This window comes from Microtus pennsylvanicus, chromosome 1 (assembly GCF_037038515.1).
Source record: "Microtus pennsylvanicus isolate mMicPen1 chromosome 1, mMicPen1.hap1, whole genome shotgun sequence".
NCBI lineage: Eukaryota > Metazoa > Chordata > Mammalia > Rodentia > Cricetidae > Microtus > Microtus pennsylvanicus.
Window position 1 is genome coordinate 100,037,976 of NC_134579.1, and position 67,373 is coordinate 100,105,348.

At 51.7% G+C, this 67,373-nt stretch overlaps 5 protein-coding genes across 17 annotated transcripts; 3 read left to right on the plus strand and 2 right to left on the minus strand.

Moving 5' to 3' along the window:
* Positions 1-4,929: 4,929 nt before the first annotated feature.
* Positions 4,930-21,823, plus strand: Slc12a9 (solute carrier family 12 member 9). Of its 4 annotated transcripts, none has more exons than XM_075976120.1 (14): positions 4,930-5,172; positions 5,805-6,027; positions 6,230-6,364; positions 7,216-7,347; positions 10,070-10,378; positions 11,182-11,289; positions 11,416-11,527; positions 13,252-13,409; positions 13,534-13,616; positions 14,493-14,617; positions 14,771-14,963; positions 15,114-15,288; positions 16,048-16,194; positions 20,563-21,823. In XM_075976120.1, the coding sequence occupies exons 2-14, from the start codon at positions 5,847-5,849 to the stop codon at positions 21,447-21,449; spliced, it is 2,745 nt and encodes a 914-aa protein (XP_075832235.1). In that variant the 5' UTR covers positions 4,930-5,172; positions 5,805-5,846; the 3' UTR covers positions 21,450-21,823. The 4 variants fall into 4 exon arrangements, with proteins under 4 accessions (XP_075832235.1, XP_075832253.1, XP_075832225.1 ...); XM_075976138.1 differs by having other exon boundaries at positions 4,930-5,066; positions 6,230-6,380; XM_075976110.1 differs by having other exon boundaries at positions 4,933-5,066.
* Positions 21,824-21,912: 89 nt separating this feature from the next.
* Positions 21,913-27,760, plus strand: Trip6 (thyroid hormone receptor interactor 6). Its single transcript, XM_075976325.1, has 9 exons — positions 21,913-22,415; positions 22,667-22,794; positions 22,908-23,033; positions 23,303-23,686; positions 24,172-24,265; positions 24,349-24,518; positions 25,391-25,569; positions 25,770-25,890; positions 26,006-27,760. The coding sequence occupies exons 1-9, from the start codon at positions 22,307-22,309 to the stop codon at positions 26,135-26,137; spliced, it is 1,443 nt and encodes a 480-aa protein (XP_075832440.1). The 5' UTR covers positions 21,913-22,306; the 3' UTR covers positions 26,138-27,760.
* Positions 27,761-28,884: 1,124 nt separating this feature from the next.
* Srrt (serrate, RNA effector molecule) lies at positions 28,885-40,613 on the plus strand. Of its 6 annotated transcripts, none has more exons than XM_075976179.1 (20): positions 28,885-29,165; positions 29,406-29,545; positions 33,696-33,824; positions 34,064-34,210; positions 34,435-34,623; positions 36,492-36,661; positions 36,745-36,929; positions 37,043-37,138; positions 37,220-37,334; positions 37,532-37,689; positions 37,884-37,945; positions 38,030-38,108; positions 38,349-38,537; positions 38,848-39,021; positions 39,102-39,255; positions 39,363-39,556; positions 39,711-39,867; positions 40,010-40,111; positions 40,241-40,346; positions 40,427-40,613. In XM_075976179.1, the coding sequence occupies exons 2-20, from the start codon at positions 29,424-29,426 to the stop codon at positions 40,500-40,502; spliced, it is 2,604 nt and encodes an 867-aa protein (XP_075832294.1). In that variant the 5' UTR covers positions 28,885-29,165; positions 29,406-29,423; the 3' UTR covers positions 40,503-40,613. The 6 variants fall into 6 exon arrangements, with proteins under 6 accessions (XP_075832294.1, XP_075832285.1, XP_075832302.1 ...); XM_075976170.1 differs by having other exon boundaries at positions 40,022-40,111; positions 40,220-40,346; XM_075976187.1 differs by having other exon boundaries at positions 40,022-40,111.
* Positions 40,614-40,657: 44 nt separating this feature from the next.
* On the minus strand, positions 40,658-41,755 carry Ufsp1 (UFM1 specific peptidase 1). Its single transcript, XM_075974178.1, has 2 exons — positions 41,723-41,755; positions 40,658-41,655 (listed from the first exon to the last, which is right to left on the minus strand). Exons 1-2 carry the CDS (start codon positions 41,753-41,755, stop codon positions 40,867-40,869), a joined length of 822 nt encoding a protein of 273 aa, XP_075830293.1. The 3' UTR covers positions 40,658-40,866.
* An 81-nt stretch (positions 41,756-41,836) lies between these two features.
* On the minus strand, positions 41,837-48,827 carry Ache (acetylcholinesterase (Yt blood group)). 5 transcript variants are annotated; one of them, XM_075976278.1, is made up of 5 exons: positions 48,095-48,827; positions 44,953-46,045; positions 44,117-44,601; positions 42,968-43,137; positions 41,837-42,182 (listed from the first exon to the last, which is right to left on the minus strand). In XM_075976278.1, the coding sequence occupies exons 1-5, from the start codon at positions 48,145-48,147 to the stop codon at positions 42,061-42,063; spliced, it is 1,923 nt and encodes a 640-aa protein (XP_075832393.1). In that variant the 5' UTR covers positions 48,148-48,827; the 3' UTR covers positions 41,837-42,060. The 5 variants fall into 5 exon arrangements, with proteins under 5 accessions (XP_075832393.1, XP_075832419.1, XP_075832429.1 ...); XM_075976304.1 differs by lacking the exon at positions 48,095-48,827 and adding an exon at positions 47,635-47,763 and having other exon boundaries at positions 44,953-46,042; XM_075976314.1 differs by lacking the exon at positions 48,095-48,827 and adding an exon at positions 46,382-47,591 and having other exon boundaries at positions 44,953-46,042.
* Between the last annotated feature and the right edge of the window lie 18,546 nt (positions 48,828-67,373).

Sequence of the window (67,373 nt, forward strand, 5' to 3'; positions counted from 1 at the left end):
GAAAGGTGGAGCGACGGGAGGGTGGAGGAGAGTTAGTGGGAGGCTCATTGTCCCGGTAGGGGGAAGTCTTTTGTTTCCTCTCTTCCCTTGGCAGCCTGACAGGATATGAGGCCAAGCCCCCCAACCTTCCATGCCAGTATCTCCGGCCCCAACCATTAGACTGCTCTTTCCCTTGTCATTGTGTTACCGCTGGGAAAGGGGGCGGGGGCAGGGGCTGGCAGGAGACTAGCTCTAGTTGAGACTAAGAAAACTACCAGTGGTTAGGGCCCAGGTTACCAGAGTTCTAGACAGACCCAAAGAACCAGAGCAGGCTAGGTCACTTGGCAGGGTAAGATCTGTGTTGGGGAGGAGCAGGAAGCCAGGCCCCGGGTGGGGCCACCACAGAGGGTAGCAGGTCGGGCCAGGGGGAGGTAGCCTGGGTCCCAGAGGAGATGACGCAGGGCTTCAGGCGTCTCCCAGCCTCCACTATTCACGCCTGGGGGCCAAACAGCACACCTGAACCCCAAGATTGCCCCCACCCCCTCCATTCCCTAAGGTTGACATCACCCCACCAAGGCAGCTTGCAAGTTCAGGTGTCCCCAGTCCCTTTTAGTCCAGTTCCCTTGATGCGCTCTCTCCTCCCCTGGAAGGATCCCTGGAGGAAACCTGGAATGTCATCTCTCCTGGACTTTTTTTTTTTTTTTTTTTTTTTTTTTGCTCCATCAGCTGTCCTGCAGGAAGGGCGCCCTGCTCAGCTTCGCCTCCCTTCCCGAGCCTTTTGTTTGCTGGGTTTTCAGGAAATTGGAGGGGTGGTGGCCAAGGGCTCATCTGCTCTAGGGACCTGACATGGTCGTGGTGGAGGGGGGAGAGACAGAATCACCAGACTCTGGGGAGCTCACGCTGGGAGGGAGGGAGGATGGGGGTATCGCCAGGAAATTATTATTTGAGGTCTCGTTTCTGTGTTCCCTGGTTGATTGGACTTCCTGATCCGCAGAGGAAAGAACAGATTATGTGTGTGTGTTTGGGAAGGAGAGGCTGGGCTGACAGCGAGGTCACTCAATAAGTTGGCAAGGGGTTGACACAAAGGGTTTGGGGGGGGGACGTTTTTGAATGCCACAAGTTCATCCTTCTGCCTTGGATCCTGGGGTCCTCAAGAAGTGGGGAGGTCGCAGGTGGGTCAGATCATGCTGTCTCTGGGGTTTAGGTGTTTTGCTTTTTTTTTTCCCCCTCTCTTTTAAAAACCAGGAGGAGGTCCAGTGCATAGACCCTGAGTTCCCGCCTTCCCAGCATGCAACTGCAGAAACGACGCCGGTGAGGACGCTCTGGCGCATCAGCGTCCTCTCGTTGATTGCCCTCTTTCTGAAGCCATCCCGGGCGCCGCCATAGTCCTTTCCCTGAGGGCGTGGCCTGTGCAGTCACGTGACGAGCAAGACCTTGGCTGGAGCTGCTTATTGTGGACTGGGGGAGTTAGGGACTCTACAGCTGCAGTCTAAAGGCATGGCTTCTATTTACTTATTGGAGCCAGGCTGTCCTTGAACTTGAGGTCCACCCGCCTCTGCCGTGTCAGTGCTAAGAGGAACCACCGTGCCCAGTTTGAGGATAGTGGGAGTGTCTTAATTGTGAAAGGGGAAGAAAGAGACTAAGTAACTAGATTAACCCTGTGTTGTAGCCTTGGAGAAAGCATTCTCTTTTTAAAAAGTTCTTTTCATCCAAAGCTACAGAGAAACACTGTCTCAAACAACCAAAAAGGAAAAAAAGGTTTTTTTTAGATTTATTTATTTACTCTAAGTAATGAGTGTTTTGCCTGCCAGTATGTATGTATGTATGTGCGCCATGTGCACACATGTTGCCCAAAGAGGTCAGGAGGCATCAGGTCCCCTGGAACTGGAGTTTGAGCCATCATGTGGGTGCTGGGAACCGAGCCTGGGTCCTCAGCAAAAGCAACAAGTACCCTTAATAGCTGAGCTATTTCTCCCACCCTAGACAAAACATTTCTCAACTCACCAGCGGGTCTGTATGTGAACTGGAGCAGGATTTTGGCCCAAAGGCAGCAAAGCAGACAGAGCAGAGCTGTTCCAGCTCATCGTCATCGTCAACTTATGGGATCTAGAGTCACCAAAGAGATAAACAACCCCTGGGGACGTTCATGAGGGCTTTGGTGGGGAGACACACTCACACTGTAGCCTGGCAAACCGTACTGGGGACTGAATGAAAAGGAGCGAGCAGAGCGCAGAAGCGCAGCGTTCATCGCGCTCTGCTTCCTGACTGTGGATGCCACACCACGTGACCCAGCAGCCTCCTCGCTCCATCTGCCTCTCTGTTGCGAGCCAAAACAAACTCTTCTTTCTTAGGTTGCCTTTGCTACAGTAATGTGAAAAGAAACCGAATATAGAGGCCAAGACTTCTCATCCAGTTCCAGCCACCCTTAGGACGTTTGCTAGCCCAAGAGAAGCATCTTCTCTTGTTACAAAGGCAGCCCTTATCGTAACCCACGTAACCCACGGGAAGTGATATCTCCAGCAAAGCCCCTGGGAGATTCATCAGATTGCCCAGCTGTGGGCTTCCGCCTGATTGTGAAGTCAATTAATTACAGTGAAGATAATAACCAGATGTGCTGCTGTGCTCCTTTAATCCCAACACTCCGGAGGCCGAGGCCGAGGCAGGTGGATCTCTAAGAGTTCAAGGACAGCCTAGTCTACCAGTGAGTCTAGGCCAGCCGAGGGCTACCTAGGGAGACCCTGTCTTACAAAAAGATTATGAAGCTGGAGGGTGAAGGCTCCTCCCCCCCTTTCCTCTCCTCCTTGGTGCTTTGAAAGAGGATCTAGTGTAGATGAGGCTGGCCTCGAACTGACTACGTAGACAGAGATGACCTTGGAGAGGGGCTGATTCTGCCCTGATGGGCTGTCCAACATTGGAGCTGATTCTGGGTGGCTTACTGAAGACATTTCATGGGGTAATTGTGGGACTTACAGTCTGAAGCGAAGCGTAGAGGTCCAGGCTGAGCATACACCTTAGAGCTGGTATACACGTGACATTCATACCTCTGAGTGCGGGCAGGGGGGTCAGGAGTTCAAGACCAGCCTGGGCTTCATGACCCAGTCTCAAAAATAAACAAAACCACACTTAAAACATGAACAAGAGCATTTGGGTGTGGTGTTTTGTGCCCACCTTTCATCCCAGCACTCGGGAGGCAGAGGCAGAGGCAGACGGAGCTCTGGATTCAAGGCCAGCCTGGTCTACGGAGCGCGTCCCAGGGCAGCCAGAGCTACACAGACAAACCCTGTCTTGAAACAAAACAAAAGACAAAAACTATAACCAAGAAAGAATAAGGCAGGCATGATGGTGAAATACCTATAATCCTAGCACTTTGGAAGTGGAGGCGGGAAGGTCCTCCCCAGCTCTGCAGCCAGCCAAGGTCACTTAGGAGGCTGTCTGTCTCCACCACACAAACGAGGAGGGGTGCGTCTAGAGCACTTTTTTTTTTTTACTGGAGTACACGTCCTAGCTTTTATAAATTACACAAAATCTCTAAAAATTATGACTGAAACACGGGTAGCAGAGATGACTCCGGAAATGCCAAATTTATCCGTGGCAGAGCCACCCTGTGTGAGTGTGTCCACCTATGCTCATGCATGTGGGAAGCCAGAGGTCAATGCTAGAGGTTTCTCAGTCACTTTCCCTTTTCTTTCTTATGATAGGTCTCTCCAAGGTGGATCTCTGTGAGTTAGAGGCCAGCCAGTTTCATCTATACAGTGAGTTCCAGGACAGGCTCCAAAAGCTACAGAGAAACCCTTTCTCAAAAAACCAAAAAACAAACAAAACCAAAAAACCCAACAAAAAACAAAAGTAAAAAACAAAAAACCCACAGTAGCAGCAGCAGCAGCGCTCACAGAACGGTTATGTCTGTTTAACAATAGGGGGAAATCAGTGAACATGCATGCATACTTAAAGAGTATGTTAAGGTGTGTGTGGCTGAGTGCTATAGCTCTCGCTGTGCCTAAGGGGGGGAAGGTGTTTAATGGGGGCGGCGGTGCTCTTTCAGGAAAATAAACTATTAGCATCGGGATGTGTTCCTTACCTGGAACCCCAACACAGAGGAGGTGGAGGTAGGGAGATCAGAAGCATAAAGTCCTCGTTAGCTCCGTAGCGAATTGAGAGGGCTAGCCCGGCCTACATAAGGACTCCCTTCCCCACGCCCACAAAAAAAGAAAGAAAAAAGAAAAGAAAAGAAAAGAAAAGAAAAGGAGTTTACACGATTAGCTCATCTCTCAACTGCTCTTTTAGGAGGGGTGTTTTAGTTAAGTCCCGTTTTATAGAAGAGGAAACGCTGTTAGTGAGACCTGTAAGGGCTGAGGAAGGGACACCAATTTGAGAGTTGCGGGGGGGGGGGGCGTCACAGATTTACGATCTTTGCCGACAGGCACAAAAGCAGGCAGGGCAACTTATCCACTAGGACCTGCGCCTGGATGGGGGCTCACGGCTCCCTCCGGTGGCCGAAAAGAAGAGCGCAGCCCGCGGGCTGAAACTGGGCGAGGAGAGAGGGTCTTCTCCGGGTCTGAAAGGGACGAGGCTGAAACCCCGAGGACATTCTAGGTCTCTGGAGAGACTGGACTGGTACGACTCCGGAAGGCGCCGACCGACGTCGCTCGCAGTTCCCCGCCGCACACCTGAGTCAGGTGCCGCGGTTCCGCCCACTCCAGGCCACTTTTCCCCAGTCGCCGCCACACGGTCCTCGGAGCTCGGAGTGGAGTCGGATCCGCTCCTCGGGCATCCGTTAGCATCGTGGTAACGGGGGACTCTTGGGATCGTCACCCACTACCATGCAGATGACACCCGGGATGCACGTGGAGCAGTTTGTCTGGCACAAGCAGCTTGGCAGAGTGCAGGCGGGGCTTGTGCGTGGGCCACGCCTTTGGGGCGGGGCTTGATCCGGGACCAATGGGACGCCTTACTGGGGAGGGCAGGCTCCGGGCCTGACATCCCGGTAGCCCGTTTGCCTTTTCCGGGCCCCTCGCCCCCTCCTCCGCGCGTATCTGAGCCCCCCAGGCGCGCGGGGATCACTCCGGAGCAGCTGCGTCCGTAGGGTGGTGAGTGAGCGCCCTGCCGCATCCAGCTGCAGGGTGCGCTTGGCCGGCCGCAGCCAGGTCTCTGGCCCCTAGGCATCCAGTTACTGGAGCAAGTGGACAAGAACGGGTGGGTGGGGGAGGAGGACCCTGGGGACCCCGTGTGGCGAGATGCCAGTGGCCTGCGTGCGTGTTTGGACAATCGGTGGCTCTATTTGGACTGATAGAGTTTGTGGGGGGGTGGCTCTCGTAGGGATTAGAAAAATCTGGTTACGATTGAAATGAGTTGAGAGACAAGGTTGATGGAGGGTGGAGCTTTGAAAGTTTCTTATTGCCTATGTGTGAGATGCTGTACGGGGGGGGGGGGTGTACTTGAGGGGTGCAGCTTAGGACTCCGGAGTTGGTGCTTACAGCTTGTCGCTAACTTCCCCTTGGGGAGATCTCCTTCCTCTCTTGTTGCCAGTTAAGAAGAGACCCGGTGTGACAGGGAGAAATCGGTGTTCCTTTTGCAGATCTGCTACCTCTAGTTTTAGGGGCATAGAGCTAAGAGCTGAAAGGGGCTCTGATTACTTATACCCCGGGGTCGGAGAGTATAGGGGAAGTTGCTGGGACACTTTTGAGTTTCTTTACCCTGTGTGGGTGTGTGTCCTTTGCAACTGCAACTCTTCTTTTGAGGAAGCTCTGAGTGTTTGATCAGGGTTTTGTTTGGGAGGAAACCGTTTTGTGGAAATTGCTTTCCAGCCCCCCAAACCTCTTTTACAGGTCACCTGGCTCTTTTGTGGCTTCCTCTGCCTATGCTCAGCTATGGCCAGCGAGAGCTCCCCTCTGCTGGCCTACAGGCTTCTGGGCGAAGAGGGGGCTGCTTTCCCTCCCAATGGAGCCGGAGGATCTGGAGTGGCATCAGCACGAAAGCTCTCCACCTTCCTGGGTGTGGTGGTGCCCACCGTCCTGTCCATGTTTAGTATCGTTGTGTTCCTGAGGATTGGTGAGTCTGGGGACAGGCCAGGCTCGGGCTAGGGACGGTCCCTAGTTGATGTGGACAGATGGAGGGAGGACAGAAGGGAAAGACCTCCCGTGGTCTGGTGTGTGGCTCTGCTGTGGGACTCTACTACCCAGTGAGACGGGGTAGGGGAAGAGGCTGTAACTTTCCCATGTGACCTGTGACCTGCTTTTCTCCCCCTCTTCAGGCTTTGTGGTGGGCCACGCTGGGCTGCTACAGGCCTTGGCCATGCTCCTGGTCGCCTACATCATTCTGGCACTCACGGTCCTCTCAGTCTGTGCCATTGCCACCAATGGTGCTGTGAGAGGGGGTGGAGCCTACTGTATCCTCCCACTTAGGTGAATTGGGTCTGGGTTGTTCTGTCTTCCCAGGTGTGTGTGTGTGTGGAGGGGGAGGGACCAGTATCTCCTCCCTGAAAACAGGCCACATGTTTATGAATGGTGAACACAGGATGAGATGATGAAGGCAATCTGCACTGTCTGGTCTCCTGACAATCTTATCAGTTAGCGGAGGCTGTGGCTCAGTGGTAGAGTGCCTGCCTGGCATGCCTGAGGTCCAGGGTTTGATCCCCAGTCCTGCTCCTCTCTAACAACAACAGCAAAAACCATTAATAGTCATTCTACAGCCAAGGAAGGAAGTGGATCCCGGGTGTGGAAATGCAGGCCTGTCACCCTGCATACCTGGGAGATGGGAGCAGGAGGATTAAAAGTTCTTGACCATCCTGGGTTGCAGAGCTAATTTAAGGCCAGCCCGGGCCACTAATGGAGACCTTGCCTCAAAGTAAAAAGAGTGGGGATGCATCACCATGCCCCTAATCCTAGCACTGGGGAGAAGGAGGCAGGAGGACGAGGAGTTTGAGGTTATTCTAGGCTACAATGTGAACTGGAAGTCAGATTGGGCTACTTGAGACCCTGTCTCAAAAAACAAGACAAAATAACGGGTAAAAAGAGAACAGGGTAAATAGCTCAGGGGAGAGAACTTGCCTAGCAGGAGTAGGAAAATGGAGAAGATTGTGTATTCTTGCCATTTACTCAAAGATACAAGACATGGGTACAGGGTTGCTGAGAACTGAGCAGGAAACCTGCGGGTGAAGCTGAGAGGATCAACTTATGACCCCTTCCTCCATTTCGGTTTCTTTTCCCTTAACGCTCAACCCCCTGCTTCCACTTTTAGTCATGATCAGCAGGACCCTGGGGCCCGAGGTTGGCGGCAGCATTGGCCTCATGTTCTACCTGGCTAACGTCTGCGGCTGTGCTGTGTCCCTGCTGGGACTGGTGGAGTCTGTGCTGGATGTCTTCGGGGCTGGTCTGTACTCTCCCTGTCCTGGTCTGGGGGGATGCTGAGTTTTCCAGGGTCTGGAATTACGGAGTCATGTTTCCCAAGATGCACACACTGAGTCTTCTCTTTGTGTGGCCTGCCTTCTGCAGCACCTGTAGGCAACCGAGTACTCATCTCGGTCCCTAGGGCACTCACCATCTCCAGGCATGTCCAGCCTGCAGCCCTCTGGCCGCATGTGGCCAAGGATAGCTATAAATGCTCCCAACACAAAATTTTAAGCTTACGTACAACATTAGATTCTTTTTAGATATGCATGTCTTTTTCTTTTCTTTTTTTTGGGGGGGAGTGGCGAGTATGGGGTATACATGTGTGATGTGTAAATGTGTATGTGTGGGTGAGCCTACATGAGCATGCCAATGTGGAGGCCGAAGGTCAATGTTCTCTGTCTTCCTCTACTGCTCTTTACCTGGTTCGAGTATTCATTAATTGTTTTATTGTTGTGTGTATGTCAGGAGGACACACACCTACTATGGTTTGAGCGTGGAGGTCACAGACAACTTTGTGGAGCTGGTTCTCTCCTTCCACCTCTGTGCTATTTCAGGGGACCAAACTCAGGCCCCCAGCCTTGCTTAGCAACATTGTTTACCCACTGAGCCATCTTGCCTGTCTTATTTTTTGTGCACAGTGAAGTTAGATTTATTAAGGAAAAGCAAGAAATATCTCCAAAACACCAGGCATGCTCCGTTGACTGCACCACCTAGCCAGTTAGCTCCAAGGCCCTGCCCGGCTTTGCCCAACCAGCACTGCTGAAGTAACTGACAGATACTTGCCATTGAGCCTGGCATTTGCATGAGTGTTAGGGATCCAAATTCAGGTTTTCACGCTTGCACGGCGTCTTAGCTAGGGTTACCATTGCTGTGATGAAACACTGTGACCAGAGCAGCTTGGGATGGAAAGGGTTACACTTTGACTTTTCCGCTTCCACACTGTGGTCTGTCACTGAATGAAGTCGGGACAGGAACTCAAACAGGGCAGGAACCTGGGCAGGAGCTGATGGAGTGGCCTTGGAGGAGTGCTGCTTACTGGGATGCTTTAGAACCACTTCTGGTACCCAAATCTGTATTTGCCAGGGTCTAGAGTATATAATCTCTCTATCTGGGGATTTATTATACTGATTTACAGGCTGTGGTTCTGCTAATCCAACAATAGCTATCTATGAATGGAAGGTCCAAAATCCAGTAGTTGTTCAGTCTGTAGGCTGGATGTCTCTACTGGTTTTCTGTATAAGCCAGAATCCCAAAGAAGCAGGCTCCAATGCCAGGGAAGGAGTGGACTTGCTAGCAAGGGTGAGAACAAGCAGACAGAGACACAGAGAGCGCCCTTCTTCCTGGTCCTTTTATAGGCTGCCAGCAGAAGGTGTGGTCCAGATTAAAGGTTTACCTTCCCACCTCAAAGATTAGAAGTGGGTTCTTCCTCCTAATAATTTAATTTATAAAAAAAATTCCTCACAGGTGTGCCCAGTCATTCGGGTTTTAGTCAAATCCGGATGTAGTCAGGTTGACAACCAAGAACAGCCGTCACACATGGCAGGCACTTTACCAACTGAGCCGTCTCCCACCTTCTTTTATTTATTATTTTTTTTAAATTTATTTATTTATTTATTATGTATACAATATTCTGTCTGTGTGTCTGCCTGCAGCCAGAAGAGGGCATCAGATCTCATTTCAGATGGTTGTGAGCCACCATGTGGTTGCTGGGAATTGAACTCAGGACCTTTGGAAGAGCAGGCAATGCTCTTAACCGCAGAGCCATCTTTCCAGCCCTTATTAATTTTTTTTTAAAAATAAAAAGCCTCATGTATCCCAGACTGTCCTGGAGATAACCTTGATCTCCAGACTCTCCTGCATCCACCTCCCCAATAGTTATAGGCATGTGCCGCCATGCCTCGTTTTGTGTGGGGCTGGGAATGAAACCCAGGCCTTTATGTATGCTAAGCAAACACTGCCAACTGAGCTACAGATCTCTCTCTCTCTCTCTCTCTCTCTCTCTCTCTCCCTCCCTCCCTCCCTCCCTCCCTCCCTCCCTCTCTCTCTCTCTCTCTCTCTCTCTCTCTCTGTGTGTGTGTGTAGCAGGCAATGCCATATGGCCTTCTGCTGGAGGTCAGAAGACAACTTGTAGGAACTTTTTCTTCTACCATGCGGGTTCTAGGGGAGTGAGCTCAGTTTGTCTGACTTGGCAGTGGGTTTGTTTACTTCCTGAACTATCTTTGTCTTTGTTTTGTTTTTAGAGACAGGGTTTCTCTATAGCTTTGTGACCTGTCCTGGAACTAACTCTTGTAGACCAGGCTAGCCTCTCACTCACAGAGATCCTACTGCCTCTGCCTCCTGAGTGCTGGGGTTAAAGGTGTGCACCATCACCGCCTGGCCATCTTTGTTTGTCCCTTTATGAGATTAAAAAAAAATTGTGAGGAGAGGAGGTTCTTGAGAAGGATTTGCTAATGACAGTGTCATGTTGCAAAGTCAGAAGATTGGACATGCCTGGTTCTAGTCAGACAGAATGTTCTAATGTTCTAGAAATTTCCATAGCAAGATTGGTACCCACAGGGGGAGAGCAAAGATGCCGGAGTTACCCTGAAAGGGATACAGGATAAATGAGGTCTCTAGTAGCAGATGGGTGGAGGGGGTTATTAGTTAGGGCTGGGTGTCTCCTTGGGGGTCTGGTCTTTTATCTCAATCCTGCTTTTTTCCAGATGTCACAGGCTCCAGTGGGATCCGGGTTCTACCCCAGGGTTATGGCTGGAATCTGCTCTACGGCTCTCTGCTGCTTGGCCTTGTGGGTGGCGTGTGCACACTGGGAGCTGGACTCTACGCCCGGGCCTCCTTTCTGACATTCCTGTTGGTTTCTGGCTCCCTGGCCTCCGTGCTGATCAGCTTTGTGGCGGTGGGACCCCGGGACATCCAGTTAGCGCCCCGACCGGGCACCAACGGTTCCTCTGTACCACCCCGGTATGGCCACTTCACTGGGTTCAATGGCAGCACCCTAAAGGACAACTTGGGCGGTGAGATGAACACGCCAGTGCCGGGGGTGTGTGGGGGTGTGGGGGGGAGTGTGGGGGTGTGGGGGGAGTGTGGGGGTGGCTTGAGTGATGGGTGGGCCTTGGGATCCCTGGAGGTGTGGCTGGGGAGATGTTTCCGTGGTTAGGAGTGCCCAGCACCCAGGTCAGGCAGTTCACAGCACCAGCTTCAAGGGGTACTGACACTTTCTGTGGCCCCTGTGGGCACCTGCACACACATGGCACAACCCCTCCCCCATACTTATAATAAAACATACAAATAAGCCTTAAAGACAAAGATCCCAGGAAAAGCTGTGGATGTAGCTCAGTTGGTAGAGCATGTGCCTTGCTTGCACAAAGCACCAGGTTCTCCGCCCAGTACCACGTCAGCCACTCGTCTCGCGGTGGTCCACGCTGTGATCCCAGCACTCAGGGAGTAGAGGCAAGAGGAACAGAAGCTCGTTCTTCATCCTCGGCTGCACAGTGGATTTGAGGCCAGCCTGAGAAGCAGGGAGGAACAGGCTAAGCGTGGTTTAAGCAGAGAAGGGGGAACCTGACCTTGATTTGGGGCTGGGGAAGGCAAGAGCAAGCCCTGCAGGTACTGTGAGCTGGGCGGGTGAATTCAGATAGGAGTTGGGATGGAGGAAGAGACCCAGGAGACCCATGAGAAAGTACAGAGGAAAATGGGGAGGAGGCGACGCGTGACCCCCGCACAGCTTGGGCAGAAGTCAGGGCTGTGGAGGGGAGGGATGGCAGGGCAGAGATGTCTGGACCACCGAGAGGGATGCTGACATACTCTTCTCTGTCAGCTGGTTATGCTGAGGACTACACCACGGGCGCCATGATGACTTTTGCCAGTGTCTTCGCTGTCCTCTTCAATGGCTGCACCGGCATCATGGCTGGGGCCAACATGTCAGGTGAGAGTCTGCTCTTGGTGGTGGGTGTGTGGGTGTGGGGGGTTAAGGTTGCCACCGTGAGCGAGATAGGTGTGATAAAAAGGCTGGCCTCTCTCTCTCTCTCTCTCTCTGCTCCTGTCCCTCCAGGGGAGCTGAAGGACCCCAGCCGGGCCATTCCACTGGGCACAATCATTGCCGTCGCCTACACCTTCTTCATCTACATCCTGCTCTTCTTCCTCTCCAGCTTCACCTGTGACAGGTACATGGTGGAGGGAGGCAGCAGACTCTCACTGAGGCTGAGATACTGTCTCCCACTGGGAGAGAGATGGTGCCACCCATGGTGACGGCTATAATCAGCCTGTCACCAGCAGCTGCGATGCAACTGCTTGAATTGTAAGCACTTTGGAGTAGCAGAGGCAACGGGGGTAGGGGGATGGGGTGGGGTGGGGAACGCAGGTCCTTTCTAGTAACGGACGGTTTTTTGTTTGTGTTTTCTTTTTGGGGTGATAGAGTAGGTTATTATGTTGCCCAGGCTGGCCTTGAACACGCAGTCTTCCCACGGTTCTTCCGGAGCAGTGTGGCTACAGGCATGCACAAGTATGCCCTAGTCGCTTTTCTAGTCATTTGTATTTGTATAAATGTTTTGCCTCTTGGTTGTGTACTGTTGGGAATGACGAGCTCCAGGGAGATCAGAGATATGCCATGAACACATCTGGGCACCTCTGGGGTATAGGTCAGAATTGTCTAGATGTCAGGGCTATATTCACTGAGGAGGAATTTATTTTGTATCAAATTCTTATTTTTCGAGACAGGGTTTCCCTGTGTAGCCTTGACTGTCCTAGAACTCACTCTGTAGACCAGGCTGGCCTTGAACTCACAGAGATCCGCCTGCCCTTGCCTCTCAAGTGCTGGGGTTAAAGGCCACCACCACCCGATTTTGTATTAAATTTTTAAAAAGTGTGTGTGTGTAATATGTGTACATTCCTCTCCAAGGCTAAAGGGAGGCATCAGGTATCCTCTAGTGCATTCTTACTCTTTTTTGAGGCAGGGTCTCTCACTTTGTAGACTTGGCAGTCCTGGAATTCGCTCTGTAGACCAGGCTGGCCTCAAACTCACAGAGATCCGCCTGCCTCTGCCACCCCAGTGCTGCCATTGATAGTATAGTGGTGGTCCTGTTCCTCCCACCCCCCTCTCATCTGGCTTCTCTTTATTTTGAGGCAGGGTCTCTCACTGAACCCAGAGAACCTTGTCTCCTGTGGGGCTACAACTATGCTTGGCTCGTTACATGGGTGCTAGGATCCAAACTTGGGTCCTCATAGTTACCAGGAAGTTCTCCTAACTGCTAAGCTATCTTTCAGCCCTTTTAGCTCGTCCAAGGCTGGCCTTGAACCAGAGATTCTCTCATCCCTCCCGCAGATGTGCACCATCTTTCCTGGCCTAAACTAATTCTTTCTTTTTTTTTTTTTTTTTTTTTGGATTTTCGAGACAGGGTTTCTCCGTAGCTTTTGGTTCCTGCCCTGGAACTAGCTCTTGTAGACCAGGCTGGCCTCGAACTCACAGAGATCCGCCTGCCTCTGCCTCCTGAGTGCTGGGATTAAAGGCGTGCGCCACCACCACCCGGCTAAACTAGTTCTTTCACAGGGTTTTATCCTATGGTTTTACACTCATGGCAATCCTCCAGCCTCAGCCTCCCAAATTCTGGGATTACAGGTGTAAGTCATCCTGCCAGGCTCTAGGACCTAACTTCTTTTGTGTGTTTTTGAGGCAGGGTATCAGATAACCCAGGCTGGCCTCAAACTCCTTCTATATAGCTGAGGCTGGTCTTGAACTCCAGATCCTCCTGACTCTTCGTCCTGAGTGCTAGCATCACAAGGCCCCCTCTGAGACACAGCTCTAGAAACACAGCGTCAGAAGTACCCTTTCTCATGAGGACCTTATGATGGCTCGCTGACGACCCCTACCTCTTCCTTTTCTTCCTGCTAGGACCCTGCTTCAGGAAGACTACGGGTTCTTCCGTGGCATCAGCCTGTGGCCCCCACTTGTGCTGATCGGCATCTACGCCACGGCACTCTCGGCCTCCATGAGTTCTCTCATCGGTGCCTCCCGAATCCTGCATGCCCTGGCCCAGGATGACCTCTTCGGTGTGGTGCCCTCTGGGTCTGCGTGCTGCTCTGGGCTTGCCCTCCTGGGTCTGTCTTTGGCCCCTCTAGGCCCAGACTCATGTGTCTGGTATGATTCTGTTTTTTTTTTGTTTTTTTTTAACAGGAGTCATCTTGGCACCGGCCAAGGTGGTTTCTGGAGGGGGCAACCCCTGGGGTGCTGTCCTGTATTCCTGGGGCCTGGTGCAGGTAAGTTTTCCTTTCAGCTGCCCTGACCTTCACTGTCTAGCTAGCAGACTAAGAACCCATCTTAGGTCTAGATCAGAGGTATAAATGAAAATAAGGACATAGGCTAGCTAGTGTTGCAAACCTGTAGTCTGAATTTGGGGGTAGGGGAGTGGATTGAAACTGAAGCCAGCCTGAGCGGCATGATAAGACCCAGCCTAAAAATAAAGTGGGTGATCAAGGCATACACTCAGTAGGTACAAGGATTGCAACAAGTGTGTGGCCAGGCTAGTCAGTTAGAGCATAAAACCAAAACACAGACAAACATGCATGAATGTATGCACACACACACACAGAAACACACACATGTACACACGCATGCACACACACGCACACACACATGTACATGTGCACATGCACACACGCGCACGCACATGCACACACAGAGACACACATGCACACGCACGCACACACAGACACATGTACACGTGCATGCACACACATGCACACACAGACACACACATGTACACACACGCGCTCGCACATACACGTACACACACAGACACATACTGGCACTCTTTGGGTTATGCTGGCATTTATTGTTATTTATATTGAGACAATCTCAATATGTAGCCCTGGCTGTCCTGGAGAGACGCACTCCAGAATGGTCTAGAACTCATACATGTCTGCAATGGTTGCTCAGACTTGAGTGTGTATATGTGCACACCTATGTGTGGAGGTCTGAAGACAGCTCCGGAGAATCGATTCTCGAGAATGTGAATTCCAGGGATTGATTCAGGCTGTTAGACTCAGCAGCAAACATCTTTATCCACTGAGCCATCTGGCCGGTCCTTGGAATTGGCACTTTTGATTAACGCTCACCTCTTGGTCTGTTCCCAGCTGGTCCTGCTGGCTGGGAAGCTGAACACATTGGCTGCCGTGGTCACCGTCTTCTACTTGGTGGCCTATGCCGCGGTGGACCTGTCTTGCCTGAGTCTGGAGTGGGCTTCAGCCCCCAACTTCCGGTGAGAAACATCGATGCCTGGGAGAACCAAAAAGAAAGGAGGAACAGGAAGGAGGGAGCCTCAAGGGGGAGGATGGGGGACTAGAGCAAGGGACAGGTAGGTGTTCAGGGCCAGCCCTGAGCGTTCTTCCTTCCCTCTGTCTGCCCATCCCAGCCCCACCTTCAGCCTGTTCTCCTGGCACACCTGCCTGCTTGGGGTGGCCTCCTGCCTCCTGATGATGTTCCTCATCAGTCCTGGGGCCGCTGGTGGGTCTCTACTTCTCATGGGCCTGCTTTCTGCTCTTCTCACCGCACGAGGAGGACCCAGCAGTTGGGGCTATGTCAGCCAAGCCTTGCTTTTCCACCAGGTTGGGGAGCCCTGAGGAAGGGTGGGAGGTAGTCTTGGGCCGCTTCCTGCTCCCACCCCTGAGGGCTTGGGTTACTATCTGAGAAGAGCTCAGCGGCAGCTGCTGAGCAGAGCTCTTCCCGTCCCCCTCCCACCTCTTCCTGCTTCCCAGGTGCGCAAGTACCTGCTCCGCCTGGACGTCCGCAAGGAGCACGTGAAGTTCTGGAGGCCCCAGCTGCTGCTTCTGGTGGGAAACCCTCGGGGTGCCCTGCCTCTGCTACGACTAGCCAACCAGCTGAAAAAGGGGGGACTCTATGTGCTGGGCCATGTCACTCTGGGAGACCTTGGTGAGTGACTGTTCTCACCCTTGTCCTTCCTTTCTTCTGTGTCAGATGCCCCATGTTTCTGTTCAGATTCACATAGGCTTTGCGCTCTAGGAAAGAGTAAATGATTTAAACAACTCAGGTGTTGCTGAACTACATCCCCAGCCCCTCACTGGGGGATTCTAGGCAGGTGCTCTACCACTGAGCCACACCCCAGCCCCTCACTGGGGGATTCTAGGCAGGGGCTCTACCACTGAGCCACACCTCAGCCCCTCACTGGGGGATTCTAGGCAGGTGCTCTACCACTGAGCCACACCCCAGCTCCTCACTGGGGGATTCTAGGCAGGGGCTCTACCACTGAGCCACACCCCAGCCCCTCACTGGGGGATTCTAGGCAGGGGCTCTACCACTGAGCCACACCTCAGCCCCTCACTGGGGGATTCTAAGCAGGTGCTCTACCATTGAAATACTTTACTAGAGCTGGGGCTCTAGTAAAGAGTAAATGACCTTGGCCAATAGCTGCTCCCCCATCCTGTCTCTCCTCTCTCTCTGTCTCTCCCCTGCTTTTGAACTGCTGAGGACTGAGCCCAGCACTGTGCACATGCTAATGAGCTAGATTGCCAGTCCTTTGTTTTTGTTTTTGTTTTTGTGTGTGAGGTAGGTTCTCTCTACACAGGCCAGCTGGTCCTGAATCTGTCATCCTCCTGCCTCCGTTCCCTGAGCACTGGGGTCAGGTGTGTGTCACTGTACCTTCACCGCCTTCTCTCCTTGCTTTCTCTGCAGACTCCCTACCGTCAGACCCTGTACAGCCACAGTATGGCGCATGGCTGAGCCTGGTGGACCGTGCCCAAGTGAAAGCCTTTGTGGATCTCACGCTGTCGCCCTCTGTGCGCCAGGGGGCTCAGCATCTACTACGGATCTCTGGCCTTGGTGAGCTGCTCTTCTCTGTCTTCAGCCGCGTCAGCGGCCCCTTTCCATCTCTGCCCCTTCCTTCAGGGAATCAGCTAGATTGTGGCTGCCAAAGGGACTCGCCACACAGAGCAGATAAGACAGGAGCCAGAGATAACACTGGCCACAATGTCTGATTGGAGATGTGGCGTAGACAGGGCATGATGCTGGCGGCTGGCTTTAAAAAAAAAAAAATTACATTTAGCCGGGCAATGGTGGTGCATGCTTTTAATCTCAGCACTCTGGGGGCAGAGGCAGGCAGATCTCTGAGTTTGAGGCCAGCCTGGTCTACAGAATGAGTTCTAGGACAGCCAGGGCTACACAGAGAAACCCTGTCATGAAAACAAACCAAAATTATACTTAATCGTTTTTGTGAGTGTGTGCGTGCATGCGCAGACACATACATGTGCAAGCATGCTGCAGTGCATGTGTGGAGGTCAGGAGACAGCCTCCAGGAGTCAGTTCTCTTCATTTGTCATCTGAATGCTACAGACTGAACACAGGTCATCAAGGTTGGCCACAGACACCCAATGCACCGCTGATCCGTCTTGCTGGCCATGTTTTGTTTTGTTTTTTTCCAAAGACGGGTCCAGTGGAGCTCAGGATTCCCTCTGTAGCTGAGGATCACAGGCCTGCAGCACTGTGCCCCCTCTAGGGGGTGCTGGGGATGGAACTCAGGGATTTGTGCATGCCAGACAGAACTCCCTAAACGGAGAACCATTCTTAGCTCTTTCTTTTTTCTGAGGCAACAAGTAGAGAGTATTTGGGCTCTGGGGAGTATTTTTCCAAGGAGAGTGGGAAAATTGTTTTGAGACTTTAGAAGGCCCCATTAAAACGGAACTTCTTTTGTCCAAATACTAACTGGGCTAAATCTTGTTTAGTGTCTGAGACCCAGTGAGGCTGGGGAGATGCTACTGCAGATAAGCAGATGCTCGTTAACCACCGGAATTCAGAGATGGGGAGAGCCCTGAATACTGCTATGGTCAGCAAAGGTTTCGTGGTGAGATGCTAACTGAGCCTGGCCTGCAAAGACTCTGTAGTCGGGAAGCCGGGGTGATGGTTCATGCCTGTTGTCCTAGCACTTGGGAGTCTGAGGCAGGAGTTCTAGACAGACTGCGTTTTACAGCCAGACCCTACACCAACAAACAGGCAATCAAGGTGGCAGGAAGGAGGAGAACGTGGTCCCTAGGTTACCAAGGATACTTGAGGGTATATGGGAGTGGTGCTTTCAGATAAAATAGAGCGTTGCCGGCTCTATGACTCTTCCTGTCCACACACACACACACACACACACACACTCACACACATGGTTTGAAGCTAGAGCTTTGCTTAAGTTAGGCAAGCGCTCTACCGCTAAACCATGTCCCTAGGCCCTTACTGGGGGATTCTAGGCAGGGGCTCTACCACTGAGCCACACCCCAGCCCCTCACTGGGGGATTCTAGGCAGGTGCTCTACCACTGAGCCACACCCCAGCCCCTCACTGGGGGATTCTAGTGATACTTTACAATTAAGCTACATCTCACCATTTTTTTTTTTTTGAGACACAGTCTCACTAAGTTGTTCAGGAGAACCTCAAATTTGAGATCCTCTTGCCTCAATCTCCTACACACCTAGGATTACAGGCCTGCGCCACCACGTAGCTCCAGCTCTGGGACTCATATTGTAAGGCCTGCAGCCTTGTACCCCAGGCACCTCCATGCTCAGTCACCTCCATCCCAGTGTCTGTCATCTGAGCAAACATCTCCTTCTTCAGCTGCAGTCAGGCAGGCTAAAGGTCAACAATATTGAACTTCGCAGGGCTTGGTGCTAAGCAGGGTTTGGTAGCACCTCTGGGTGGTGGGTGATCAGTTTGGCTTGCTGGGTCATGCCCAGCTGTTCCCTCCTGCTAGCAGGCTCGGGGATCCACTGAGTACCATTTACCCCTGGAGTGCTTGAGGGCCTTTGCTCTTCTTCTCTGGAAGGGTTACTGTACTAGTGACAGTGACCCTGAGGAAGATGCTGCCAAAAGAAAGGGGTCAGGGAGGGCTGGAGAGATGGCTCAGAGGTTAAGAGCATTGCCTGCTCTTCCAAAGGTCCTGAGTTCAATTCCCAGCAACAACATGGTGGCTCACAACCATCCGTAATGGTGTCTGGTGCCCTCTTCTGGCCTGCAGGCATATACACAGACACAATACATAATAAATAAATAAATAAATAAGAAAGAAAGAAAGGGGCCAGGGAGCTATCCTAGATGTCTCATAGCTGGTATAGCTATGGCTGTGCAAAGCAAAGGACCCGAGTTTGGATCCTAGTACCATGTAAAGGCCAGGCACAGGTGCCCATTGAATTCCAGCACTGGGAAGGTGGAGACTGGAGTATAGTCCATGGGGGGAGGGGGGAGCTGGTGTGGCCCAGGCAGTGAGCTTTAGATTCTGTAAGACCCTGTCTTAAAAAATAGGGTAGAAAGCCCAGCGGTGGTGGTGCACGGCTTTAATCCCAGCACTTGGGAACAGGTAGTTAGATCTCTGTGAGTTCAATGCCAGCCTGGTCTACAGAGTGAGTTCCAGCACAGTCAGGGCTACACAGAGAAACCATTTGGAGGTGTTGGGTGGGGAGACCTGGTAAGATGGCTCAGTTGATACAGTGTTTGCAGCACCAGCCTGACAGCCGAGTACCCACAGGAGGTTAGCAGAGAGCTGACTGCATACCAGGCCCCAGTGTGAATTTGAATTCTCTGTGAATTCGAAGCCAGCCTGGTCTACAAAGCTAGTTCTAGGACAGCCAAAGCTGTTACACAAAGAAACCCTGTCTTGAAATACCAAAACCAAACCAAAACAACGAAAAAACTAAAACAAAACAAACTCCAACAACTATGGTCAGGAATTTGAGCGGCCCATGTTTTTCCTGCTGCACCCTTGGGACTTTGGGGAAAAGAGATTTCGGTCACTGAGGTTGGTCCAAGCTGAGTTAGGTAGGTCAGGGAACCGCCTCTAGCGTGAACAGACATTTTTACCTTGCACCCAGGCCCTTTCAGGCCAGAGCCTTTAGGCCAGTGACTTCATTGGCGTGGGGCCTGAGGTCCTTCCTTATCTGTAAAGGAGAGAATAAACAGTCTTATCTCACAGCGTTGCCGCTAGGTTCAGATGAGGTGAGCGCCTTCTCCAGGATCTGGCCTCTGACAACACCAGATGCTCTGTCTCCTCTTGGGTACCAGGCTGTAGACCTCTGTCCTTAGAACTTTGCTGCAGGAGGAAGCTGCAGAGCCCAGCTCACTCCCATCCTTCCCTGGAGGGATCTGGGATGTCATGAACTTGATCGGTCAGGCTGATTTTATTTTACTCAGGCCTGGTGATGCAGGCAGTAACCTCTGCTACCATGGAGGCTGAGGCAAGGAGGGTTGCAAGTTCAAAGCCAGCCTGGGCTACAGAAGTCTCATTTCCTCAGTAGAGTTCAATTTCAATCTCTGAGTTTTTGTTTTGCTTTGGTTTTTGTTTTTTTGTGACAGGCTTTCTCTGTGAAACAGCCCTGGCTAAACTGGAGCTCACAGTGTAGAGCAGGCTGGCCTCGAACTCACAGAGATCCACCTGCCTCTGCCTCTCCAGTACTGATATTAAAGGCAAGTGCCACCAACCCCTGGCAAATCTCTGGGTTTTTGTCAGTTTGTTTGTTTTCTGGTTGAGACAGGCTTTTGCTCTGTAGCCTGCGCTGCCTGAAATGTGTAGCCCAGACTGGCATCAAACTTGTAGTAATCTCCCTGCCTCAGTTTCCCAGTTGCTCGGGTTACAGACTGGAGCCATCACGCCTGGATGAAATGGCCTCTCCTAGTGTGAAAAGGATGTGCTGGTTTAAAGCCTGTGGTGGTTAACAACCAACCCTAACCCTAAAAGAACCCAGAGCTAGGGCTGTGTAGCTCAGTGGTGGAGCATTTACCTAGCATGCGTGAGGAAGCCCCACGGTCCATCCCAGCCCTCCATGAACTTCACAGGATAGTGGTGACGAACACCTATAATCCCAACACTTGGAACTGGGACTGGGAGCATAGCTCAGTGGTTGATTGTGTGGGTGAAACACCAGGTTCACTCTCCAGTACCACTCCCCCCACAGAGGAAAAAAAATCCTAATGTGAAATTTACATATTTAAAGTGGAGGAGATTATTCCTAGAGATAGTCAAACAAATGCATGTGAACGTGTTTAAGAATGCCAAATCGTTGTGCAAACGGGCGTATAATGTTGCTGTAAGGGGGCCCCAGCCAAATAAGATGCCATACCTCATGGCTGACCTAAGTGTGAGTGGGCGCATTTTATGTGGTGTCAACTCAACCCTCAGCCTGATTTCTGTTCCTTCCTGCCTTCCTTTTTTTGCCCCTAGGCGGCATGAAGCCCAACACGTTGGTGCTCGGCTTCTATGATGACACCCCACCCCAGGACCACTTTCTAACAGACCCAGCCTTCTCCGAGCCTGCAGAGGGCGCCAGAGAGGGCGGGTCGCCTGCCCTGAGCACGCTGTTCCCTCCACCTCGGGCTCCAGGGAGCCCCAGGGCTCTCAGTCCCCAGGACTACGTGGCCACGGTGGCAGATGCTCTCAAGATGAACAAGAATGTGGTTCTTGCCCGGGCTTGTGGGGCTTTGCCCCCAGAGCGGCTAAGCCGGGGGTCCAGTAGCAGCGCTCAGCTCCATCATGTGGACGTGTGGCCCTTGAACCTGCTGCGGCCCCGGGGTGGGCCCGGCTACGTGGACGTCTGTGGCCTTTTCCTGTTGCAGATGGCTACCATCTTAAGCATGGTGCCTGCATGGCACAGTGCCCGGCTCCGGATCTTCTTGTGCTTGGGGCCTAGAGAGGCTCCTGGGGCAGCGGAGGGAAGGCTGCGGGCTCTGTTGAGTCAACTCAGGATCCGGGCAGAGGTGCAAGAGGTGGTGTGGGGTGAAGGGGCCGAGACTGGGGAGTCTGAGGAGGAGGAAGGGGACTTCGTGAATGGTGGTCGAGGAGATGAAGAGGCTGAGGCTCTGGCTTGTAGTGCTAACGGTCTGGTGCGTGCCCAGCAGGGGCGAGGCACGGGAGGAGGCCCTGGGGGGCCAGAAGGAAGGGATGGGGCGGAGGGACCCACTACAGCCCTTACCTTCCTGTACCTGCCTCGACCGCCGGCCGATCCTGCCCGCTACCCCAGATACCTGGCGCTGCTGGAAATCCTGAGCCGTGACCTAGGCCCCACCCTTCTGGTTCATGGTGTCACTCCGGTCACCTGTACTGATCTCTGATGCCTGTTTATACAGGGTAGAGAGGGCCCAGGCCCATTCTCAACAATGGACCCCTTATGGACCCTGCCCTCCGGATGATGTTTTAGAGGGACCACGGCCTTCTTTGGATGGGGGGGGGGCATAGTACACTAATTCGGGTGGCCGTCCTCATTGTACATGGGACGACACTGCGGCCCTGGCCCTGGCCTGCCTCCGCTTCCTTCATTGGTGCCTTGACCAGAGGGGCTGGTCTCTTCTGTGACTCTAGGCTACCTCAGTGTCCCCATCCTGGCCACAGACGCACCGCCTCCCTCTCCTGACTTCCTTGGGTGGTGATGTTTGTGTTTTGTCTTATTTTTCTAACTACTGATCATTAATAAAAGACCAAAACACTACGTGCTGGTGGAGTCCTGCTGGTGGGTAGGTGAGAGGGGGCGGGTGGGAAGGCAGAGATCTGGAAGGGGGTGGAGACCAGAAGCCTTTGGAGTCCCGGCCAAGAGGCTGCCACGTGCAGAACCGGGGCAGGGATCACAGAGAGTTGCTGGGCCGCAGCCTCCCTGAGCAGCTTGCAGCCCACCCTGTGGCTTGGCTCCGGAGGAGGGCGGTTCTTTCTTAACAGGAGGGGGCCAGAGAGAGGAGGGATTGCAGATTAGGGTTTAAGGGGACCACGTGACCCTCCCCCAGGAATGCGGTGACGTCAGGGGGCGTGGTTGTCCCCAAAATTGGGGAGGAAGGGGAAAAAAAAGCCAGAAAAAGTTTCTTTGCGGGAGTCCCAAACGGGGCGGGGGACGGAAGGGGAGGAAAGGGGCTCAAGGCTCCGGGTTCCGGGCTTGTGGGGGCCCTGACCTCTGTCTGGAGTGGAGTAACCATTCCAGACCATGTCGGGACCCACCTGGCTTCCCCCGAAGCAGCCAGAGCCCTCCAGAGTCCCTCAGGGAAGAGCGCTTCCCCGAGGCGCCCTGGGGCCGCCACCGGCCCACGGAGCAAGTAAGTGTTCCTCTCTTTGATACCCGGGAGTGGCGGAAGAGCCACTGGCCGGCCACTCTTCTTCTCCTTTTCTTCCCTGCCCGACTGCTTCCTGCTGTCTCTTCCCCAAGCCAGAGGCCCCACCCTTGTGCAACCTTCTCTGACTCCTATCCATTCCCAGACGCCCCAGGTACGTGAAGGAGAGGCGCCCCGAAAAGGGCAGCCTTCAGGAGGTACCCCGTCTCCATTCCCACGTCTGTTCTCTCTTACAGCACTCCAGCCCCACCCCAGGGTCAATTTTTGCCCCCTTCCACCTGAACAATGTTACCAGCCTCCGGGGGTACCCGACGATCGGGGGCCTTCCTGGGTGGGATCCCACGGAGCACCCCAGCGCCTGCAGGTGAGACTTGGAGGTGAGGGTAGGGTGTGTGGGTCTCTTTCTCGGGATGAAGGTGAGAGAAGACCAGGGGTTGTGGTCTATATTTGTTCTCCCTGCTTTGGCTCTGTCTCCAGGGGCTCCCGCCAGACAGGGGCGTCATCCGCCCTGGAAGCCTGGATGCTGAGATCGATTCTCTCACCAGCATGTTGGCGGATCTGGACGGAGGTCGCAGCCATCCTCCTCGGCGACCAGACCGACAGGTCTGTGTCCTGTGTCCTCTTTCTACTTCCCCGTCCCCAACCAGTTCCCTTTTGTGGATTCTCTCCTCAAATCACCCTTTCCACTCCCCACCTACCCTCCTCGCAACTAATGGACGCCTGGCTCCAGGAAGCCCAGGAAGCCTGAGCTTCCTTCTTGTCAGGCCTTGTTCCTGGGAACTTGTCAAAAGTCATTGCTTCCCCGGGGCTCCCGTTTGCATGGATGGTGAATCTGGCCTTACTCACTGTTTCTGCATTGCTTGTCTTCCCAGGCTTTTGAGGCCCCTCCACCCCATGCTTACCGTGCAGGCTCCCTGAAGCCCAGTGGAGGTGCGGGTCCAAACCCTATGCTCCCAGCATCCCCTTATGGTGGACCTACCCCAGCCTCCTATGCTACCGCCAGCACTCCGGCTGGCCCTGCTTTCCCTGTGCAAGTGAAGGTGGCTCAACCTGTGAGAGGCTGTGGACTGCCTAGGCGGGGAGCCTCTCAGGCCTCTGGGCCTCTTCCGGGCCCCCACTTTCCTTTGCCAGGCCGTGGTGAAGTCTGGGGGTCTGGCTATAGGGGTCACCGTGAGCCAGGACCAGGGGTTAAGGAGGAAGCTGCTGGGATACATGGCCCTGCAGGAGGAGGAAGAGGAGGCGGGCATGGGTCCCAGGTAAGCCGGGATTGGGGTCAGGGGGCACTGTGGTTTGTGGTCATTGATTGGGCGGCTTGGAGGTTGGGGGTTGCTTAGGATGCTGGTTTTAGGGCTGGGGATATGGTTCAGTTGGTAGAGTGCTTGCTTAGTATGCAGGAGCCCCCAAGGTTCCATCCACAGCACCACATAAACCAGGCGTGATGGAGGTAGAGGCGGGAGGATCAGTACATTAAGGTCATCTTTGGCTACGTAAGGAGTTCCAGGCCAGCCTAGGCTGTATGAGACACTGCGCAGAGATAAATAAATGAATACATCGTTCTTGGTTTTACAATACTCAGGTTAAGGGTCAAGACGGCCAAAGGGAAGGGGCTAGGGCTCCCCACCGCCCCCAGCAGCTTCTGAGAGATGTTCTCAGATGAGATTTCAGGGTTCCTGATCTTACGGATAAGTTATGATTATCAGAGACTGTAGGCCGCCCCGCAATGCCCTGATTCTCACTGTAGGTCCCCTTAAGCCAACCTCCGGAAGAGGAGCTGGAGAGACTGACGAAGAAGTTAGTGCATGACATGAGCCACCCGCCCAGTGGGGAGTACTTTGGTGAGCTGGCCTGGTGGGCAGGGTGGGAAGAGGGTGGGGACGGTGGAGCTGTGCAGACTGATCTCATGGCTCTCCATCCTCAGGTCGCTGCGGTGGCTGTGGCGAAGATGTGGTTGGCGATGGAGCTGGGGTTGTGGCCCTGGACCGTGTCTTCCATATTGGTTGTTTTGTGTGTTCTACCTGTCGGGCCCAGCTCCGGGGCCAGCATTTCTACGCTGTAGAGAGGAGGGCTTACTGTGAGAGCTGCTACGTGGTGAGTGGTTGGGCTGGGGAGAGGGGGCTGAACTAAGGCGTCACGATGGGCAGGCAGGCTCCCGTCTAAGAAAGATGGGACACATGTTTCTAAAGATCAGTTGGCCCATCAACCAAAAGAGTATTTTGGGTTTTGTTTCTTTGGTTGCTAGTTTATTGCTTTGGGATAATATGTCGTGTATCCCAGGCTGGCCTGAAACTCTTACGTATATAGCTAAGGAAGAATTTCTTGCCTCTATCCGTGGGGTTTGGGGATTCCAGACATGTGCCACCAGGTGTTTTAGGGGGTGCTGGAAATGGAATCCAGAGCTTCAGGCATGCTAAGCAAACACTTTACCAACTGAGCTTCAGCCCCCAGAGCAAGGAAGGAGTTAAATGTGGATACCAGTTGAAGGGGGTGGGAAGAGCAGCTGCTCGTTTCAATTGAGAGGCCTTCCTTCCTTCCTTCCTTCCTTCCTTCCTTCCTTCCTTCCTTCCTTCTTTTCTTCCTTCCTTCCTTCCTGTCACTGTGTAGCCCAGGCTGGCCCTGAAGTCATGGTCCTCCTGCCTCAGCCTCCCGAGAGCTAGGAAAACAGATGTGCGCCAGTCCCCATACCCAGCTGGAAGGCATTTTAGGGTTGAGGTCATTTGTGAAAGTCTGACAGCGTTCCTCAGAGGCAGCCATTACTGGTGACTCAGCCTACTGGAGAAGGAAGTGTGTGGAGGCTTAATTCCTTGTCTGGAAGCCACAGTGCTGGGATAAGAACTGAAAAATGCACGGTCATCTCCCACTGAATCCTGTGCGGGAGCTGTGCACAGCAGATGGGTGGGTGGCCAGCGAGCCTCCCTGGCTGTCGCTGCTTCTGTCCGACCTTCCTTCCTCTTTCCTATTAGGCCACCCTGGAGAAGTGTTCCACGTGCTCTGAACCCATCCTGGACAGAATCCTGAGGGCTATGGGGAAGGCTTACCACCCTGGTTGCTTCACCTGTGTGGTGTGTCACCGTGGCCTCGATGGCATCCCTTTCACCGTGGACGCCACCAGCCAGATCCACTGCATTGAGGATTTCCACAGGTCTTGCCTTGACTCGGAATGTTTGACCTGTCCTGTCGCTTCATGTTCCTTTGTGACTTCTGGTCCTCTCTTTCTTTGACATCCCTTTCTTTCCCAATCCTTCTCATTTCCCTCCCCTTTCCACTTTCGCTCGGCTCCATTGTAAGCCTCCCGTGGGGAGGGAGGGACCTGAAAGCCCCTATGGTTCCCTTCCACCTCAGGAAATTTGCCCCACGGTGCTCGGTGTGTGGTGGGGCCATCATGCCAGAACCAGGTCAGGAGGAGACGGTGAGAATCGTTGCTCTGGACCGAAGTTTCCACATTGGCTGTTACAAGTGTGAGGTGAGGGGTCCCTGGATGAGAACAGGGCTTTGCAGAGCCCGGGATGCTACGGGAGAGCACTAAGGGGAGACACAGCGCTCTCGGGCTAATGGGAAGGTATTGTTTCTCCCTACAGGAGTGTGGGCTGCTGCTGTCCTCTGAGGGTGAGTGTCAAGGCTGCTACCCGCTGGACGGGCACATCTTGTGCAAGGCTTGCAGTGCGTGGCGCATCCAAGAGCTCTCGGCCACTGTCACCACTGACTGTTGACTCTTCCTGGAAGTGCCTGCTGCGATCTCAGCCCCGTCCGTCACCTCCCCTGACACCCACCTTTACTGTTTGTTACCAAATGCTATTGCCTCTTCCCCTCTTTGTGAAATGATAACCCCTGAAGGGTTTAAAAGGACTCGTGAGTCTGCTGTTTCATTGGGATCTTAAGGGAGGAGGGCTGTGTAAGCCTCAGATTCCAGCACTTGGGAGTTCGGGGCCAGCCTGGTCTACATAGTAAGGTCCATGCCAGTGAGGACTCCGTAGTGAGATCATGTCTAAAACAAATGCTATCTTACACTTTATTTATGTGTTTTTTTTTTTTTTTTTGAGATAGTGTTTCTCTGTGTAACAGTCCTGGCTGTCCCGGAACTCTCTTTCTAGACCATGCTGGCCTCGAATTAATGGCGATCTTTCTGACTGCCTCTGCTTCCTAAGTGCTGGGATTAAAGGTGTGTGCCACCACGCCTGGTTGCTATCCTGCTATCCTATGCTTCCGTTGTCATTACATCGTTAATTAGCCCATTTATTGTAGGCTGTGGATTCCTCAAATGGTTCCATTGCTACTGCTCTTTCAGTTCCTTCAGTCTTCTGACAGCAGACTTGGCAAGCCATGTTGCAGGTCAGGGCCCACCAGCCACGGTTCTAATGCAGGAACCCCAGTGCCTGGCTTGGTGGCACACACCTTTAATATAGAAATAGGCCTTTTTCCTCATCTTGATCTTGCCCTGGAAGGAGCCGGCGCACTTGACAAGCTAGCTGATTTCAGTTTTCTTTGCTGTTTTTCAAAGGGAGTCAGTATAGCAGGTCCTGTGACGCTGACCTTCTCAGCGCATTTAACTGTGATGTCATGACATAGTTAAACCACATGAAGTGCTTTTTATTAAGGACCAGTTCTGATGTATCCCAGGCTACCCTTGAATTTGATACACAGCTGAGATAGCCGAGGCTGTTCTTGAACTCTGGATCCTTTTGTCTTCACTTCTCAAATGCTGAGATTATAGGAATGTACCACTGTGTCTGGCTGCTTTTTTGGGGAGGGTGCTGGGGATGGGTCTGGGAGACATACATGCTAAGCAAATGCCCTACCACGAAACTGTACCCCCAGCCTCCCTCTCTCCTTGTTTGGTTTCTTACTTCCTAAACCCAGGTTCTTTCATATGGTAGGCAAGCATTCTAACTCGAGCCATCAACGGCCACTGCTTCCCTTATCTTAAACTATGTGTGGATAAGCTAGGCATGGTGGCGCACGTCTTTAATCCCAGCACTCGGGAGGCAGAGGCAGGCGGATCTCTGAGTTCTAAGCCAGCCTACAGAGTGAGTTCCAGGACAGCCAGGGCTAAACAGAAGGGGAAAAAAATTGTGTGTGTGTACCTATGTGTGGGTATATGGGCATTTGAGCATAGTGCCCTTGTAGTCCAGGAGAGCTCTCAGATACCCCGGAACTGGAGTTTACCCGTGAGCCACCAGACATAATGAAACTGGTTCTCTGCAAGATTAGGAAGTTCTCTGAATCACTGAACCCTTTTCCAGACCCTTTTGTAAATGTTTTTCATTTCTTTTTCCTTTCTTTCCTCTCTCTTTCTTTCTTTCTTTCTTTCTTTCTTTCTTTCTTTCTTTCTTTCTTTCTTTCTTTCTTTCTTTCTTTCTTCTTTTTTTGAGGCAGGGTTTCTCTGTAGTTTTGGAACCTGTCCTGTAGCTCTTGTACACCAGGCTGGCTTTGAACTCAATGAGATCCGCCTGCCGCTGCCCCTCAAGTGCTGGGATTAAAGGCGTGTGCCGCCACCGCCCGGCAGAAAATGTTTTTGTGACAGAGTTTCATTAAATTGTTCAGCCTGGCTTTGAACTCATTCTGCAGTCTTTTTTTTTTTTTTTTTTGGTTTTTCGAGACATGGTTTCTCCATAGCTTTTGGTTCCTGCCCTGGAACTAGCTCTTGTAGACCAGGCTGGCCTCGAACTCCCAGAGATCTGCCTCCCGAGTGCTGGGATTAAAGGCGTGTGCCACCACCGCCCAGCGTTCTGCAGTCTTTGAATTTGTGATTCTCTTGCTTCAATTTGAGTAGCTGGGATTACAGGCCTGTGCCAATATGACTGTATTAAATTTTAAAATGCCCCTTATTGTAAAGACATCTTTTTACATGCTGAGGTTTTCTTGCTGGGAGCAAGGCTGTCCCATTTTTTAGTTTGGCATTCTATTTACTGAGACGGGCTTAGTGTTATCTTGGGGAATTACGCGTTTAAACTGGGAGCTATTAGATCCTGGCGGTTGTTTTGACTGCTACGTACAGCTTCTCCATTAAAGTATTGGGCACTAAAACTGAGATTTGCACGGTTTGCACGAGGATTAGGCGCCTCTGTCCAGGAAAAGCAGGAAGAGAGCGTTTTGCAGGTAGCACATACCGTGGATTTCTGCGGAAGGAGAAAATGGTGGGAGGAGATGGCTTTAAAATGGTTGCTTCTATGCATTATTCCCTAGACATCCACTGCCCTCAACCCCATCCATAGCGCGGAGAGGGCAAATCTACCCTTGAAGAGGTCAGGAGGTGCAATAGCCCAGGGTTCTTGCAACTCTTAGACGCAAACTTGTTCCGATCCAGAAGACGTTAGAGGGAGCGAAATTCTGCATCTCTATTCCCCTCGTGTGCAAAAGGAACGAGCACTTAGGGGAGGCCTGGCTTGGCTGCGCTCAGCTTCCGTAGCTCCTAGCGCTTGAGGGATTTTTGTCGTAAAACCGCGCGAGAGTTCCGTATCTCCACCCTTTTCCCATCAGCCCCTCGTCCTCTCTTTTAGTTTTAAGTTTGGCCGGGGGGCTTGTTTGTAGTTTGAAGCCCAGCTCGGGGCGGCTTCGACCCCTCGCGACCCCCGCCTCACCCTCAGCCGTCTCGCCCTCCTCCTTTTCGGCCTCCGGGCCGAGCATCGCCCCGTCCTCCTTCCAACCCTCCTTGCGAGCCATCCCCGCGCGTTCCGGTCCGCCCGGAAAACAAGCCCGCCGCCGCCGGCGCGCGCTTCCAACGGACCCGACCGCTGCCAGGTGGGGGAGGGGAAGGAAAGGCCCGGGTGGCGGGATCGGAAGCAGAGGACTGTGCCCGGGGCCTTCGGGGTGGACAAGGGGGAACCCCTGGGGACAGTGAAACTGTCGGAGCGATCGCCCTGCCCGGGATGGCAGGCCGGCCTCGGCGGGAGGGAGGCGGGCGTGCTGCCCCCGGGGGACTGTCCCTCCTCTGGTCCTCCTTGTTCATCATCACCGTGTCCGCCCGCCGCCGGGCCCCAGGCCTCCTCTGACAGCACGATGGGTGACAGTGATGACGAATACGATCGGAGACGGAGGGACAAATTTCGGAGAGAGCGCAGCGACTATGACCGTTCCCGGGAAAGAGATGAAAGACGGCGAGGGGACGATTGGAATGACCGGTGAGACAATATTAAATTTTAATGTAGTTCCCGACTCCTTATCCCCCAGCCTTCCCACTCCGCGGTTTTATTCCGTCCCACCTTACCTGCGTCGCCTTTTCCCTTACAAAATTTTGTTAAGATGTAGTCCACCATTGGACCGTTTTCTACTTACTGTTGTCTTGGATTTTAAAAAGCGTTTAAGATCAAAGTGACAGCCAGTGGTAGCGGTGGACAGGAGCCTTGTGCAGCTAGTTGGACCCGTGCATCCACCGCTAAGGTGTAGGCCACTTTGGGAGACCTCCAATTCAAACCCTCACAGTAAGGACGAAAAGACAGATCAAAGCGTTAAAACCAAGAGTTTGAATGGGAACAGTCTTTATAGAGGCATCCGGAGGTTTCTTGGCCCTTTGGCCTGGAACTTGCTGGGTAGCCAAGGAGGCATTAAGCTTCTGATTCTGTCTACTTTCCCCAATGCTGGGATTACAGGCATGTGCCGTACTAGGGATGGGAACGAGGTCTTTGTACTTGCTGGACAAGAGCTCAACGAAGTTATGGCCCTTGTCCAAGAAGCACTGCATTTTGTTACGTGTACATTGTATCTTTTATCTATTTATTTTTGTTTGCTTGTTTTGTCAGTTTTGTGTTTCCTTTCTTGTTTTTTTTGGGGGGGTGGGGTGTGTGATACAGGGTCTCTGTAGTCCTGGTGGTCCTGAAATTCACTACATAGACCAGGCAGACATTAAGCACAGAGACCAGTCTGCCTCTGCTTTCCCAGTGCTAGGAGTCAAAAAAAACAAAAAACAAAAAAAAACCCCAAAAAGTAAAGAAAGGCCTGTGGGCGGTGGTGACACTCCTTTAATCCCAGCAGAGGCAGGTGGATCTCTGTGAGTTTTGAGGCCAGCCTGGTCTACAAGAGCTAGTTCCAGGACAGGCACCAAAGCTACAGAAAAAAACCCTGTCTTGAAAAGCCAAAAAATAATAATAACCCAGTGCTAGGATTAAATGAGTGCCTTTATCACCACCAGCAGCAAATTTTTTTTTTTTTAAATTTTTCGAGAGAGGGTTTCTCCGTAGCTTTTGGTTCCTGTCCTGGAACTAGTTCTTGTAGACCAGGCTGGCCTCGAACTCACAAAGATCCACCTGCCTCTGCCTCCCGAGTGCTGGGATTAAAGGCGTGCGCCACCACCGCCCGGCTAAAAATTTTTTTAAAAAAAATATGTTGGAGTGTTTTGCCTACATGATTTATGTTGTGCCTGATGCCTGTAAGAAGCCAGGATAGGTGGGGCAGTGGAGGTGGCGCCTCCAGGTGGCAGAGGCAGGCGGATCTCTTTGAGTTCAAGGCCAGCCTGGTCTACAAGAGCTAGTTCCAGGACAGGTTCCAAAGCTACAGAGAAATCCTGTCTCCAAAAACAAAAACAAAAACAAAAAAAAGCGAGAGAATAAGGCAGAACCGAGTTGTATTCCTAGAACTAGAAAGTTGACAGGTGGTTGTGAGCTGCCATGTGATTCTTAGAACAGAGCCTCAGTCCTCTGAACTGCTGGGAGCCATCTCTACACCCCTTGCACTTTGGTTTTTCAGACAGGGTCTCATTATGTGGTATAGACTGGCCTGGAACATGATCCTCCTGCCTCAGCCCCTTCAGTGCTTGAGTTAGAAGTGAGTCACCATACCCAACTTTCCTTGGTGTTTCTTTAAGGAAGAAGACACAGAGTTGCTTTTCTGAGTCTGAAACTAGATGAAGTCCTTCAGAGTTCACCAGCGAGGTCAAAGTGGCTTTGGGTACACGCCACAAATAGATCATTGCGAGGAAACTTAATTTCTGAGGGGCAGATGCTTAGCACGGAGGTCATAGGAAGGATGCCAGCTAGGAGAACATCAGTTAGTGTTTCTGGTTTGGTGTTCAGGATGAGTGACGGATGGGAAGTGTTCATCCTAGAGCACGGTGCTGCAGGGTAGTCGTTGTTGTTAGCAAAAGCAGCTGTGTGATGGGCTGGGGAGCCTGAAGCATTTTCTTACAGGTGCTGTTTTTTATTTGAGCAGTGTCAACACTGGGACTTCACCCTAATGTTAGCAAACTTGTGCAGAAGAGTAAGCTAAGAGAAACTGTTGCTTAGAAGAAAGCTGTCTGTATTTGTTGCTAATGGAACTTGATGGTAGAAACAATTTTGGAAAACTTGTATCTACTGGTATGAGCTTGAAAATGTCCTAGTGTTCAAACTTTTCTGAGATGAGCAGCCTTTTATGAAATAGATCTTTTTTGTTTGTTTTTTTTTTTTGGCTGTGTGTGGGGGGGTTGTTTTTAAACACAGAGTTTCTCTGTGTAGTTCTGGCTGTCCTAAAACTCATTTTGTAGACCCAGCTGGCCTTGGAACTTAGAGATCCACCTGCCTCTGCCTCCTGAGTGCCGGGATTAATGACTTATATTAATGGAATATATCTTGATATTGTATAGTGAGAAATGTCAGGAGCTGCTCAAAGAGCTGGTAGCACAGTGAGTGGAAGGGCATTGAACATTCTAGGCAAGCCACAGCCTTAGCCTACTGGTGTGGTTTTGGTGAAACAGTCCAGCTAACTTTTTTTTTTTGTTTTTGTTTTTCGAGACAGGGTTTCTCTGGTTTTGGAGCCTGTCCTGGAACTAGTTCTTGTAGACCAGGCTGGTCTCGAACTCACAGAGATCCGCCTGCCTCTGCCTCCCAAGTGCTGGGATTAAAGGAGTGTGCCACCACTGCCCGGCCCAGCTAACTTTTTAAAGACAGGGCCTTATATAGCCTCGTTTGGTCTCATATTTACTATGTAACTGCCTTCATTTTCCAAGTGCTAGTTATCTGCTTCAGCTTTTAAACTGTCTCTTTCCAGGAGCAGAGCTCACCCCTGTAATCAGCACTCCTGAGGCAAATGCAGGAGGATTTGTGCAAGTTGGAGACAATCCTGGTTTAAGTAGGGAGTTCCAGACCAGCCATGATTACAAAGGGGAAGAACCTGTCACAAAAACTAAAAAGGGGACCTAGTGAGGGACTCACACCTTCTATTAGTCGCGGGAGTCAGGGACCAGCCTGTTCTACACAGTGAGTTCCTGGACAGCTAGGACTACGTAGAAAGACCCTGTCTAAAAGATAAATAAATACCCCCCCCCCCAAAAAAAAACCCCACAAAACCCAAAAACTACCTAGCCCAGCTGCTTGAGAGGCTGAGGCAGGAGGATTGAGAGCTGCTGGGCTTGGTGGTCCACACCTTTAATCCCAGCACCTGGGAAGCAGATGTAGGCATTTCTCTGTGAGTTTGCGGCCAGCCTGGTCTACAGAGTGAGTTCACGACAGCTAGGGCTACACAGGGAAAACCTGTCTCAAAAAAAAAAAAGTTTGAGAACTCTGCCAGCACAGCAGGAGTCCGTTAACTTTATGCAGAAGGTATAGCGGTGTAGCCAAAATTGTCTGAAAGGGCCACTTAAGTGTTTTCTTTTATGATAATGCATGTGGGCCGCGGTTGTCTGTCTTTCCATCTTACCACTGTGGGCGCTCTTCTGAACCAGACCTCAGAATAACTTTGTGATCTAAGCTTATAATCTCTTCTCCTCTTGAAACTGAAGCAGGAGGATCTCAAGTTTAGGTACTGCCTAGTATGCAGAGTGAATTCAGGGCAGCCTGACAGGGGCATAGCACAGCTCAAAGATGGAACAAATTCAGGAAGCACGAGATTGAGTTTCTGTACCTCCACAGTAATCTATATTAGTGTGTAGTTTTAAGGTTCACAGATGCTAAAGCTTTGATTTAATGTAAGTGTAGTGATGTGTGCACTTGGGATGTGAAAGTAGCAGATAGGTTCGAAGTGATAAGCTGTAGTCACATAGGGAGTTCAAGGCCAACCTGTGTGTGAACCACCACAGCTGTCAAGCTACTGTGCTTCGTGTGTTGTGCAGTGCTAGAGAATGAACCCAAGGCCTGTGTTTTCTCCACCTCCTCCTTCTGTGTAATAGACTTGCTTTGTAGACCGTACCGGCCTTAAACTCACTGAGATCCGCCTGCCTCTGTTTCCCAAGTGCTGGGATTTAAAAGCATGCGCCACTGCAGCCCAGCTAGGCCTGTGTTTTCCAGGCAGGCATTCCACCAATGCATCCGCATCTCCATCTTAGCTATTGTCTTTCCTATTGTGACTTGTTCTTACTTTCAGAGAGTGGGACCGTGGCCGTGAGCGCCGCAGTCGGGGTGAATATCGAGATTATGACCGGAATCGAAGAGAGCGCTTCTCACCCCCTCGCCATGAACTTAGCCCTCCACAAAAGCGCATGCGGAGAGACTGGTGAGGTGGCATTGCTTTCTTTTCTAACCCTCAGCTCCCTTGGGCCTCAGCCCTCCTCTCCTGCTGAAAGCTGGTTGCTTCCATGTCTCGGTCATCCCCACATACAGCCTTCCTTTGTCCCATTATCCCTTGGATGAGAGACTATATCCTATGTGTGCCCCTCCTCCTGCCCTTGTCCATGTCCTGGAGAGGTGGCTCTGGTTCTTTCTGTGTCTGACTTTTGTGTCCCCTACCCTCAGGGATGAGCACAGCTCTGACCCATACCACAGTGGCTATGACATGCCCTATGCTGGGGGGGGTGGGGGACCAACTTACGGCCCCCCTCAGCCCTGGGGCCACCCAGACGTCCACATCATGCAGCACCATGTCCTGCCTATCCAGGCCAGGTAAAGCCTGGGGTTGTGGGAAGAAGGGATTTTCCAGGTTTTGGGACTGTCTGGGGCAGCTAGGGACCATGGTTGGAACCTGGGAGAGGGCTAGGTTCTGGGTGCCTGTGAAGTTAGCACTTACTGCTTGCATGGTGGGCATGTGGGCAAAGGAAGGGGTGGGTGTCTGACTGCCTAGACCCTACCTCTCCTTCACAATCGAGCCTTCCTGATTGAATCCTCAGGCTAGGCAGCATTGCAGAGATTGACCTGGGTGTGCCACCACCCGTAATGAAGTCTTTCAAAGAATTCCTCCTGTCCCTGGACGACTCCGTGGATGAGACCGAGGCAGTTAAGCGCTACAATGACTACAAGCTCGACTTCCGAAGGCAGCAGATGCAGGACTTTTTCCTGGCTCATAAAGATGAGGAGTGGTGAGTGCCCCTGTTTGCCTGCCCTTTTTTTTTTTTTTTCGAGACAGGGTTTCTTTGTAGCTTTGGTGCCTATCCCGGAACTAGCTCTTGTAGACCAGGCTGGCCTCGAACTCACGGAGATCCGCCTGCCTCTGCCTCCCGAGTGCTGGGATTAAAGGTGTGCGCCACCACCGCCCGGCTTTGCCTGCCCCCTTTGCCCTGGCCCATTTCTCTGGTCTGGCTGGAGGAGCTGCAGCCTTGTCCTCCTCCAGTTCTCCCCAACATGGTGCTTCCTGGGAGTGGGAAAGGGGAGGGAAACAGTGTTGGCTGGTGGGACCCCCACCCGTCTCCCTTCTCTGCTGTCCTCACTGGGACACCTCCAGGCAGTTGACCAGAGCTACTCAGCCTCTTGGGGCAGCACAAGACTGTGACCCTCTTGTTGGTGTGGGTCATTATCATCCCCAGTCACCAGGACCCCGTGTGGCAGTGGTCTCCCAAAGGCAACGAGTGAAGCCAGACAAGAACAGCCAAGATCTCAGGGTCGTTTGACAGAAAAAAGAATTTGAATTTTTTTTCCTTATGTGGATGTTTTAATTTTAATCAACCATCTTTTCCCCTCTCCTGCTCCTCCTCCTCATCCTCTTTCTGCTCCTCCTCCTTGAAAAGAGCCAGAACTGGGAACTACACCCGCTCATCGACGGAGCTCGGAGCAAACCCACCTCCACCCCCACCATACCCAGCCCATACATGAGCCCCTGGGCAGAGCGGCGGGGCCCGGCCAGGCAGACAGGCAGGGCACCGCTGTGCACAATGCAGTGGTCTAGCTGAATGTATTGCTTAGGCAGCTAGTCAGTTAGGGCCCCCACCGCGGAGGCCCGCGGGGGCGGGGCATCTAGGCCGGTCACCCCAGCCAGGAGCCAGCGGGCAGCCCGCCAGCCAGCATGGGCCCTGGGCGCCACTAGTTAAATCTTGAGCTCTGTTTGACCAAGCAGCCAAGGTAAAGATCCTGGAGGTGACGCCTGCGGCTTTCCTCTCTGCTCAGCCTGTCCTGTCCTGTCCTTATGTGCCCTTCTGATGCCCTGTGTGTCTTTGCATCACTCATGAACCTTTCATTCTTTCTTTGTCCATGTCTGCTCTCTGCTGAGCACTTTTGTTTCCTCAGCTCGTCTGTCTTTGTTTCAGATTTCTGGGCCCTGCTTACATTTCCCCATCCCTCCTTTCCTCTTTATTTCATACCCCTAGTTTGTTCTGTTTCGGCTTTCCTTCCCTACCCTCAGAGGCCTATTAAAATGCTTCCTTTTCACACTCTCCCCAAATTCTAACCCTCCAGCCCTCTTTTCTCTCCCATGGGCCTGTCTGAGCTGTACAGCCCTGGCCTCACCCTTTGCTCTTTCCTGTCCCTTCACTGCCTTATCATCCCACTAGGGAAGAAAGGTGTCCTGCCTTTTGGCCTTTTCTATCTGGTACACTTCAGGTTTCCTTCTGGCTCCACCTGGGTGGAGGGAGTTGGCGGGAACCTCGTCTGGGCTTGGCCAGGAGAGGGAGGTTCTCTGGGGGCTCCTGCTCCCTAGCTTTCTGTGAAGCATTGGGAATGGAAACATTGGCACACTAGTGCTTCTTCCCACAGCAGTAGAGCTGCCTCATGACCCGTGACCAGAGCATGGTCCTAACAGAGCTCTCAGTTCTTGCTTCTCCCCACATCTTCCCAGAGCATGACCTCTGGTTCCTTTTGGGGTGTTGGGTGGTTTTAGTGCACCCCTTTCTTGATTTTATTACCTTCTGTGGGTGTGAGAGGCTATGCCCCACCTTTCTTGGGCCCCTCCCCACAGCCTTGCCTGGACCTTTAGTAACTGTTTTGTTTCTCCTACCCTGCTTGCTTCTTCTCCCAGGTTCCGATCTAAGTATCACCCCGATGAGGTGGGAAAGCGCCGGCAGGAGGCCCGGGGGGCCCTGCAGAACCGATTGAAGGTGTTCCTGTCCCTCATGGAGAGTGGCTGGTTTGACAACCTTCTCTTGGACATAGACAAAGCTGATGCCATTGTGAAGATGTTAGATGCAGGTGTGGGCTTAGAGGCTGGGGAGGTCTTGGCTGGGAATAGAAGCCCAAGCTCTGGTTACGACCTCTGCTGTTGTCGTTGGTAGCTGTCATTAAGATGGAAGGTGGCACGGAGAATGACCTCCGAATCCTGGAGCAGGAGGAAGAGGAAGAACAGGCAGGCAAGGCTGGGGAGGCCAACAAGAAAGAGGAAGGCCGTGCTGGACCAGTCCCGGGGGATGGAGAGCGCAAGGTCAACGATAAGGATGAGAAGAAAGAAGATGGAAAACAGGTCAAGAGGCGGGGGCTGAGGGAGCCCGTAACCTCCACTGTGGGATGGTAGGGGTGGCTCTGATGCGGCCAGAGGAAAAGATTGACATTCTCAGAAACTGTCTCTTCATGTAGCCGGAAAATGACAGTCCTAATGATGACAAAACTAAGAAGTCTGAGGGTGACGGGGATGAGGAGAAGAAAGAAGAGGCTGAGAAGGAACCCAAGAAGGTAAGGTGTGTCTTGCATGAGACCAAGGTGTCAGACCGGATCTTGGGTGGTCTTGATTGGCTTGCTCCTGTTGTTCCCCAGAGCAAGAAGCGGAACAGGAAGCAGAGTGGTGATGACAGCTTTGATGAGGGCAGTGTGTCCGAATCTGAGTCCGAGTCTGAGAGTGGTCCAGCTGAGGAGGAGAAAGAGGAGACCGGTACGCTTCACTGTTGTTGTTTCTGCTCCTTTGTTTTACTGCATGGGCTGGTGGAGAGAGACACAGAGAGTGAGAACATGCTCCAGAGACAGATAGTCTGACTGGTGGGAAGGTGTCCTGAGAGGTGAAGTCTGGTAGTAACTGCTACTCCACCCAAGTGAATAAAGTTGTATTAACTCCTACTTCTTCCTACGTAGAAGAAGCACTTAAAGAAAAGGAGAAGCCCAAGGAAGAAGAGAGGGAGAAGCCCAAGGATGCTGCAGGGCTGGAGTGTAAGCCCCGGCCCCTGCACAAGACTTGCTCTCTCTTCATGCGCAACATTGCCCCCAACATTTCGAGGGCAGAGATCATTTCTGTGAGTGGGGACATTGGTCTTGGGGACAGGGCTGGTTGAGGTTCAGATCCTTCAGGTGGCAGGCTGCCTTTGGCTTAGGGACACCTGGTTTGGTCTGCCTTGTGGTTTTGGGTGTTGGGGATGATGGGTACTTTAGGGTTCTGAAAGTGCAGAGCTGAAAGGCGTGAACTCTTCTCTGTCCTTGACTCCTGCAGCTCTGTAAGCGATACCCAGGCTTTATGCGAGTGGCGCTGTCGGAGCCCCAACCTGAGAGGAGGTGAGCTGGACAGTGATGAGCAGTCCCACTGGCGCCATCCCAGGACCGTGCTAACAGGCTCTGCTAACAAGCTTTCTCATGTAGGTTTTTCCGCCGTGGCTGGGTGACTTTTGACCGCAGCGTTAATATTAAGGAGATCTGTTGGAACCTGCAGAACATCCGCGTAAGTTCTGGGCACGGGGCTGCAGGAAGCAGCGCAGGCTGTGCCTGTCCACTCGCAGCCACGAGTGTTCACCTATTTGTTTCCCTTCTGTCTGAGAAGCTGTGAGGCTGGGACCATGTTCAATCCCTCTGGTCCCTGACCCTTGGGGAGTTTGGATTTAACTACCAGTTCTCTATAGGGCCCAGTCTTGAGGGTGTAGCTTCTGGGGCAATCATGGGCCAGCTTGTTGTGTCCCTACAGCTCCGTGAGTGTGAATTGAGTCCTGGTGTGAACAGAGACCTGACCCGTCGTGTCCGCAACATTAATGGTATCACACAGCACAAGCAGATAGTGCGCAATGACATCAAGCTGGCAGCCAAGCTGATCCACACACTGGATGACAGGACCCAGCTCTGGGCCTCTGAGCCTGGGACACCACCTGTGCCCACAGTAGGTGACTCCCAGGGATTGTTTCCAGTGTACCCAACAGCTCCTTAGAGTATCTTAAGTTGAGAAGTCAGAAGGGGGTAAAATGTAGAACAGGAGTTGAGTGTGTCTATCCCTCTGACCTCATTTTCTTATTTTCATGACCTCTGTCTGGATCCTACCCAGAACTTCCCTTATTTGCCCCTTTGGGTGGTATCTCCCCATTTTAAGTAATTTATGGGCTGGGCAGGAAGGGCCTACATAGTGGCGAGCAGTAGGAAGCGCTTCCCTCTTCCCATCGTCTCTGCCTCACTGTCCATCTCATTCCTGTTAGAGCCTGCCCTCGCAAAACCCCATCCTAAAGAACATCACTGACTACCTGATTGAGGAAGTGAGTGCGGAAGAGGAGGAGCTTCTGGGGAGCAGTGGAGGGCCCCCTCCTGAGGAGCCTCCCAAGGAAGGCAACCCAGCAGAGATCAATGTGGAGAGGGATGAAAAGCTGATCAAGGTGCCAGCTGCGCCCATCTGGGGTGGTGTGGCCCTGGGGGTGCTGGCTGCGTAGTGACCTGGTATGTCTCACTCCCTCAGGTCTTAGATAAGCTCCTGCTGTATTTGCGGATTGTGCACTCTCTGGATTATTACAACACTTGTGAGTACCCCAACGAAGACGAGATGCCCAACCGCTGTGGCATAATCCACGTTCGGGGGCCCATGCCTCCCAACCGGATCAGTCACGGAGAAGGTATGCTGCAGGTCCCCTGAATCTTGTCTTGTGTCCCCCGTCTTCTCTGTCCCTCCTTACCCTTGCCTCCAGCTCGCTCTCAGCCTGCTCTGTTGTCCGATCCACAGTGCTGGAGTGGCAGAAGACGTTTGAGGAGAAACTGACTCCGCTGCTGAGTGTGCGGGAATCTCTTTCTGAAGAAGAGGCCCAGAAGATGGGGCGTAAGGACCCAGAACAGGAAGTGGAGAAGTTTGTCACCTCCAACACGCAGGAACTGGGCAAGGATAAGTGGCTCTGTCCTCTCAGTGGCAAGAAATTCAAGGTCTGGGATGTGAAAAGAATTGGTGGGAGGATTGGGAGGTGGCCTTGGGGCAGCAAGACCCCTTAGAGGACTGGAGGAGGCTGTGACTGCCCAGGGGGTTCTGGAGGAACAAGACTGCAGCATGTGCTGCCCTCTTCTGGTCCTTCCCACCCAGGGCCCTGAGTTTGTACGCAAACATATCTTCAATAAGCACGCAGAGAAGATTGAGGAGGTGAAGAAGGAGGTGGCATTCTTTAACAACTTTCTCACAGATGCTAAGCGCCCAGCTTTGCCTGAGATCAAGCCTGCTCAGCCACCTGGCCCTGCCCAGAGTAAGATACGATCCATGAGGGACTGCCACACCTGATTCCTTACTCCTTGAGAAGTGTACCCCACTAACCTCTCGGCCCTATTCCTAGAATCCTTGTCATCTCCTTTCCTCCCCCGCAGTAATTCATGTTCCTGTCCATGTTGTACTCCCCCCAGGCCTGACTCCAGGACTTCCCTATCCGCACCAGACGCCACAGGGCTTGATGCCATATGGTCAGCCCCGGCCTCCCATCTTGGGCTATGGAGGTGAGTCTGGAAGGGCAATGCAGGGGCTTGGTGTTTGAGGAGGGCTCCAGAGCTTAGCTAGGCTGAGGTTGAGGTCAGTTTTTAGTTCAACCTGGGTCTTTGTCATAGCTGGTGCTGTCCGCCCTGCAGTCCCAACAGGAGGGCCTCCATACCCCCATGCTCCGTACGGCGCCGGTCGCGGGAACTATGATGCTTTTCGAGGCCAAGGAGGATACCCTGGGAAACCTCGGAACAGGTGAGCAGGAATGGACAGGCCCACGCTCCTTCCCCTCTGACCAGGGGCTTCTGTTCACCCCACACTCCTGTATTTCACAGGATGGTTCGAGGAGACCCGAGGGCCATAGTGGAGTATAGGGACCTGGACGCCCCAGATGATGTTGATTTCTTTTGAGCCCCTCACTCTACATCGACGACCATCTACTACCCATGACCACTTCATCCCATCAGCTGAGAATTTTTTTGTACGTTGTTTTTCCTGCTAGTAAAAAGCACTTTGCTAGTGTCTCATGTGCTGTACACCTTTCCCAAACACAGGCAGGACCGGAGTCAGCTGAACTGTGCCAGTTTATTACTGTTTTTGAGAAGTGTCCCTCTAACCCTGGCTAGCTAGAACTTGCTGGGTAGACCAGGCTGGCTTTGAACGCAGATCCACGTGCCTGTGCCATTGCCCCGTCCCAGAGTTTTGGTGGTGGAAGAGACCAGTGAACAGTCTCAGTTCTGGAGCCTGTCCCACAGTGCAGGCAGGGTGGGTCGATTCAGGTACGTCTGGTCAAGCACAGGTTGTAAAAGGAACTGGAATCAAAGACACTGCTTACCTTTTGCCAGCCCACCCACCCAGCAGCTTGCAGTTCGCTCCTGTTCTTCGGAGTGCCCCAGTAGTGTGGGTCCAGTATCAATATATAGGTTTCCGGACCTGGCCCCTCACAGATCCCCAGCAAGGCTTTAGACTGAGCATCTGCATCCCCTCCCACCATTACTGGGCCACCGCCCTCCATGAAGTGGGAATAAAGCCGCTCCAGTTCTCCCAGAAGTCCGGCTCCACGGGGCACGTGGCATAGGCGCCCCTGAAGTCCTCCAAAGTGTTCCAGGCAGAGACTGGCCTCTACACAGCCAATCCAGTCCCGAGAGTCCCGGAACCCTGGGGGCTTATCGCCCATGTCCTCCAGGGCAGCCTGTATGGCTGCCAGCCCAGGCACGCTGGAAGACTGGCCCTCTGGCCAAGAGCACAGTGTCTGCAGCGTGCGGTAGCCACATCCCCAGCCGCGGTCATCCAGTCCATCGCAGCCGTAGTGATAGTAAAGGTAGTGTCCCGAGAGGAGGGCCAGTCGGGCGGGACCGTGGCAGGGCAGAGCCAGGCCCAGGTGCACGTCCTTCAACAGCTCCAGGGTGCTCAGGCAGGTGTCAGCCGAGGCGGGGCGAATTACGGGTTCCTGGACTTTTCTGGAGCTAGCTGCGGGCAGGGTGGGCGCGCGGAACCGGGGAACCCTCACCAAACCGAAGCACGAAGGAGAAATGCCACAAGTAGACACCGATTTCGGAGCCTTCTAAAAGCGGGGACGAGCAGCCTTGCTGCGCAGTCGCAAGCTCCGCCCCAAGGGGTGGGTCCAGAACTTGCTTCCGCCGGATCCTGCAGGCAAGGTGCATCGATGTTCGCCAATCCTGAGGCTTCTGTTTCCAGCACTGACTCGGTCCCCGCCCCAACTTCCCGCCAGTAGCACAAACTAGTAGCTGTAACAGTTTATTGGCGGCCCGGAGGGGCGAAGGCACCGCGGGGATGGGAGCTCGGTCCCAGACATGCAGAAGAAGGGGAGCCCCTGGTGGGGGGGAGTCGGGATGGGGTGGACAGGGTCTGGGGCTTGGTTGTATTATATCCCAGCCCTTAAATAAATAGTATATATACACAGCTAGGGGCTCGGGCAGGGCGGCGAGACCTGAGGGTCTCCCCAGGGTCACAGGTCTGAGCAGCGCTCCTGCTTGCTGTAGTGGTCGAACTGGTTCTTCCAGTGTACCATGTAGGAGCTCCAGCGGTGGAACTCGGCCTTCCATTGGCGCTCTGCCTCGTCCAGCGTGTCTGCGGCCGGGGCGCCCCGCAAGAGTAGGAGAAGGAAACGGAGCGGGTAGGGCAGCAAGAGGGGGCGTGAGTGCGCCGCCGTGCACGCCACGTAGGAGGCCGAAGGGAGTGGTGGGAAGAGAACAGTGGATGATACGGAGGACGAGAGTAGAGGTGGAGAAGGGTGGCAGGAACACGAGTGGAGAGAAATGGTCGGAAGATGGATGGGAGGAACAGGACCAAAATGGGAGGAGGGTCCATGGGTTGGGGAAAAGAGAGAAGACACAGAAATGGTTGGCGGTTATAAGCCCCATTGACTGACGCTGTCTATCCCCGGGTCCTTCTTCCCTCAACATCAGGCTCAATTTCCAGGTGATAATTTTAAATTAAAAAAAGAAAACTGGTTTTTGGATTTTCACTTAAACTGACTTTGTCCAGTTTGTCTCGGCTTGAGAAGGGAGTGGGGTGCTGTATCCCTAGAAGGGGCCCCTCCTTTCCTTCCAGCCACATACTAGAGTAAGTGTCCTCTGAGGCCAGAGGAGAGAAGAGGCTGTAGTCACAGCCACGGAAGCCGGGTGTGGAGGAGGAAAAGGAAGAGAAGGAGAAAGGGCAGGAATAAGTCGGGCCTGGGCCTCGGGGCAGCCTCCCCATGGGCGGGGCTTGGGCAGGTGCAGGGAGCCTCCGTGGCTGGGGGAGGTGGAGAAGAGAGGGGATTACACCCTGTCTTTGCATCCCTTTGCTCTTCCCTCCTTCCAACCCTTGCCGCCTCATTAGTTCCCTGCCCTTCACCCCCACCCCGCGCCTACCAGTGGCGCTGAGCAATTTGGGGAGAAAGCGATTCCAGAAGGCGCAGGTCTGGGCGCGCAGCCCCCGCCGCACCTCCAAGGGCCTCAGGTTCAGGCTCACGTATTGCTGCGCTCCAGTGGTGTACGGTGGCCACTGTGGGGTCTTGGAGTCTCGAGGGTCATTGGGGTCCCTGCGGAAGGAAGGGGAAATCTCAGCCTGCCCAGAGGGATAAGGAATGATGTCGTTGGTCCTCTTCCTGACTTTGAACCCTCTTCAACTCCAGGGAGACACCCATCCTCTCCTCCTTACTCCTCCAGCCATCTGTCTATCTCGTCTGTGTGTGTTCGTCGCGTGCGTGTCACTGTGTAACTCAATTTGGCAATGCTTCTGCCTCAGTTTCCCTGAGTGCAGGGACGACAAAGGGTGTTTTTCTCCACTTCCCTTTGTTTTCTTTGTTCAATTTTTATTTTCCCCCTTCTATTAAAAAAAAAAAATCCTAGTTGGGCGTAGGTAGGTGCAGTCCTGTCTCTAAAACATGGGTGACAGAACTTCTGGTGCCCTCAAGGGTTGTGCCTGCTAGGCAAGTAAGTACTTTACCAACTGAGGTGCCCCAGCCCTCTATTGCCTTTCTCTGTCTTTAATATTTTTTTTAAATTATGATGATGGTGTGTGTGAGAGAGAGAGATGTGGACGTCAGAGATAAATGTGTGGAGTTTTCTCCTTCCACGCTTATGTGAGCTCCAGGGATCCAGCTCAGGTAGTCAGGCCTGCACAGCGATGCTTTTTACCTGTTTTGAGCCATCTTGCCAGTCACCTCGCTATCTATCTCTTGCAGTGCTGGGGATGGCCTCGTATATATTTGTGTCCTTAGCCTTCTACCAGCCCTTAGCCTTCTACCAGCGAGCCGTACTTCCAGCACTCGCCCCAACCCCTCCCCCACCAAGGCTTCCTACGTAGTTCCATGTAGCCTGGGTATATAGAGTGGACTGGGCTCTATCTCCTGAGTGCTGGGATAAAAAGTATCCGGCTCTGTCTCCTAAGGACTCCCCCTTCTGCCTGCCTTGTTCTCGCATCCCCTTTCCTTTGTGGGTATTTCTCTTCCACTATCAGCCATAAGCACCCGTCTCCCCTGGACCCCCAGAGGCCATCTCCACTCCAATACCACTGACCCTGTGCGGGCAAAATTGGTCCAGTATTTCATAAGTCGCTGAGCAAAGATTCTCTCCTCCATGGTGTAGTTCAGCGAGGGGTCCAGGGGGAGCCCAAAGATGAACTCGATTTCATAGCCATGGGGCACCCCCATCCAGAGGGGCCAAGTCAATGTGGAGGCACGGTGTTCAAAGACGTAGGCATAGACCCGGGCCCCTTGGGCAGCCAGTCGCCCAGCCAGCTGGGCCACGGGGCACACAACGTTGTGGTCGCCTACCACTGCACTCATGGCATCCCTCAGGTGGGCAGGGTCCTCAGGGTGCAGCCAGTCTGTATAATGTAGGACCACAGCCTCGGCCGCCAGGTCACTTGCTTGGGGTACACCGATCCGCACCCCAGCCAGGAACTGGGCCCGGCTGATGAGAGATTCATTGTCTTTGCTGAAGCCTGGGACCCCGTAAACCAGAAAGTAGGAGCCCTCGTCCTTCACCACACCCACCAGCACCTGAGGATTGTTGGAGATGGGGAGAAGGATGGAGAGATGATAGACAGGCAGACAGAAACAGATGAACAAACAAATAGCCAGAGGGACGAACCATCACAGAGTCAGAATTACGTAGAGTAGAGAGCAGGGAAGGGACAAGGCATGGAGGAAAGAAAAAAATATACCCATCGTTTCTTTTTTGCCCAGCAACCACTATGGGATCTGAACCCTCCTCAGGGAGGGAATGACCATGGGACCCACAAGCTCGGACCTCTAACTGTGGGTCTGCAGTAAGCCCTCATGCTTGGGGCTCTGGGGAAGGAAGGGGAGGAATGGATGAAACCCAGAATACTCCGGGCAACCATTAGTCACCTGCAAGTCTTGAAAATCTCCAGCATTGATGAGGGCCTCTGGCGTGTCACTGAGGAAGTCCCCGTCCACCACAGGCACGAAGGAAAATCGGAAGATACTCTCTTGAGGCAGCACATGCCACTCGTGGTCCACCAGGTCCTGAGCTGGCCGCGTCCGCAGGCAGGCTATCAGCTCTGTGTCATTGCCACCAGCGCCACCTGGGGGACAGCCCACTAGGCGGGCCAGCAGTGTGGCCCTGCGCCTGGCCTCTCCTGCACTCACGGTGGCCCAGGGCCCATTGGGCGTACCACTCTGTAGGACAGCCCTATGGAAGAGGCTGCGGCTGGGCGGGGACAGAATGTGCATGCCCACCGAGGCTGCACCTGCACTCTCCCCAAACAGAGTCACTGACATCGGGTTTCCCCCAAAGGCTGCAATATTTTCTTGTACCCATTGCAAGGCAAGCCGTTGATCCAGCAGGCCTACATTGCCAGGGGCTTCTCTGCTGCCCGGCAGGGCCAAGAAGCCAAAGGTTCCTACTCGGTAGTTCATAGATACCAATACGGTCCCCTCAACCTGGGCCAGGAAACGGCCATCATACACGTCCAAGGAGGATGCTCCACTGTAGAAGCCACCCCCATAGATCCAGATGAGGACAGGTGCGGGAGAAGTAGGCCTGGGGTATGGTGTCCACACATTAAGATACAGGCAGTCTTCGCTCAGCTCTCGGTTGGGGTTCCACATCTCAGTACCCTCAAACCCAGGGTACAGGGTGTCCACATATTGGTAGCAGACATTTTGAAAGGTGGTAGCATCCAACACTCCTGACCAGGGCCGCTTGGGCTCTGGTGGCATAAACCTACGCGAGCCCACAGGTGGCTCTGCAAAGGGGATGCCCAGAAAAGCTGCGACTGGGCCCCCAGGGGCCTTCAGGCGAATGCCCCTCAGCTGGCCCCCTCGAACCCTCACCAGCAGCTGTAGGTCTTCCCGGCCCTCAGCCCCTGCCCCTCCTCCCAGGAGGGAGAGGAGGAGGAAGAGGAGGGGAGATGTCAGGGAGGGTGTGTGCAGGGGATACCAGGAAGGCCTCATGACTGCCATGACAGGCGGATGTCTGCTGGGAGAAAGAAAGGTAAAGGGTGAAGACAGGAGGCAGCTTGGAAGGAGATTAAGTAACAGTTTTGCCCAAGGGTTATCAAGGAGTTGCAGAGGAGGTGGGGCAGATTGGCAAGGGGAGGGGAGGAATGGAATCAAACACGGAGACAAGACCCAGGCAGACAAACCGGAGGGAACACAAGATCAAACAGACACACACACACACCCATACCACAACAAGTGCAGCCGACTGAGATAAGACCCATTAATACACACTCTCCCCTGCCCAGCAAGTCCCAAGGCCTCCCATACCTCCTTCCCCTGCCTCTGTGGCTTGGCCTAAGACCCCCTTGCTTACAGAGCTGGGTTGGAAAGGCCTCAGTTCTTGTACAGGCCTCAGGACAGGGGCGGGGCCCTCGAAGCCGGGTGGGGCCCTTCAGGAGCTTGCAAGTTTTGGTAAGAAAGCACATCCCAAGTCTCTCCTGGGTTGGCCAAAGCCTTCAGGGACTGGGTTGGGCATTCAAGGTATTGGGAGTCCCAGGTCCTGAAGGCATCCCAAATCCTGTCCAGTCCACACCTTGCCCCACCCTGCTCCGCCTCATCTTCTTCCTGGTACAGCCGGTTGGTACCCGTTTGCTTCTCATCAGCCGCACCCCTCTCTCCTGACTCCAGTCAATTGGCTCACCAGCCCCTTGAGGGGCTCCCCAGGACTCAAGCCCCTATGCATCCCTATATTGCAGTGCCTGCCGCTGCCAACCCGGAGCAGCAGAGACCAAGAGGAGGCCAGCGCTCCCCGCCCGAGCCTTGATGTGGGGGGGATCTGAAGGATCATGAGCATCGCAGAGGGGACTGAAGGGCGAGTCAGGACGCCTGTGTTCCGGAGCTCCGGAGATCCCCGCTGCAAAGGCAGGGGTGCTATTTTGGGGGCAACAGCTGTTGTAGTTCCGGCATCTCCAGCCAAGAGATCAAAATTCCCCGGGTCGGAACTACCCCCTTCGGGCGTTCACCCATCACCCAGCCAGCCCTGTTCGTCTGGATCTGGGGATAGTGGCGTTGCTGGAGATTAATCAGGAAACCCGAGTGGGGCTAATTATAACTCGGGGCTTCCGCTGAGCCTCCCTTTAGAAAAAAAAAAAGACAAAAAAAAAAAAGAAAGAAAGAAAAATAGAGACGGAATCTCCGCAGGAGGGGTCCTGAAGCTGGCAAGGGGCTCTGGGTAGGGACGTTGGGGTCGCGGCCTTCGGGATGGGGGGTGGTGCAGTCGGGATGTCAGTAACCTGCGCAGTTTGGGCTCCGCCCCAAACAGGGGGCGTCTTCCAATGTCCCCAGACTTGGAGGAGAGTGGGGAATGGGGCTTCAGGGGGTCCCTGCAGGAAGAGAGCGCAGAAGCAGCCACCGGCCAGGCGAGCATCATCATAAGTATGCTGCGGCTAGCGGGAGTTTCAGAGGAGTGCGAGGTAGTGGGGGGGGCCCTCTGGGCAGGCCCCGGGAGGCAGAAGGTGCAGTGGACTCTGTTTGGGGGGCTCCGATCATTCCAGGACCGCCCGGTTTCCCTGGGATGCGGATTGGTCCCCAGGCGGTGGAGGGTCCCGGGTGGGTTGGGAGACTCACCTGAGGCGGCTAAGCCGGGCCGGGTCGGGCCGCGCCGGGAGCTGGAGGCGGCCAATGTTCCCCGGCGCAGGCTGAGCCGACAGTGACAGCCGCCTCCGGCCCCCCGCACACACCCCTCCGGGCCGCACGGCGCCCCCGCCCGCCCACTGTCTCCGCCCCCGCCCCTCCCCGCTCCCCCGGGCTGCCACCTCCCCTCCTTCTCCCTCCCTTCAAGCCCTGGGACCCCGGGGAGCGGGGCCCAGACACGCTCCAGTGTTAGACTCAGACAGACCGACAGACCCGCAGACCTGCAGCGACGGGTCAGACACCCACGTGACAGACGGACCGCAGCCTGCGGAGACACCAGACACCGCTCACGCAGGCGACAGGCTCCTGCGGTGACAAGTCACAGACAGACCGACTTTCATGGACGGAAGGACATAATGATAGCCCTAATCCAGAAAGATCAGAGGCCTATTACTTGAGCATCTGTAACCACGACATAGCATGGGGGTGGCTTAGGAGAAGCGACATGTGAAATCCTGACCGAGGACCCCCTCAGCTGGCACTGGTAGAAGAAAATGACGTGGAGCATCTCTGGAGATGAAGGGACACCTGTGGGAACAGATACAGAAACACAGGCTCTTCCTCATAGGAGGAGACCCCCCGAGGGCAAGGAGAGGTGACGCGGGGACAGTTGAGAAGGCAGACCACACAGTGGCCTGCAGAAGGCTGCAGGGAGAGACTGCACACGGCTGCAGCAGTGGAAACTTCCGGAACCCCCAAGGGTGGGCTTGAGCTGATTCCCCTGACCGATGACCTCCGGCTGTCATCACAAGGGTCCGGCCGGGCCATGACATCACCAGGCCAAGCTTTCATTGGTCGCTGTGGTTAGCAGGTGGGAGCGGCCAGGCCTTGGAGCCCCCAGCCTGCTCATGAGTCCTACAGACCACACGCTCTGCCTTCTAGGGAGTCTCCCTATCAGCACCCGAGTGACGGTGGAAATTGTGCAGCTTCGTGCCCACACGAGATCACTACGCGGGAGGGACAAGTGGCTCGCGAGGTGGGTGGGGGCATCTGTCCCTGGAGCCTGCCGGCCGCTGCTGCGTGGGAGACTGGCCTGCACGCGCGAGCGTGGGGACGTGCGTGCGCGCGCGCGCGGTGCAGGGCGCTGCGTGGAGCGATGTGGGGGGAGGACACGCGCACGCATGCTCGCTGTGACCGCCTCGCGCTGTCCCTCGCGCCCCAGACACTCATCGGTCACCTCCTAGGTCCTGGGAGCTAGGGCGCACTGCCTTGAAGAAGGTTGGCCCAGGGGACACCAGCGCTGAGTCGAACCCCGCCCAGAAGTGCGCTTTCCACGTCTCCAAACTACGACATCCCCCACCTCCCAACCCTCCTGTCCCTGGAGAACCTGGCCACTGCATGCCGGGAAACGCATCTGCAGGCCAGCTCACCCGCGACTAGTCGGTGCTTGACTCGATGACACTATCGCCAGGTGGCGCCAGAGGCTGCCACTCTGGCCTGGAAGACGGGTGGGATCAGCCCTTCATTATCTGTTTCCTGGTCTTTCTGGAAAGAGGGGCGAGGGTGTGTTACTGTCGCTGTGGGAGAGAAAGAGTCTGAAGCGGCTTCTGAGCGTGATAATGCTAGATCGTTAAAACCATGGAGAAACGGGGGGAACTAATGAGCCCAGTTTTGTCCAGTCTTGACGCTCAGGGACTTTTAGCCCATAAAGGGGGCCCTGTTAGTGATGGTATCTTGTTCCTTGTCCAATTTGTTCGAGAGCAAGTGATGTTGGGCAGTTTGTTATCTGACCTTTGTAATTACGAGTTTGTTTCACGGAAGGAAAGATCTGGGACAGGAATAAGCTATCTGTGGACCTCAGGGCTATTGCTAAACCCATAATAGCTTAAATGACTAAGTAAGTGAAAGAGCAGGGGAAAAGGCGGGTGGTGACCAGGCAGTCAGGGCGCTTGCCATCAACATTGTAATCTAAGTTAAACTCCTGGGGCACACAAAGTGGAAAAAGAGAAACAACTCCCTGAAAGATGTCCTTTGACCTCCACGTGGGCACCGTGGCATGTACCCTACCCCCCATAAATAAGGATGAAGGAGAAAGAGGAGGAGGAGAAGAAGTCGAGAAAGAAGCTTTGGAGACAGCCATGTAAGGCTGGCACACTGCGCTTGACGTCAGGGACCAGTTGCTTTTACCACAGGGAACCTTGCTGCCCCTTTCGCTGTGTCTTGCTTTACCATCTTCAGCAAGGGACTCCCACCATGTGGCGTGATTATCAGCCATAACATCTGCATTCCCCAAGATGGGATCGGAGAAACATTGAACAGCATTCCTGCTCCTTTTAATGCCATTTTCTGGAAATTGACACGCAGTCCTTGCCTTTCCATACCGCTGGCCAAAATACTGGAGTTTCCATACTAGGCCAAAGTGTAATTCTAAGATCATAATTGCTACGAAAGAGGTCTAAATAGGTTGACTTTGTTTAGACTGATCTAAAATTTGACACATTTAAATCACGTTTTATTTATTTATTACAGGGCTGGGCAGTGGTGGCGCACGCATGTGTAGAGGTCAGAAGATAACTGGTGGGAGTCAGCTCTCTCCTTCCAGCACATGGGTCCTGAGGACAGATTGCAGGTCTTGGTGACAAACCCTTTACTCACTAAGCCAATTATCAGCTCTTGACTGTCTTTTTTTTTATACAGCTTATTTTCATTTTATGTGCATTGGTGTTTTGCCTGCGTATATGTCTGTGTGAGGGTGTCAGATCTTGGAGGACACAGACAGTTGTGAGCTGCCATGTGGGTGCTGGGAATTGAACCCAGGTCCTCAGGAAGAGCAATCAGTGCTCTTAACAGCTAAGCTGTCTGTCTCCAGCCCCTAGCCGTCTTAATAATAGAAAGAAGAGAGAACATATTCTTGGGGAAGGTTCCTATCCGTTAAATGCCCTAACATCTTCCTTTGTCTCTGTCACCTCATGTGTGAAACACGTCTAAAACATCCAGATTTGGAAGATGACCCCATTGCTTCCACAAAATCTGCACCCCTAGTTTGTAACCTGTGCTCCAGGTTGGCTTGGGTTCTCCTGTCATGCCTGGGCCATCCACCGGAGGATGCTGTTTGAGAGATCCTGTGGTCCTCCTGGAGGAGTAACATCCATATCGTCCACTGGAGGGCGCTGTTTGGAGGTTGACAGGGAAGGAGCATCCAGAATGGAGGTCCTTGAGGGCATTGTGGAGATGGAGAGGTGGATAGGACAAGCGGTCCTAAACAGGGGAGTTCTGTTCTGGGGACATTAGGTCCTGATTTAGATCTTTCCAGAATGAGAGGGACAGTCTCCAGCCAATGCCATCCTAGGTTGTTCTGCCCCAGGAGGTGTCCAAAGCAGCCATTGTATGACTCCCAAGAATCGAGGTTGTGACTCTGAAAAATGGGCAATCTGAGGCTATTCCTTTCATTGTCCATTGTTTCCTATGTCCCTTACTCCAGGTTATCCTAAGTTTTAGGCTAGGGGCTTGTCTCAGTGATAGAGCAACTGTCTAGAATCCCCCAGTGAGGGGCTGGGGTGTGGCTCAGTGGTAGAGCCCCTGCCTAGAATTTCCCATTGAGGGGCTGGGGTGTGGCTCAGGGGTACAGCCCCTGCCTAGAATCCCCTAGTGAGGGGCTGGGGTGTGGCTCAGGGATTGAGGCTGCTGCCCTAGGATGTGGAAAATCCTGGGTTCTATCCCAGTCCGGCATAGGGGAAGTCGAGGGAGATAATATTCCATTATTTTAAAAGAAGCCTTAACCTTGCATTACACTTTTGAAACCCAAATGACCAAGGAGAACTATCTTTTACATAATGATCGGACTATCATTTTGGAATATTTTTATTTAAAATGTTTTATCTTGACATTTATTTATTTGTTTTTATATCCGTGTGTGTGTGTGTGTGCACATGCATGTGTGCATGTGTTCACAAGTGTGCCTTGTCGCATGTGTGGTGGTCCTCTCTCTCTATGTGTGAGGTCAGAGGACGGAACTCAGGTCATCGGGCTTGATGCATGTTGGGCGAGTGATTTACCTTTGAGCTGTGACCCCAGGGACCAGATACTTGTCATTGTACCCAGGAGGGGTAAGGAAACATCAGAACTGAATTCAAAGAAGGGTTTCACCCCAGACTCGGATGACCCTATCACCAGCTGTGTCTCCCACTTGTCTGTGACCCAGACCTGAGCTGTAGCTTTATTCTTCTCTGGCTCTGCAGATACCTTAGGAAGTTGTCTACAATGCTTGCTGGTGCCCACCTGCCCCAGGATTCTCCACTCACTATTGTTTCTGAGCTCCTGCAGCTGCCACGGAATTGGGAAGGAAGGGGAGAGGGGGCAACGTGGGTGGTGGAGGGTGGGGCTCCAAGTACTTACAGTTAAGACCTCAACTCCTCTTCCCTTCGTCTCTCGCCAGGGTCCCCGGGCTCTCATGCCCTCCTGTCCTGCCTCCTCCAGAGAAGGACCCTTTGCTTTGGAATCTCAGTCTCTGAGAGCTGGTCTCATTTCATTTCTGTTGCTATGATAAAACACCTCAAGGAACACGACTTAATAGAGAAAGGGTTTGTTTAAACTTTACAAATCCAGGTTACCACCCATTATTGTGGGCATGCCACAGTAGCGGCAGCTTGAGACAGCAGCCACAGCAGACTGACGGTCCAGAGCAGGGGGGAAATGAATGCATGCATCTACCCCCCCTTGCTAAGATAACTTTCTCCTCATTTATACATCCCAGGATCCCCTGCCTAGGGAATGGTGCTGCTCACAGAGGGCTTAGTCCACATCAATCAACTTAAGACAAGCCGCGAAGACACTGGCCAACCCAGGAGACTCTAGGTTAGCTCTCACAAAGTCACAGGGCCCTAGAACAGGAGGAAGAGTTCTTGGGAAATGCAAAGTCAACCCCAGTTCTCCTTTCAGAACTGCATATCCTGTATTTGCATCCCTCTCTGTTACCCACAGGCTCAGCATCGTGAGCCCGGCACCAAGTAGAGACATATAGGTAGAATCAAAAATGAGAGCAGGGAACAGCCATAGTTTCTGTCAACTTGTCACTGACCTAGACACATCTGGGAAGTGGGAAACTCAGTAGAGGGACTGCTCCCAAGATACTGAGCCCTGGGCATGTCTGTGGGGGTGTTTTCTTAATTGACGATCCATGCAGGAGGGTCTAGCCCATTGTGGGTGGTGCCACCCTTGCGTAAAGGCTCCTGGCCTGTGTGTGAGAGCAGGCTGAGAGAGCTAAGAGAGCCAGCCAGTAAGCAGTATTCCCCCATGCTCTGTGCTTCAGTGTTTGCCTGCAGATCCCTGCCTTGGTTTCCATAGCTGATGGACCTGGAAGCCAAGGAAACTCCTTTCCCACCCACTTCGCTCTTGGTCAGTGCTTTATCACGTGTCTTGTGTGTGTTTGGACAGATGTGAGTGGGTGGGGCGTGTGGATCTCAGGAATCATTCCTAATTGTGTATTTTACTCTATACATTGAGGCAAGGCCATTCAATCAAACCCAGAGCTCACTGATACAGCTCCTCTTACTAGTCAGCTTGCTCTGGGGAGCTCTGCCTTCTGGGGCTTGAATTATAGGCAGCCCGCCACACCCACATAGCATCTACACGGGCTCCGAGGATACGAACCGTGGCTCTCACACTTGTCCAGCACGCAGGTATCCCTCCAGGCCTGGGAGGCACTCTTTTGAAGTCACAGAAAGGGGCGAGTGGCTCACTCAACACCATGGCTTTAAGATCAGAGTTCTCATGTAAAGTCCAGGGCCTCCCGCTTATCACCCAGTGAAATCTAAGCAGTAAGCAGTCATAACCTGTGGATGTCTCTGCCTGTCTTGACATCCTGCCTATTTCATGGCCTTGATAACAAAGGCTCTCTGCTGCAAGGGCTTTAAAAGAGAACGAAAAGAAATGGTATTTAGTGGAGTGTTGGTGAAGGAGTCGGTTGGCAAAGAAGAACTCTCCTTAATCCCACATCCTAATATGGAACTAACAATGAGTCTGGGTTACTCACCGACCCACCTGGGTATCCCCAACATCACAGACCTGCTAAGCTAGGGGCTCTATGTGGCCCCTAGGTACTGACCACATGGCTAACTTTGCACCCTCCCCTGATAAGGCAGAGTAATCTCAGGCAGGCCCTCCCCTTCCTGGGCCACTCTGTGCATCCTTGATGTCCCTAGAGCAACAGTCAAAGTCACTTAAGGAATCTAGGCTTCTGACGTGGCTCCCAGTTGGCCTGCTGATACCTGCGGAACGGACCAGGAGTGGCTGGCTCCCTGGATGTTAACCAGAACAGCACCTCGTGACTTCAGTTGTTCCCGAGCACTCATGCAAGATGCACAGCTAACCTGTAACCAGAAACCTTGTCAGGGCGCCCAGGGCCTGCGGGAGCCTGGGTGTGAGCAGGCAGCCAACCAGGGGTGCATCGGGAGGCCTGAGTCTTCTATCCATTATGAGGGGAATTTGGATTTCTTCGTTCTGGAGATGCGGTTTCCCGGAGCTCAGGCTACAGGAACTTGCTATGCAGCCAAGGATGACCCTGAATTCCTGGCCGTCTGCTTCCGTTTTGAAAGTTCTAAGGGAACTGTCCTCCCTCAGACAGTTCTCAGTTCTCTGCCCTCCTCCCCACAGTCACGTCGACCTTGGCGACACATTTGCGATTTCTATGACCTTGTCCACGGTCCAGATGCAGTAACCAGAGTAACTGGCAAATTACGTCTATACGACTACGCTCTTCCGGGAGCGGACTTTCCCGGTTTCTCTGCCCCTCGTCTAATGATGCAAATTATAGTCTTTATGGGATTTTGCCTTTAGAAACTCTGAGTCCCTGAGCTTTGGACACCAAGAGACTTTTTAAGGCACAAGCCTACTCTGGCCATCAGTAAAAAGGACTTAAAACTGTTTTAAAACTGCTACTCTCTGACTTGCTATTTCCCTACCACAGTTTCCCCTTCCTCCACTCCTCCCAGTTCCTCCCCACCTCCCCTCCCACCCAGATCAACTCTTCCTCTGTTTCACTCATTTCACTTCTTCAAAAATAAATAAATAAATACATAAAAATAAAAAAAGCAGGTCTTCTAACTTTTAATTGTCTTCATCAGCATGATCACCAATAATTATCTCACCTGGATCATTCTGCCACCACACCCATTTTATGTGGCACTTGGGATGGAACACAGGGTTGCACCCACGCTTAGCGAGTGCTCTACCAGCTAGGCTACCTGCCCAGTTTTCAGAATTTTGTGTTCATTTTTTTGAGACAGGGGCACTGAGGCTGCCTGGAATTCACAGCCCTCCCCTCCTCAGCCTCCCAAATGCTGGGATTAAAGGTGTGTGTCACCACACCCAGAACACTTTCTCAGTAGATAACTTGGTCATATTATTTTGCCCAGAGAAACTTTGGTGTCTATGATGGTCCAGTGTTCCTTTGGTGGAAAAAATAATCAGGTTTATTTGGGACACCGAAAGGGTCAGTGGGTTAGGCAGTGACAAGAGCTCTACCAGCAATTATATCGCTTCTGTAAATGCATATATTTATTTACATATAAATGTGTGTGTGTGCGTGTGCATGCGTGCGTGTGCGTGTGTGCGCGCGTACTAACGCGAGTGCTGTAGTGCATCAATGGCGTTCAGAGGACAGCTTTCGGAGTCGGCTCTTTCCTTTCATCATGTGGGTTCAGGGACCAAAGCAGGTTAGTAGGCTTGGCAACAAGCTCTGTTATGTACTGAACCCCAGCTCAAACACAATCCTATTTCCTTAGCTACATCCATTGCTCTTTCTTTTTCTTCCTTTCTTTTCTTCTTTTTTTCATTTTTCTTCCCTCCTCCTCCTCCTCCTCCTCCTCCTCCTCCTCCTCCTCCTCCTCCTCCTCCTCCTCCTCCTCCTCCTCCTCCTTCTCCTCCTCCTCCTCCTCCTCCTTCTCCTCCTCCTCTTCTTCTTCTCCTCCTCCTCCTCTTTGAGACAGGGTCTCTCTGTGTAACAGACCCGACTGTCCTGGAACTCACTCTGTAGACCAGGCTGACTGGCCTCACGCTCACAAACATCCAGCTGCCTCTGCCTCCTGCGTGCGGGGATTAAAGGTATGCATCGTTACTGCCTGGCATCTATTGCTTTCTTAACGAGAAACAATTATCATCAGTTAGCTCCCCGCCCCTCCCCACTTATCACATGATTTTATCCCTCTCAGTATTTACCTTTGTACTGTAAGATCTTTTAAAACATTTATTACTTGATTAACCAACCAGCTTTAACTGATCTCTGCGGCTCTCTGGGTGAAAATTACTAAAGCTTAATCAGCACTCCAACCGTTCAGAATAACCCCGGAGAATATCTTTATGCTGTTGAGTTTTAGTTCTGAAGTTTCCCATCTCCTTATTTATTTAGCGTGGGGAGGGCACATGTGTGCCACCGCTGTGTGGATGGAGGTTAGAGTTCTCTTCTGGGAGTCGGTTCTCTTTCTTTACCAAGTGGGCTCTTGGGATCTGACTCAGGTTGTCAGGCTTGGTGGCCAGTGCCTTCACCGACGGCGCCATCTCCCTGGCTTTGTTGCCAAAATTTGCAATGCATACATTCTGTATGTACATGTATATATATGGCCTCCCTACCCCCCTGTTTTGGCGCTGGAAGTGAATTCAAGTGTTTGTGCACACTGTAGAAGTACTCGATCACTGCCTAGGTAGACTCCATCCTTACTTATCTTTGTTTCTTTTTGTTTCTCAGAGAAGGTCTTGTAGAATAGACCTGATTGTCCTTAAATACGCTATGGCTTTGCTCCTCACAGCAATTCTCCTGCCTCTGACAGCTGGGATTACAAATACATGCCACCATGCCTTTTTCTTTAGCCAAGGACAATCTCAAACTGATTCTCCTGCCTCCACTTCTTAAGTTCTATGATGAGAAGAGAATAAAACTTTTCTTCTTACACACACACACACACACACACACACACACACACACACACACACACACACAGAGTCACTGTTCCCAGAAGAGCATCGACAGCTCTTCCCTGACACAGCTGGTCCACACAGTATGGAATTACCCACGCTTCCTATTCATTAGTAAAACATGTCTATTTGATCCTGTGTCTGTCTCGGCTTTTCTCTTTTTGTTTAAAAGTCAGGAGCTGAAGATGGCTCTGCAGGTAAAGGTGCTTGCCGCCAATCCTAAGGACCTGAGTTCAATCCCCGGGACCCACATGACAGAAGGCGAGAACCCCAGTCTCACAAATTGTGTGCTGTGTCATGTGTGCACAACACCCCACCCCCAAATAGATGAAAATGTAATAATAATAATAATAATGATAATAATAAAAATAATAATCGAGGCTGGGTGGTGGTGGCGCACACCTTTAATCCCAGCACTAGGGGAGCAGAGGCAGGCAGATCTCTGTGATAAAGAGAAAGAGTTGAAGGCTAGCCTGGGCTGCATGGTGCTCTGTGTCAAAGACCGCAAACAAACAAAGAAAAAACCTAATTTTCATTTTTGCTTGATTACTGATTTTCTTCCTGCCTTTCTCTTTCCCTATCCCATCTCCTCTTTTTCTTTCTCTCCTATCCCTCTCTTCTGGATAGTCTCGCTCTCCCCCTCCCCCTCCTCTCTTTCTTTGAGACAGCCTCCCCCGACCCTGAGCTCACTGTACAGAGCAGACTGCTATGGAACCCCCTTCCGTTGTCTTTTGTTCTGTGGCAGGCTTTCCCTATGTAGCTCAGGATGACTTTAAACTCACAATCCTCCTGCCTCATCCTCCGAAGTGCTTGGATAGTCCCTGTGTGCCACACATGTTGGCTTCAGCCCCGTGTATTGGTTAGTGTTTGTGTCCCCCGACCCAGGCTACAGTTCGGAAGAGGGAAATTGAGTTGAGAAAGCCCCTGCGGCAGGTTGACCTGTGGTGCATTTTCTTGATGGATTATTGATATGGGAGGGCATAGAGCACAGGGGTGGTGTTTACTCCACCCCCCGTGTGGGTGGTCCTGGACGGGGTAGGAAAGCTGGCTGAGCTAAACCAAGGAGAGCACGCCAGTAAGCAGTGGTCCCTCCAGTCTCTTATTTTAGTTCTTGCCTTCAAGTTCTGGTCCTGACTTCCCCGGATGATGGGCTACAAGCTGTAAGCTGAAATAAACCTGCCCACCCCAAGTTGCTTTTGGTCGTGGGATTTTATCACAGTAATAGAAACCTAGCTAAGACATCCGGTTTGAGTGAACATTAACTGAGTTCCTCTGTTTGCAGTAGCAGGAGTCACCCCGTGCCCCCCTTGATGGTGACAGTTGCTCCTGCCGCCATGTGCAGCTTGGCTGGCTTTCAGATAACTTCGGGTGCTCCCACTCTGGGAAGAGGGAAGAAATTAGCATCGGCGAAAGCTGAGGAGCCCCAACCCCTGGTTCAGTTTCTGCTCCACCTTGAGAAAACTCAGGCCGCCCTGCGCTGCCTTTCATAGGTATTCTGAAAAAAAATTAACCACCTGAGACGTGTTTGCGCAACCCTGCCTTGCCACTCATAAATCCATAAACGACGTCATTTCACGGCTTGGACTCACTGAGAGCGTCCCTTCACGGGGATAAGCTCTGTACTTAACTTTATGAGTTTATTAATCTTTACCAGAATCAGGAACGACAGGTAATGCCTGATATCTTATGGTCAATGGAAGCTGGCCTTGGGGTTAAGCATTTAATTTTATACTCAGTGTCAGGAAACATGTATAAAACACTACCAGTTGGTTTTTAAAAATTTTAAAAAATTGTACTAAATTTTAGGTGAGATATTTCTTTATTTATTTAACTTTTATTTTATGTGCATTGGTGTCAGATCCCCTGAAACTTTTTACAGACAGTTGTGAGCTGCCATATGGGTGCTGGGAGTTGAACCTGGGTCCTCTGGAAGAGCAGTCAGTGCTCTTAACCACCAAGCCATCTCTCCAGCTCCCCCCTTTTTAAATTTATTTTTCTTTTTTGAGACAGGTTTCTCTGTGTAGACATGGCTTGAACTCACAACAATCTGTTGCCTCTGCCTCCTGAGTGCTGGGATTAAAGGTCTGTGCCCCCACTGCCCGGCAATATTTCTATATCTCTCTCAAATATGTGTATATATATTTCACATATTATCCTGTGTGTTATCCTATATATATGATAATATTTAATATATATGTATATAAATCTCTCTGTCACACACAGATACATGCACACAGATGTTCATCCATTAGAACCCTTCCTCTTCTCTGCTAGAGTTCTTTCTCACTTTTCCTTAATAAATATATATTTGCCCTGCTACATGCACACACACACACACACACACACACACACACACACACACACACACACACAGAAAACAGGTAGAAAACAAATAAAAAAATCAAATCATGTAAATGGGGTTGTGATATATATAGTCATCTGTAAATATATCTTTATTCTCAATATTGCTTTTGTTTTTTTTCTGAGACAGGGTCTCACTATGTAACACTGGCTGTCCTGGAACTTTCTATGTAGACCAAGCTGGTCTCAGACTCACAGAGATCCACTTGCCTCTGCTAATCAAACGCTAGAATTAAGGTATGTGCCACCATACCTGGTCTCTCAATATTGCTTTAATGCTTCACTTTAGGGTGTTGAGAAAGCCATTCCTGGTGGCACATACACCTCTCATCTCAGCTTTGGGAGGCAGAGGCAGACAGATCTCTGTGAGCCCAAGGTCAGCCTGGTCTACACAGGGATTCCAGGACAGCTAGGGTTAAATAGAGAGAGCCTGTCTCAGAACAAGCAAAGACAATGCTAAAGGGTGGTACAATGGATCAGCTGTTAAAGGTGCTTGCCACAAAGGCTGTTCCCTGAGACCCACATGGTGGAGGAGGAGAACTCACTGTCAGGTGGCCCTCTGACCTTCACATGTAAGCTGTGGCATTCACGCCTTCAAATAAATAAATACACATGTAATAAATAAATAGGTCAGGTGGTGGTAGTGCACGCCTTTAATCCCAGCACTCGGGAGGCAGAAGTCAGTGAATCTCTGTGAGTTCGAGGCCAGCCTGGTCTACAAAGTGAATTCCTGTTTCAAAAAACAAAAACAATAAAGATATAAATGTAATTAAAAAAAGAGATGTTGAAAGCTGGGCACAGTGGTATATAGTTGTCATCCTAACACACAGAAGGGTCAGTAGTTCAGGGCCAGTCTTGTCTACGTAACATGTTTGAGGCCATCCCTAGGCTACACGAAACTCTATCTCAAAGCTACCGCAAGAGTCAACAAGATGACTGGGAGGGTAAAGGTGCTTGCCACCAAGCCCAGTGACCTGTGTTTATTTCCTGGGATCTACACACTTGAGAGAATCAGCTGTCACAAATTGCACTCTAACCTCCGCACGCAAGCTGTCATATGCAGTCCCCAGCAGATATAATAAAAAAATTAAACAACAAAAGAAAACAAAATTTATTAATGATTTTATTCTAATATTGATGATTATATTTATCTTGCACCCAACCCCAGTAGTTTTTACTATGGTCACACAATGGCCAGAAAGAAACATAAGTCATAACCATCCATGTTTCTCGTATGATCTCAACATTGAGAGGAGCTTGTGTTAAAGCCACCCTCTTCCCACTGATAGAGGCCTCTGGTGATAACTCCCCTGAGCACTCCGATAATTTAAACCGTCCACTTCATACAACCCAGGATCGCTGGGAAAAAGAGTTCCAATAAGGGGTAGTCTACGCGGGGCTGGTGTGGGCACGTCTGAGGGAGACTGTCTTAAGTTAGTGGATGTGGGAAGATCCAGCCCACCGTGTGCGGACCCATTCCCTAGACAGGGGCTCCTGAACCAGGAACAGGCGAACGCAAGTGAGCCGAGCACAATCAAGCAGACAGTTTGATACCTGCATTCATTTCTCGCTGCTCTTGGCTGTGACTGCGATGTCACTAGCTGCCTCGGGATCCTGCCTCGACTTCCCCACAGTGATGGGCTATGACATGGAACTGGGAGGTGCACAAACTACTGTCTCTCCTAAGTTTCTTTTTCCCCGGTCGCTTTAGCACAGAAACAGAAGTGAAACTAGAATGAGCAGCCGTGGTGCTTGCTAACAGAACTGCATTACCTGGTGTATGTGTGCATGTTGTGTGTGCGCACATGTGTGTGGGGGTGGGGGCCGGAGAACAACCTCCACCATGCTCCCTCCGGTGCTGTTCACAGTTTTGTTTCTATGCCCCATGTGTGTGTGTGTGTGTGTGTGTGTGTGCATGTGCGTGTGTGTGTGTGTGTGCGCGCGCGCGCGCGCACGTGCATGTGGGGGGGCGGAGAACAACCTCCACAGCGCTCCCTCCGGTGCTGTCTATGGTTTTGTTTCTACGCCCCATGTGTGTGTGCGGGCGTGTGTGTGTGTATGTGTGTGCGTGCACACAGGTGGGAGGTGCCCATGCAGCATGTAGAGACTCAAGGTTGATGTCTGATTTCATCCACAGCTGCCTTTCTTCCTTATTCACTGAGGCAGGGTCTCTCAGTCAAACCCAGAGCTCACTGACATGGCTAATCTTGCTTGCTGGCTTGCTTTGGGAATCCCTTGTCTCCACCTCCCAGGTTTGGAATTAGAGATGCCCGTTCCTGCCTGAAATATTCATAGCTTTCTAGGGATCCAAATCCCAGTCCTGAAGCTTGCAAGGCAAGCACTTTAGCCACTGAGCCGTACCCTCCAGCTCCACTTTCTTTTTTGAGGCAGGGTCTCTCATTGAACCTGGAGCTTGTCAAGAAGGCTAGGCTGGCTGGCCAGAGGTCCCTTCCATCTTTATCGCTCCAGGCCTAAGATTACAAGTGTGCACTGCAGAACCTGGGTTTGTTTAGCATGTGCTGACGGTTGAACTCTGTTCCTTGAGCTTGCACTTTACCTGCTGAGAACTCTCCACTGTCAGATAATGATTAGCAGGAATCATAACCACTCCAGGGATCTTATCTGTGGTATACTGTGTTACTGATCAGAAATAATTAGTTTTCTTTTTATGGACCTGCCTCTCTTGATATCGAGGTTGTTATCTGACTTTTACTGTCTCTCCCTAATGTCCTGTCTGTTCCACAAAAAGCACACCACTCGCTGTAGCCAGCAGACCAGGGGGATGGGCACACAGCATCTCTGTAAACAACCTTTAAAACAAAGATGTTGGCCCTACAGTGGTGGCGCACACCTTTAATTCCAGCACTCGGGAGGCAGAGGCAGGTGGATCTCTGTGAGTTTGAGGCTAGCCTTGTCTACAAGAGATAGTTCTAGGACAGGCTCCAAAGCTACACATAAAAACCCTGCCTTGAAAAACCAAAAAAAAAAAAAACAAGCAATATGTTAACCATGGTGATGGTTAGCGTCTATGATCAACTTGACACAGAAGAGAAGAGAGCCTTAGTGAGAGATCATCGCTTTGCGCTGGCCAGTGGGCATGTCTGTGGGGCATCCCCTGATATTAATTGATGTAGAAAGAGTTAGTCCCCAGTGGGCAGCACGATTCCCTTGGCAAGGGATCCTCAGCTGTGTGAGAGCAGAGAAATCCGTCCGAGCAAACAAGTGAACACGCATGCTTCAGCTCGCTCCGTCCTGGGGGATCCTGCTGTGTTCTGCAGCTGGTTTGATTCCGGGGTGTTAGCACCCAGCTTTGATCTACCTTTTGTGACTGCTACCTTTTGTTACCCCCTAAGTTACCTTTTGTTAGAGATCGACAGTGTCTTTTAGACAGGGGCTTCTCCATCATTCTAGATCCCAAAGTAGAGGGAGTCTGGAGGAAGGGACAGACACTGGGGTGAATAAATAGCACGAGTGACAGCCTTCTGCCATTGTAAAACACAGTCTAGATGGGATGTTTGTTACTGCAATGTAACCTGACGTTTTCTGACTGATACACCAACTCTCCCAGCAAAACAATCACTTTACCAACTGAACTGTCCATCCGGCCTTATTTTTTTTATATAAGGGACTGGAGAGATGGCTCGATGTTTAAACGTGGGTGTTGCTCTTGCAGAGGACTTTAATTTATTCCTCGGTGCCCACAGCTGGACAGCTGTGGTTGGACAGCTCACAGACACCTCTAACTCCATCTCCGGGGAGCTAGTGTCCTCTCCTTGATTCTGGAGAATGCCTCACTGAACAAAGGTACCAAGCCATGTGGTTAAACATAGATGAGAATTATTTTTTCAGTGAGGCATTCTCATCTTGCTTCCTCTGCATGTGGCTTGTGACTCCATCTCTGCCTTTTTTCTTCCCAGAATTCTCTTAGTCTGGTTGCTCCACCTACACTTCCTGCCTGGCTACTGGCCAATCAGCGTTTCATTAAACCAACATGAAAGACAAATCTTTACAGAGTACAAGAGGATTGTCCCACAGCACTACCTCAGTGAATAAAGTGGGAGGAACTGAGGGTGACTCTTGACATCATTTGACCACACACATACATGTACACACACGCATGACTAGTCCCATACATACGTGTCTACACACAAGCAAAACACGTCCCCACCTATATGTATACCACAGACATGCACATGCAGATGAAAACCATGGAGCTGCTTTCTGATGTTTCTGGAGACTGAGCCCAGGGCCTTGTGGACAGTAGGCTAGAGGGCTTCTCTTAAGTTGTGCCTTCAACCATAAAATACATATTTTCTAATTACCTTCAAACACACACATACACAACGTTCTCTGATTACTTTCAAACTGTCAAAAGTAAACAAAGATAAATATACTGTAAAGCAGTCAGGACAGATTTCAAAGATTTTTTTTTTAATTTAAAAAAATTTTCTAGCCGGGCGGTGGTGGCGCACGCCTTTAATCCCAGCACTCGGGAGGCAGAGGCAGGTGGATCTCTGTGAGTTCAAGACCAGCCTGGTCTACAAGAGCTAGTTCCAGGACAGGCTCCAAAACCACAGAGAAACCCTGTCTCGAAAAACAAACAAACAAACAAACAAAAAAAAATGTCTAAGCTGGGGTCGCAGGTGGTTTGGAGCCCCCCTATGTGGGTGCTGGGAACTGAACCCAGGCCCTCTGCAAAAGCAGCAAGTGCTCTGAACCGCAGAACCAGCTCTCTGCCCCACGTCAGATTTTAGTCACTAGGAACTGTTAAAGTAGGGAAGAAGAGCCCAACACGTTTGTGACTAGGTGCTCTAATGACACTTAGTGAAGCTAGGCTCTTTCCCTTCCACAGGAACGGAAAACAGGGAACTTAATCTCACATACTGCTTGCAACGAGCGGCAGAATCTTCCATCAGCCTTGGCCACTTCTAGGACTGTGACTTTCATCTGTTGGAAACAGACTCTGAAGGTTAGGGGCAGGGGAGTTGGCTCCATTGGCTAAAAAGGCACTTGTCACCAATCCTGACAACCCGAGTTCGATCCCTGGGACCCACATGGTAGAGGGTGAGCACTGGCTTCTGAAGGTTGACCTCTGCCCTCCGCAGTTCTGGATCAGTGGTGACGGGGCGGTGGGGGGCTCTCGGAGGGAAAGGGTCAAGGAAGCTGTTGCTTACTGCATGCTTAGGTGGGAAAGGAAGAGGTGGGGGTTGCCTTTGTGGGCGTGCCCAATACCTCAAAGACCTCCCGCTAAACCTCAACTTGTGTGCTAGTTACCTCTGTGCCACCGTGGCAGAACACTTGATATAAACCTTTAGCTTCCAAGATGAAGGTGTGTCATGCATCTGGTGTTCGTATCTGCTCTTTCTAATTTGAGCATGGTGGTCCATAGCGTGACTGCTCCATGATTTCCTGGTGATACTTTTCTCCTCCCTCCCTCTTTCTCTCCCTCCCGCTTGAAGGTTGAACCTAGGGCAAGCATGCTACACAATCACCGATCTACACACCCAGCCCTCATCGTCTTTCTGGGTGGCAATAACCCAACTTGGGTTGCTACCTGTTTTTGCTGAAGGGCAACGAACATTTGCAGGAATGCTTGCCAGAATGAAGAAGAGGGGTGGGTGAGTAGAGGTTATGGGGTAGGGATATTTAGTGTGTGTGTGTGTGTGTGTGTATCCGAGTATACGTATGTGCACCACATTCACGCAGGAGTCCCCAGGGATCAGAGGAGGGCAATGGATCCACTGGAACTGAAGTTACAGATGGTTATGAGCCGGCGGATGGAGGTGCTGGGAAGATTAATTGAGAGCAGGACAGGCTCTTAGTTGTTCAACCCTCTCCCAGCCTCTCATTCGGAATCATAATCACTGGCCTGGGGCTCTAGTTCAGTGGTGAAGGGCTTGCCAGCATTCAGGAAGAAGCCCTGGGTTTGATCCCCGGTGCCACACAGATTTTTTTAAAAGAATGATACCATCAAAATCCCTTCTGTTTTTACTTTTCAGAATGCATTCTCTCACGGTTTCATATGTATGATATGACCCGTAAGCTACATAGTGTACTTTGATCATATTTCATCCATTGTCCTCTTGCTCCTCTTTCTTCTCCCATCCAACCCTTCTCCCCCCAAAGCCCTCCTACTTTCTTGTGCTTCCTTTAAAAAAAATTGTATGTGTGTGTGTGCATGTGCGTGCATGCCGCAGTGTGAATAGAGGTAAGAGGTAAACTCTTTTTATTGCTTTTATTGAGCCATACATCTTTTTCCGCTCCCTTCCTTTCCTCCCCACTCCAACTCCCCTTCTGCCCTCTCCCGTGACCCCCACGCTTCCAATGAACTCAGGAGATCGTGTCTTTTTCTCCTTTCTATGTAGATCCACGTATGTCTCTCTTAGGGTCCTCTTTGTTGTCTAGGTAGTCTGGGGTTGTGGACTGTAGTCTGGTTTTTTTTTCTTTGCTTTATGTCTCGAAACCACTTGTAGTGAATACATATTATATTTGTCTTTCGGTCTGGGTTAAAGAGGTCGACTCTTAGGAGTCCGTGATCCCCTACCATTTGGGTCCTGGAGACTGAACTCAGGTCACCAGGCTTGGTGGCAAGCACCTTCACCTGAGGAGTAAAGGTGACTTTGCTCTAGCCAGCCCCACTCCTCTGGGTTGAACAAAGTTTGCTGCATGGGCAGAGGCGTGGGTTATTTGCTTGGACAAAGACAATTTACCAATGTAGTGGGAGGGAGCCTTGAATCCTGATCGTCCCCCTTCCACCTCGTCTTAGTTAGGTTTCTGTTGCTAAGATAAAATAACATGACCAAAAGCAACTTGAGGGAGAAAAGGATTTATTTCAATTTATAATTCTCATATCACACTGTCGCTGAGGGAAGCCAGGGCAGTCACTCAAGGCAGAAACCAGGAAGCAGGAACTGAGCTCTGTCTGTCCTGGAACTCGCTCTGTAGACCAGGTTGCCCTCTAACTCAGGGGTCCACCTGTCTCTGCCTCCTGAGTGCCGGGATTAAAGGCGTGTGCCATCATTGCCTGGCTCTTTCTTTCTTTCTTTCTTTCTTTCTTTCTTTCTTTCTTTCTTTCTTTCTTTCTTTCTTTCTTTCTTCCCTGCTTTCTTATAACACCCAGGACCACCCACAGTGGGCTGTGCTCCCCACATCTGTCATCAATTAAGAATATGCCTACATATCTCTTCTTAAATGGATTCAAAAGGTGCGTGACTCACCGTTCCAAACTGTCTGAAAACTCCACATGGTCTCTTGGGTTTGTGACTCTATGACCCGTTTTCTTCATTTATCTAAAACATTATTTTCTCACATGGAAGTTTAGATGAGACGTAAGAGTTACTGCCATTTTCATTTTTCAGTTGTTAAATGTCTTTAGCTGTCGCCCTGGCTAGAAAAGGCTACAGCAGCAGACAGTTAGCGTGTGATTCTTGTCCCTGCTTTTTTGGTACAGTGCTAATCTTTGTCACAGCTCAGTTGACGACTGCATTCCATTGAAAAGTTGGCCCGGTAAAGTACAATCCTCATTTACTATTTCATGCTTTTGTGCCTTTAAGGAAATATTTTTCTTATTTTGTGTTACAGAACTATAATGTGTTCAAAGTGTCATAAAAAGGTTATTTCTCTGTCACTTTATTTCCTTTTTTATAGCTGAAGAATATGTAAGCAGTAACGCTGTACTCTTACAAGGATTCGTCTAGTTACCTATTTCAAATATATTCTTACTCAGACATCATTAGAGTAAACCTGTCAGATTATTCTGAGTATTTAAGCAGTGACTTTTTGATGGAATTCACACTGTTTTGGGTGTCTCGTGCCATATTCACAGACTTGTGGAAGGCAGTGTTAACTTTTTGAAGAATATCTTCATCAAAAATTTAAAAATAAATGTATAAAATTTCATCTTTTTCCAGTGTTTAGCATTTCTAGTCAGCAGTAAATAGTTTTGTTTGGTTTTTCTGTCCTATGTACAGGGATGATGGGCATAAAATAAGCCATACATAAGTGTACAGATTATTTTGAATTATGTTAAATGTAAATAAAGAAAATATTCATGTTTATATCAAATTTTCCAATTTGACCTATGGGGGGAACCTCCCATAATTCAATAAGTTTACATTTCAACCTCTTTCTTATTTGACTAAGTGTATACAGAGATTCCTTAAAATGTATAACCTGCCACCGCTGCATAATTTGATTTCATTTTGTTACATATTTTGTGGGTTTAGAATATTCACTTTTTGTTACAATTATGATACTATTTTGTTACAGTTTTTAAATGAAGGTGGACTGTTAAAATTGTATAGGACCAGTGTCTTATTAATAAGACTAGCATATTTAGTGAGAGGCACAGGAAAACCTTGACGAAAATGAATGTGTCTGTACTCTATGAGGTATTTAGAAAAATT

Coding starts and splice junctions, on each gene's coding strand:
- Ache (XM_075976278.1), bottom strand. CDS start 48,147: ATGTCGCTTCTCCTAAGCCACCCCCATGCTATGTCGTGGTTACAGATG. Junction 46,046..48,094: donor TCGTGGTTACAGATGCTCAA/GTAATAGGCCTC, acceptor TCTTTCTCCCAG/CAGACATCCGCCTGTCATGG. Junction 43,138..44,116: donor ACCAATTTTGCCCGCACAGG/GTCAGTGGTATT, acceptor TTCCTTCCGCAG/GGACCCCAATGACCCTCGAG.
- Trip6 (XM_075976325.1), top strand. CDS start 22,307: ATGTCGGGACCCACCTGGCTTCCCCCGAAGCAGCCAGAGCCCTCCAGA. Junction 23,034..23,302: donor CTCGGCGACCAGACCGACAG/GTCTGTGTCCTG, acceptor TTGTCTTCCCAG/GCTTTTGAGGCCCCTCCACC. Junction 25,891..26,005: donor TTGGCTGTTACAAGTGTGAG/GTGAGGGGTCCC, acceptor TTCTCCCTACAG/GAGTGTGGGCTGCTGCTGTC.
- Ufsp1 (XM_075974178.1), bottom strand. CDS start 41,755: ATGCACCTTGCCTGCAGGATCCGGCGGAAGCAA. Junction 41,656..41,722: donor GCAGGATCCGGCGGAAGCAA/GTTCTGGACCCA, acceptor CCCCGCTTTTAG/AAGGCTCCGAAATCGGTGTC.
- Slc12a9 (XM_075976120.1), top strand. CDS start 5,847: ATGGCCAGCGAGAGCTCCCCTCTGCTGGCCTACAGGCTTCTGGGCGAA. Junction 7,348..10,069: donor GCTGGATGTCTTCGGGGCTG/GTCTGTACTCTC, acceptor GCTTTTTTCCAG/ATGTCACAGGCTCCAGTGGG. Junction 14,964..15,113: donor AAGCCTTGCTTTTCCACCAG/GTTGGGGAGCCC, acceptor CCTGCTTCCCAG/GTGCGCAAGTACCTGCTCCG.
- Srrt (XM_075976151.1), top strand. CDS start 29,424: ATGGGTGACAGTGATGACGAATACGATCGGAGACGGAGGGACAAATTT. Junction 37,335..37,531: donor GGAGGAGAAAGAGGAGACCG/GTACGCTTCACT, acceptor CTTCCTACGTAG/AAGAAGCACTTAAAGAAAAG. Junction 39,256..39,362: donor CCGGATCAGTCACGGAGAAG/GTATGCTGCAGG, acceptor TCCGATCCACAG/TGCTGGAGTGGCAGAAGACG.